The 67,890-nt window shown below is 38.8% G+C and overlaps 2 protein-coding genes across 4 annotated transcripts; one reads left to right on the plus strand and one right to left on the minus strand.

The window, feature by feature from the left end:
• Positions 1-4,296: 4,296 nt before the first annotated feature.
• Positions 4,297-56,218, plus strand: CCDC149 (coiled-coil domain containing 149). Of its 3 annotated transcripts, none has more exons than XM_053975566.1 (13): positions 4,297-4,453; positions 12,763-12,924; positions 13,455-13,493; positions 24,620-24,727; positions 30,165-30,281; positions 31,926-32,098; positions 33,565-33,637; positions 34,931-35,015; positions 36,250-36,394; positions 42,431-42,507; positions 47,524-47,631; positions 52,121-52,705; positions 53,329-56,218. In XM_053975566.1, the coding sequence occupies exons 1-12, from the start codon at positions 4,406-4,408 to the stop codon at positions 52,702-52,704; spliced, it is 1,719 nt and encodes a 572-aa protein (XP_053831541.1). In that variant the 5' UTR covers positions 4,297-4,405; the 3' UTR covers position 52,705; positions 53,329-56,218. The 3 variants fall into 3 exon arrangements, with proteins under 3 accessions (XP_053831541.1, XP_053831542.1, XP_053831543.1); XM_053975567.1 differs by having other exon boundaries at positions 52,124-52,705; XM_053975568.1 differs by lacking the exon at positions 4,297-4,453 and adding an exon at positions 4,788-5,147.
• Positions 56,219-56,908: 690 nt separating this feature from the next.
• SOD3 (superoxide dismutase 3) lies at positions 56,909-58,414 on the minus strand. Its single transcript, XM_053975569.1, has 2 exons — positions 58,298-58,414; positions 56,909-57,826 (listed from the first exon to the last, which is right to left on the minus strand). The coding sequence occupies exon 2, from the start codon at positions 57,808-57,810 to the stop codon at positions 57,085-57,087; it is 726 nt and encodes a 241-aa protein (XP_053831544.1). The 5' UTR covers positions 57,811-57,826; positions 58,298-58,414; the 3' UTR covers positions 56,909-57,084.
• Between the last annotated feature and the right edge of the window lie 9,476 nt (positions 58,415-67,890).

Below are 67,890 nucleotides of genomic sequence, written 5' to 3' on the forward strand. Positions count from 1 at the left end.
AGACAGAAGTGTGCCTAAGAATTAGATGCTGCAACATCACTGGGCTTTGGAGAAATCAGGCTTTAAAACAAAATTATTCAAAGCACTTGCATATGAACATATGCATAAAATATTACTAGAAAATCTATACAACAGAACACTCTTTACTTTGGATTTTCAGTCATTCAGAAAATCTAAAAGTTAGGACAGTTCTCTTGTGTTTGTTCATTTCCAAAATAATTTTGTTTCCAAACTTTCAGTCTCTCCTCTGCCCCACCATCCTACATCTTTCCCCTCAATTCTTTCCACGAGCATGCTGCCCACTACCTGCACTCCCTGCTCTTAACTGTTGCTTTGCCTTGGTTTCCCCCCCTTCTTTGGCCAGACCTTAAACAAGTTTCATCCTAGAGCTGGTTTGTGCAGCCTGTTCCAGTCTCTTCCCCAAAATTCTCTTTTTTCCACTCTTTCTCTAGAAGAGAGAGATACTCTACTCTGAATTCCAGTATTCAGTTGCACCAGCTAACAGTCATAAGATAGCTTTAAAAAAGCAAAAAATAATAAGAAAATAAAGACTGCCTCAAATTTTAATGCTACAGGAAGCATCTAATTCACAAAGGAAAGCAATATATTGAAGGTCTGAAACCACTGAAAAGGAAAAAAGAAACACCATCGTTTTAGTGATCTTTGTTGTTTGCCTAAGATGTGTCCTTCACAGACTTGACTGACCCCAAAAGGATTCAACACAAATTAATAACTGCTAAACTGCTTCTGATCTGCAGATCATATTGTCCTGCTGACAGATCATGCATGGTGAAGCAGAAGAGCTGATACAGGATAGTGAAACCAGCAATGAACCTGAGAAAACTGAGAAAGTGCAGCTGGAATTTAAATGGACAAAAAGCAGCCTCTAAAAAAGGAAAGGAAAGAAAACAAATACAGGAACAGACAAAACCTAAACATAATGATAACCCCAACAAACACAGTATATTTCCTCCAAAATGTGTGCATGAAGTTTTGAGCATGTGGTTATCATCAGATTAGCAAGAACGTGAAATAGAATAATGCCAATATAAATTACCAAGAATACTAAAATGAATGTTTTATCTTTGACAGATTATATTCTCATTCCGAGGTATTTAAACCCTGATTAAATGGAATCCTGAAACATCCATGGAGAGTCAGATTGAATCATCCTTCAGGAGACAAGCACTACATGTTTTCATTACATTTCAATTATGTAGCCTGTCCAGATCTTAAGGATTTACACTGGGTTTTTACTCATATATTTCCTTACAGTTGGACATAGATATAATGATGACAGGGCAGCAGACAATTGTTGACAAAAAGAAGCAGCAAAATTTGAAGCAATCCCTTTGTTTGCTTACCTATGGATACAAATCCAGGCTATTTTCTTTCTTAATTTATGACAAATATGCTGATTTCTGAAAGCTCTGTTTTAGAAATGTTGGTTAAATCTCCTACAAATGAAAACTGTTGTTTAATTCTCTTATATATGTCTTTACCTGAGTACTTGCATCAATGAGACATAGTAGATTATATCTGATTCTGAATGTGTAATTTGTCTAGGCCAAAAAAAAAAGTTTTTCAGAAAGTTTGGAGCTTTCTTAATGAAATGTAGAAAATGCTTACAGAAGTGGAGGGTAATCTGGTGAAAAGACAGATGAAATCAAGATACTAAGGGAAAGATTGATCACAAAGCAGAACTGCAGAGAAGGAAGATGAAACACTAGAAGCAGATAAGTTTATCTAGTGAATGTATAGAGGAAGAAAGCAGAGAAGATAACAGATCTAGAGACAAAGACAACGGCATGGTAGCAGAAGAGGATGGTTGAGAGATGATTTTTTGTCTCAGGTGTTCACTTGTTCTTCTAATATTGGCAAGGCAATGGTGCAAAAGCGGTTACTGCAGCAGGCAGGAAAAAAACCAAGGCACCCTGTTAGTTTTACAATTAAAACAGCAGACTAGTACTCCTGAAACCTGCAATTTTGCTTCTTGGTTTTGTTTGAAACTTCAGTTTTCTTGGGCAAGGCAATCACTACTCTCTTCAGTTTCCTATTTATAAACTAGGGTGATAGTATTTCTTTTCTGTCATTTTCTTAACTTGGTTGCCTGAGTTACGACAGGACCCATATCTCAATCTGTTCCTGCCTAGAGGCTGGAAAAATAGCCTGCTTCCAACTGGGACTGTTACATTGCAGTTTTGCAGTAACCATGGGTAAGTAAGGCAGAGAGGAACAGAAAAGCAAAAGAAGCTGACAAAAGTTTTGATATCAGGAACTGAAAGTGACTACTAAAAAATACATATTTGGGTCCTTTTATTTTCTTTCTGATCCTATCAAATGTACTCAAGGCACATTTCAGCTTATTTTTAATTTATTCCCTTGAATCTTACTTTTACTTCAAAAGAAAGTGGCTATTCTCATACAAGAGCTTGGGCTTTCTGAAAAACACCGGCTCTAATCAGCCTTTTGATAAAATTGTAAGAGCTGAAAACATTGAGAGTTCCATTTGTTTTAATAACCTTTCTTGAATATTTACTTCTCATTTGAATACTTATCATCAATAAAAATTAAAACCTTATGTTTGTGAGGAGTGCGAGCATATGTGGGATTAAAATGAATGACATCTCTCAAAAATGAGGGCTTTTGAAGGGCTATCTTTCTTAAAGCAGTGCTCTTTCTGCAAGAGTATTCTGAGTCCAGCATGCTACACAACCAAGAAAACAAAGGAGAGAAATTCTGTAAATGAGAAGCACAACTGGGAAAAAGATTCTGTTTGGTTCATCTGCACTAGCAATTGTATAACTTTAACTATTCACAACACTAAGAAAATATTTGAGTTTCTAATATAATTAACAATTCTTTTAAGCAGTGGTTTAAATTATATTTCTTGTTAATTTTCATTATTTGCTATTTGCCTGTGCAAATAAGGTGTTTTCAGAAACAGTTTGCTGAGAAGCCTGCAAGGAGATACAGGATTGGAATATATCGCACACATGACAACGTAAACCACAGAAAAATATGGACAAATAGCAAAGACAAATGTACCCTCTACAGCATTAAAGTTGCAGAATGCCTAGAGATGAGGAACAGCTAATACAGGAGAAAATGGTTCATAATTTGGAGAAAATGTCTAAGTTAATAATTTGTGGGTGAAATGTATGAACTTTGTAACTATTCAACTAAAGTTCCATAGCAAAGCTAGATGCTCTCCTGGACTTTTTTTTTTTTTTTTTTTTTTCCCTTTTTAATATGGAGATAACCACAGGCATTTATTAAAATTTATAATCTTTCATTCAAAGACAGTTCCTGTTGAGTTTAGATATGGCCTATGTTTCTTTCTATATAAGCCATTAATTAAGCACCTGGAACAGAAATGTTTTCAGTGGCAAGGCCAAGGGATGTGAAGTTGTCAAATGGGGCTCTCTAAGCCATTTTAGAGAACAGAAGGACGTTGTGCCTAGACACCAAACCACAAACAAATCTTAACAATGGGTAAATTGTGGTAAGGTACAAGGCACGCATATTTGATCATGTTGTCTTGTGCTGTTTGTGGTGTTATTTAAAACAAAGAGTACTTGTGGGTTAAACTGCTCAAATACTCCATGCAATTAAGCTTGGACTCTGCCTGGAAAACATAAGTCCTGGGGAATACCCGCCGTGTTAGGAGTACAATAAAGTTCGCACATGATGTGCCTCACGGTAGACCTGGTCCATGGGGATGCTGTACCCATGGGAGCTGCGGAGGGCGTGCCTGGAGCAGAGACATCAGGCAGGGTGAGGAGCGCTGTGTGGGTGCCGTGCTTGGGTTTCAGTGATGACGGAAGAGCGTCTGTGCTGACCGGGAAATAAAGAAGCCAGATCAAGTCCTGGGTCAGGATATTTACACCTCCGTGAACTGAGCAACAACGGGGATCTATGCCCATAGTGGGCATTGTTCCACCATCATGTTTTGAGAAAGTGGTTGCCTTGTCCTCCCTTTGTGGTTTACTATACACACCCAACACAAGTGTGTACATAATTTTGTTACACATATATATAATACTAAAGCCTCCCTGATGCCTCTCCCCTCATAGACCAGTCCTCACGGAAGTCCGGCTGTCCAGGGCCTGGGATGGCAGCAGTGCCGAGCTGTTATGCAGGAGGCGCACGTAAGGAGAGGAGGACCCTTCTCTGGGACACACACCCCAGACACTCCCGCACAGCCCTCGGCAGGTGCCGCTCGGGCCCCGCGGCCCGGCCCCGCCGGCAGCTCGGCCGTGCGACGGCGGCGGCCGGTCCCGGCGGCGCTCGGAGGGCAGGGCGGGCCGGCAGAGGTGGCAGGAGTCCCCGCCTCTCCCGCGGCTTGCCCGGCGAAGGCCGGGCCGGGAGGAGCCGCTCACCGGCGCCACGGCCCGCCGGAGCCATGAGCTCCCACCGCAGCGAGAGCGACTGGCAGGGGCTGCTGAGCGAGGTGAGGCGGCGGGGGGGCCGCGGGCCGGGGCGCCGGGCAGCGAGGAAGAGCGGCGGGCGGGCCCGGCTGCTCCTCGCGCCTCGGGGAAATGCCGGGGAGAGGGGCACGGCCGCCGGCAGGGCACCCGGCCCGCGGCCGAGCGGGCAGCAGCGGCTGCAGCGGCTGCAGAGCGGAGCGCCGAGCCGAGCCGGTCACGGCTGCGCCGTGTGGCCACGTCTGCCGCTGGCCCTGCCCTGCTCGGGCTGCCGCCGCGGCCCTGCGCTGCTGCGGAGCGCCGCAAGAAGGGCCTGTGAACCTCTCCGTGTATTAACCGGCCTGGGGCTGCGGAGAGCAGCTTCTAGGCGCTGCTGCTGCTGCTGCTGCTGTGGCTGGTTTGAAACCGACGAGGATTCCCTGAGCTGCGGGGATGGCCGAGGCCTCGGGCCCGGAGGAGCAGCGCAGCGCAGCCCGGCCCGGCTGCGGCACCGGCCTGGGTGACCGGACTGCCCCTGTGCCGTATGCCTTCCTTGTCTTCTTACTTCACTTGAATCACATATTTACGGGTTTTGAGACCCATGGTGACATTTATACTATGGGAAAAAGAATGTAATTGCAGCGTGCCCACAAGCCTCAACAGGTGGAGGATTTTCCAGTTACATGAATAGAAACTTTATTGCCCACTGCATCCCCATTAAAACATCCACAGCGTTTACAGGTACATGTTTTCATGTAGGGTAAGTTAGCAAGCTCAAACCAGCTTGAGGTCAGTATCATTTAAAGGAGTATTATTTAAGACAAATCTGTTTATTCATCAAACTCATGAAGCAGGCTGGCATGCTTATTTTTACATTGCATTACTGTAAAAATAGTAATTTTATGCTTACAGCTAGCAGATAAAACTTTTGTGCAAATGGCATTGGCCTGGATACTGTCCCACAGTATGATGCATGCAGATGAATTCCCGTGTTTTCAGGAGGGCTTTGCCTCCATCATGTTAATTGAGTGTAAGGCCTTAAGCCCTGACCTGTCAAAAAGATATTTGAGTTTAGGGTGTTGAACCTGTCACTGTTCTTGGTGATTTCAGTGGCAGTTTGTATGGGCCCAGATCTGTGCTAGTACGGTACTTCCAGAATTGGAGACTGTCTGTGAATACAGTACTTCCAAAGACACAAAATGATCCAAGAGAGAGTGAAAAGTGCACTTTTAGTAGCATCTTGGTTGTGCAGTGTTGAATCTGACATCTCATTTATCAAATGGAGTTTTATTTGGAATGGAGGTGATTTCAGATGGGAGGCAAATCACGAGGTGTGTTCAGAGGAAATGTTGCTATTACTTGCTTTAAAATGTAATTTAGAATTGTTTTGGAACTTTTTCACTTTTTATATAGTTAAACCTAAAAACTCTATCCTAAAATTGAATACCTACTTAAGTTTAGGGGCTTCTTGAATGTAGTAAAGTTTAATGACTGTACTAAGCTACATTCTTGTAGATACTTAAACATACATATGATTTCTTTTTTTTCAGGAAAAATTAGAGGCATGGTGATTTATATTCCACCTTTCCTTCCTTCTCTCTGTTTCCACAGCAGGCTTACAGCCTGTTGTTCTGGGTGAAGTCTAGTATGTGCTGTCAAGATACAGGTTTTCCTCTTTTGCCTTCCTCTTCATTTGGCTGTTGTACTTCACTCCATGTGTTTTACCCATTAACTCCAGCATCCTTATGGGTCTGTGAGAAAGTGGCTCAGACTTCTGAAGTAACTTATAATAAGTTTTTTGAATTTGCCATATCTCTCAGTGGTACAGATTTTCTCAAGGCCTCCTAGCTTCAGTGTCTGCTGAGAAATTTTTTTCCCCTGTGCATTTCATAAAAATCTTGAAATGCTTTCAAAATACAAGGTAACACAGGCAAGAAAAGACATGGTAGCTCTAAACAAACACTCTCCCATTGCAGGTGCTAGACAGTTAAAACATAAGATGGAGTTAAAAATCTTGGCGTAAAAGACCAGAAGCTGATGAGTTCAGACCTGTGGTCACATATGTTTTCATTTGCATAAGCCAAATCTTCCAGGTTTGAAAGGTAGGAGTAATTGAAATACTTGTCAAAGCAACTGTAACTTTTAAAACTATGGTGCTACAGCTGTTAAGAAGAGTGGCAAGGATGTGTGTTTGGTCCTTATGCACAAACACTTGTACACACAGCAGGTTGCCTTTTCATTTTTCATTAGAAAAGAATAATTTTTTTTTGTCAGTTTCAGTCTTTTTCTATATTTACTCTTCTCTTTCCTTTTGACTTTGGTTCCATTTCAGTGCCTTTTGCTCTGTACCCTTTCACATATCTTTCTCTGTTTTTATTATGCTCACCACTAACTTCTTGCTTGTTCTTTTGCCTCCATATTTATTTATTTTTCCACTTACTTTACAGCCACATATAACAGGCCTAGTGTGCACCTGGTACTCTGAACAATCTTTGCACCACATGTACCTTGAGCATTCTTTAAACTAACTGAATAGGGTGACGTAGGTAGGAATACTGGGACAAAGCCAACTTAGCAAACATTGAAGGAGCATAAAAGAGTCATTATTTCCATTGAAAATCTCACAAACCGGATGCAGAAAAACTCACTTCAAGAGCAAGAATCCACATTTTACCTGTCCTCTAGCTAAGTTTATGTATTGGTGATGGATGTATAGAGGTGTATATATATATATATATATATATATATATATATATATACACACATACATATATGAAAGATGAATTACTCTGTTGAGTTACCATGTTATTTTTCTGCTTGGACTCTTGGTTTTCATCTAAAGTTTATGTCACTCAGTGACCCATGTTTAGGTATTTAAAAGTCAGTGTAAAGTTGTAGGGTGAAGACCTGGTCAATAACTGCTGGTTTGACACAAGAGACTGAGCTGCAGCAAGAACTTTCTTACTGGTGGCCCAAGTCCTCCATAAACCAGTAATCTTCATAAATCTCAAAATACTATCCCAAGAGTACATTCCATTCCTCATCCCCATCCCTGGAGTTGTTCAAGGCCAGTTTGAATGGGAGTTTGAGCAACCTGGACTAGTTGAACATGTCCCTGCCCATGGCAGCAGACTTGGAACTAGATGATCTCCAAGGTCCCTCAGATTTGCCAGCCTCTAAAATTATGTCAATGTCAAAATGCTTCTCTTTCATTTGTCACCTCCCACACATTAGAATGTTTAGTATATGCTGTTTACAGCTACTCATTTGTGACTGTGCCTCCTACAGCTAGTTTGAAGAGATGTAATTTCCGTTTAATTTTTCATTCACAAGAGGCTATTTCTTGGTTATTGACTGTGTATGGTCTTCAGCAGCACAGAGGAAGGTGATATGCTTGTCTCTGAGCTCCCTTGCCTAGTAATTTTGGACTTACCAAACTGTTGAGCAGTAGTTCTAGTTGAAATAGCTAGATTTTAACATGAGACATGAGTTCTGAAGGGATACCTAGCCTGCTTGTAATTGGCAGAGCACACCTTTCCCATTGGTTGTACAATTTTTTATGTGGGCAAGAGAGAAGGGAAGGAAAACTGGTGAGATTTTCATGTTCGTATTATCTCTGTCATGTTTCCTTCTCAAACAAAGCATGAAATGTAATTTGCCAAACCTCTATGAGGGGACCAACAGGCTTTGGAGCCACTAGTTTAAAAGCTTTTCTTAATGTGCACAAATGCAGGGGTTGTAGGGAAGAACAAAGTGGAGCAGATACTCCGAGGTCTCTGGTTGGTTGGGTTGGCATTGTAGTGACTTTGACATTTGCAAAACGCAGTGAAAATATTGAAAGAGCTGGCATTGTGATTTACTGCACTCCAAAATTCTCTGGAGCTGTGGGAGAGTGCTATGAAGACCTGCATGCTGGACTTTTGGGCAATTAAACAAGTGGTTGCTTTTCATGTTTCATGTTTCAGGTTGGAGTAAGAGATCTGCAGGGATGTTGTGAAACAAACAGAGAAATTAATAATGTTATCTGATGCACAGCATACAAAACTTCTGAGGGCTGGGCCACATCGCACAGTAGTGTTAACTACTAAATTGTGGTATTCCTAAGTGGCTGGTGAAGATGGTGTGGTGTAGTATTGCCATCAAGACAAGACATGGTGTTCTGAGGAGCTGCTTATATCACTTCTATCATCAGTAGATGATACCAGCCTGCTTTGTGTTTCAGCAGCCAGGAGGCAGCCAGTGAAGCAAGAGCTGGGCAGCAGGAAAAGCAGAGTTGATATGGTGGGATAAAACCAAGGTCACTGCATTATTTCAGGTTTTATCAGAGATAAATCACATCAGGAAGTGAGATGGCAAGCAAATGGCCAATAATTGTGCATTTTTCTAGGTCTGAGTGCTTGACTCTTTCAGATAAGGTAACAGTTTAATCTGAAGTCAAGGGGAGCAACATTATAGAAACGCAATCAACAAACATCCCAAACAGTGAGATTGCAATGCATTTTGGGACCCTTCGGTTTCTACAACAGAATTGTCTCCAAGACTACAGTCAGGAGAAATTTGACGAAACTTAAGGCAGTTTGGTAGCAGCTGGATCTCTTGTTAAAAGAGGGTAAGTAGACTTCATGGTTTCCCAGAGAGCATGGTAGATGATAGGTTTCAAGGCCCAATGTAATGTAGTAGCCCTTCAGTATTTGAGGACACAAGGCCCTTAAGTATCAAGAAGAGACAGAATATGATCACAGTGATTCCAAAGCACAGACTGGAGATAGTATCTCTGCTTCTACTCTTAGAGAATTAGATGTTTCCCATGACATTAATTGTCATTAAATACCAAAATATAGGCTAGTAATTTGTACAAATTAAAAAAAAAAATCTGATAGGAATTCAGTGTGTTTGTTGGTTTAGAAAAAGAAAGTCTAAAACCTTGACTGTGTCCCAGCTTCATCAGATTATTAGACCATGTCTACAGCGTCATTAATGAGATCTACCCAGATTTGTGACTAAAAATAGCGATGGACAAATAGTAAGTGTTTGATGTAGAGGGTCACCTTGGAGCAGTTACACTCTCCTGTCAGTCTCTTTTTACTCAATTTCACTAAAGTAGTCATCTGGCTGTAAAGCAGTTCAGGCAGTAATGTAGGATGTCATATATATTCCTTTAATTATGATGTTCTTCATTGTAGCAATTATAATTTACTTTATTGCAGATAACAGCACATTGGTAGATAAAAGCCACTAGACAGATATGAAAAGTTGTACATTGTAACTTTTAGATTGAATGTATAGCAGCTGGTTCTCATTTAACTTTGTTTTTTGAATTAATGGATTATTTCGTACCAATAATTAAAAATAAACAAAAGATAATATGAATATTTCACAGTAACTGTAGTGCATAACAGAATTCACTTGTTTGTCTCACTGATAAACAACACCTGAGATGTGGCCTTTCCTTCAGTTGCAGGGGAAGAAGTCTCTGCATGAGTGAATTGCAGAAGCATCTACTGAATGCTTTTTTTTCAGACTGTGTGAGAAAATTTGCCTTATTGCTTTCATTGCTCCAAAACAACTTGTCACACTCCTATGTTCTTTTTGACAGCATACCAATTTTGTTGCACTTATTTGTCTATATAAGGGAAATTGCTGATGGGACTCAGTTATTTCCCTGACTAGAACCCATTTCTGGTATACAGCTGTTAGGTCATTTTATAGCCATTATTGCTACATTGTTTTTTAACATTCAGAAAAAAATATATTGAATAACCTCTTTGAGGTCTGTCTTTGTGAAATTTGGTTTTCCTTCAGTAATGGTAATGGCAACTGCAAACATAGCCCTGTTGAATAATCAGATTCTACAGAAATGCTCTGGCTTTTTTGTTTCTTGTACCATAAGCCCATGGAAACAAATTATTATGTTATTACTGGTTTTATTCTATTTATTTGGGAAAGTCAATATTTGTAAAAGGCAAAAATTACTTCAAAAAGTCTTTTATGTGGTCATTTTTGTAGTAAAATCCAAACAGTACATTGAGGAGAGATGCCAGTATCATCAGTATTTTGTTCATCTAGTTAAAACAGATTTTAAACAACGAGGTCATCTTTATTCCTTTTCATTCAGACTCTGAATATTACTGTCCCCACAATCTGTTTATGGTTCATTATCCTCAGGCTAATAGGTAGTGAAGAATTCCCCAGCCCCTGCTGGTGCTGCTGTAAAAGGTGAAGCTTTCTCGTATGCTCTGTGTCCTTTGTAGAGGGCTGTGACTCATGGCAGAAGCAAGATTTGTTTGCTGCTAGGTCTATATTTCCTGCTGGGTAAGTACTGGGTTTTACAGCCTAATCCACATGCTCTGGTTCACTCCTGACTCTCATACATGGTTTCATCCAGCAGCACTTGAGGCAAGGCTTGCAGGCACCTGCAGTACTGTGGGTGTATAAGGCAAGATGTTTGGCTTCTTTCCACTCACATTGTGTGCATGGTATAGGGTGCTCCACTCCACACAGGTGTTGGCTGGATGGGCCAGCTTCATTCTTCATGGGATTCTTCCTGGTAAAGGAGCAGGACAGGCTACTTGGTTCAGGGATTAGGCTGTTGGGTTAGGGGTTTTTTTAAGTGATTTTGAGGTTTGCTTTTACTCATTTTTATTTGCAACTACTCTATCAGACTGTTAATATTTAAAAACAATATAGCAAAGGCTTGCTTTACAATTAGACTTAGACAGGGGATGAAACGGGGGAAAAAGAAGAGAGATTGACAAATATTTCACTGTAAGGGAAAGAATTACTTTATCAAATTTGAAGCAGTTTACTATAATCACTTACTGACAATGTTAAAGTTTAGCTTCTCATACCTTTCAGTTCTTTATCAGGGGATTTGACATTTGTGTAAGGTATCAGTAAGGACATAAGTACATAGGTACACTTGCCTTTGTTGATGCCAAGGCATCATAATCCAGAAAATTTATGGCAGGATTTCAACTTCAGTATTGCCAGAAATAAAATTAATCCAAGGTGGAAGTGTCCTTTTTGAGAGTTCAAATCCTTCTTGGAACTGCTTTTCCCATTTCCTTCCCACTTTTTTTGCAACTAAGCATTTACCATTTTTGGAAAAGGTTGTCTGTACTAATATAGCAAACTCACTTTTTCCTTTCTCATTGACTTCAAATTGAGGTTAACAAAGTTAATTCCAAGCAAGTAGTACATACAAAGAATGATTTTTGTCCCAAAGAACAGCACTGACTTGAACAGTATGGAAATGCTGATGTTGTTGCTTTATGCAAGAGCCCATAATGACAAAGTATTCTTGTCAGAGGATATAATGAAACTGTAAATTGTTTTCATGACTGCTATGGTATTTGGTCTCTTGCAGATCACATTCAGAAAGTATTTAGAGCCACATCATATGTCAGTAACATCAGAAATAGAAATACATACTTTAGCATGAGCAGTGTCAAGTGATGGGTAATAAGAATCTGCTGATCGAACATCATGTTAAGTAAAAGTTACCTGAAAGTTCTGTTAGGTAATATTGAGGATGACATACATGTTACTCTTCCTTTCAATGTGAAAAGGCAATGAAGCAGATCAGACTAATGCAGAACAGCTAAGATTTGCAAGTTCTGCTTTGCTTAGTGCATGACCACATGAGAAGTGATGGCTGCAGAGGAAGGCTCATCTCTGCTTTTCCTCCCCTTTTAGGTGTTTGCAGCATTCCAGCATTATTTCCCATTTTTTTTTGCCTCAAATAAGTATATGCCTAGTATCACAGCATAATTAAGTTTCTTTTATGTGTGGCATTAGGGCATCACACTGTAATTGTTTCACAGTCAAGGTATATTTTGGTTATCATTCCTGCAGGCCCTTCTGCTGTAACATAGTCCCATTTCAGTGTCCAGTTGGGAGGCTGAGCCCAGAGTACGTTGCTGGTAGTGGGGAGAAGGACAGCAGTGGGAAGTGAAGCAGGAACGATTGGTTGCTACCTGGGAGCTAGATATTGTGAACACATGTAGAAAAAGGACTTTGCAAATGCTTCTTCCTTCTAGCAGCCTTGTCAGGGCTTCTGGGCAAATTGCAAGGTTCCTCATACTACTGCATATAAAGAAAAGAATGAGAAACTCAAATTGGTAAATTTTTCTAAGTCACAGTGGTCAGGTGAACATGTAGCCTTACAGATGGATTTCAAGCTTTCCATATGAGAAATCTTCCCCATGATTGTCATTAATAAGTTAAGACAACTTGTGGCAGACTTTGATCTTGTGCAGTCTTTCAACTTTTCACAGAAGAACTTGAGCCTCTTGTATTCAGTACTGGCTTGGGTAGAAATGGCTTGTTACATGTATGGGTTTTTTCTCTTCTGCAGTATCTGGTATGCAAAAGGAAACTTGAAAGTAAAAAGGAGGCATTGCTCATCCTTTCCAAAGAGCTGGACACCTGTCAGCAAGAAAGAGACCAGTACAAACTTATGGCCAACCAGCTGCGGGAACGACACCAGTCTCTGAAAAAGAAGTATCGGGAGCTGATTGTAGGTTGTTCTTTATGAAGACTCTATAACTGGGGGACAAAGGTGAACCTCAAAAAAAATTGGAAAGAAGTCCATAGTGGCTGCTGTAAAAATGGTTAGGTACTTGTTTGCTGTAGTCCTGCAGTTGCACAGCCCTGATAATATTATTACTCATTTGTTCTGCAGTGATGAGGCAGTGCTTGTTATATACGACACAGAAATGCAGTGCATCTCTGAGGAAATTAGTTTCAGTGATAATTCCATTTAAAAACTGACTGTGGTATTAGTATTCCACAGCAACTTAATGTACCAGTATGAAAATTAATGCAACAGAAATTTGTAATGAACTGCTGTTCTAGAAATGTAAACAAATCTTCAACTTTAGAAATTTTTTAATGTTCAAGTTAGTATTACTGGTATTAATCAGCAGTATTTTAAAAAATTGATAGCATTTTAGTTAAAATACATGTTCTACAATTAGATTCACAGAATTAATATAGTTTCTGGTTTCATAAATAAGCTGCCAATAAAATATATCTGTTTATTTGTAGGATGGGGATCCATCACTTCCACCTGAAAAGAGGAAACAGGTAGGAATTTTTTTTCAACTGATGTTATTTATCTGCTACAAAACTACTTTGCGAAAGAATAAAAATATTAATTAAGAGATCTGGTAAAAAAAGCAAACATTTCTGAATATTGAAATGCTCAGTCTTTAAATTGTGAAATTTTGCTTTTGTCTACACATCTCACTGTGAAATACCTGAACTGTAGAATATGTGGCTATTGCTTTCGTGTTCACCTGAGACTGAAATTGGTCAGTGTACAGAGACTTGAAGTTGTTCTCCTTTTTGTTCATTCTTCCATGTTGAGTCCTAAAATGTATTTGTGACAGGACTTCTCATACTTAAAAATAAGCTGGGAATGCATTGTCTGCTTTTCATAATTGTTAATTTATTGTTGTGAGGGCTGTTTTCCATTAAGTATTCTCCCAGGCCACTTGACTATGAGTTATAAATGGTAAAACAATGATAATTGCATTTTATGGTTCCCCTGAAAAACTTTTTGCCTGCTTGCATGCATTTTTGTTCCTGGCTATCCACAGTGTGTCCCTGTTGTGGAATGCTGGTTGTCACATCTTAAATTTCATCTTAATTTTTAGAGAAAAATGGCACCAAAACTCAATGTGTGAAGCAGGGAGATGAGAACAACCTAAAAGAACAAAACTGTTCTGTAATTGCTAGTTTTGGAAGTCTTTTAACTATGTTTAAAACATGGTTATTACATTCTGTTAATGGATCAGAAGTTTTACTCATCACCCTTTCCCTGATAGTTTGCATGTAGTTCTTGCTATTTTCTTAAAATTTTATGGCTTAGGGTTTTGGTTGCTTTAAACTAAACTTCCAGAGGCAATATAATTACTCCTTCAGGCACTTATACAAATAGCTGCCAAGAAGTCAGTGGCTTAGTGTAGAATCATTTAACTTCCTCATTATTTAGCATAATTTATTTGCAGTTCTGTTATTTCAACAGAATTCTAATAAAACTTTATGACAGATACAAGTTTGTGCATTCTGAGTGTTGCTGAGGAATATCCAGTTGAAAGAAAAAACCAAAGCAGTGTATGGATCATTACAGAGGATGATCTGTAGGATCAGAGTAGGAAGGGGGATTTGCCATCCCATAGCTCTTCTAATTAATCTTTCATCTTTCAAAACAAATAAAACTGGCAGTTGGTTTCTAAAATAGTAGCCAAAATCAGTCTAAATTCAGAAGCTGTGATTGTATTAAGTTTTAGCAATTTGTCTTACCAGGGCAAGTGCCTCAAAACTTTTAATAATTTACCTAGGAGTCATTTTTTTTCCTGAGGAAGTTATGTATTCATGCTAGGTAGCAGTAAAAGAAAGAAAATGGGGTCACTGATAGGTTCCCCCCTAGAACGATGTATATGTTAGGTTGTACAGTAGTAGACTGTTAGTGTACTTGAGTTTTTATTTTCATGAGAAATGTGTCTGTAGCATACAAGGTGGATAACTTAGAGTAGTTAGTGCAACCTTTCTGAAGAAGAGTATAGTTTCGCTTTGAGAAATGCATCAGAGAATAATAAAAGAAAGTTATGAATATTTTTCCATTATTACCATAGCTACATTTCTTCGCATTTTCTCACCTAAGAAAGAGAGAAGTTCTCTCTCCTTTTTGTGCTTCTTCCATTTCCTTTTTTCCTGGAACCCTAGATGCATGCTGAGAGAAGTTTGTGACCTCAGTCACTTTATGAAAGGAGACCCTGGTCCTCCAATGAATTCTACACAACACAAAAGTGCATACTGTTTTCATGGTCAGAAATAAGATGAAAACACGATATGCTTAACAGTTTGCTATGTGTTGCATTGGTTTGCCACAACTGAGAAATTACTGCTAATTATTGAAATTCTAGTCTAGAACCTTAAATGTAATAGGTGGGTTGGAATTACTACTGTCTTCTCCTTCTTGTCTTCATTTTTCCCCTTTATTATCAATTATGTTTGGTGACTGCTTAAAATGTCATGTTTTCCACCATGCCTTCTCATCCTGTTTTCCAGCACAGAATTTTCATAGTTTTTATGGAAATATAATGTAACCAGGCATTTTCTGTCAGCAAACAGCTAAGTAAAAATCTGGTTTTGTAGAATTGTTACTTAAAGGTATCTTAACATGCAGTGCTCTGTAGTGTTTTCCCTCTCAAAGCTGTGTTTGCATCTCAGATCTTTTCCAAACTAAACAATTCTATGATACTATGATGATTCTATCCAAGGAGTGATCTGTGTGTATCACCTTCTGCCAAACAGCAGAAGCAGAAAGTGAGAAATGGTGCTACAGAAATCTCTATTTCTACTGTAGATGTTTCACCATTAGTGTTGTTCACAGCTTGTGAGCTGTCTGCGCTTTCCTGGTCCTTCATGCCTATGTGGTTGAAGGTAGTTTTATAATGTCTCACAGTGTCAGGTGTAGAGTAATTTTTGGATAAGTAATGGAGGGGCAAAATGTTTCAGGACAATAGGAATTAGGAAGAGCATGTTTTATGTTAAAATTCATGCAGACATATTTGTAATGGTTTAATCCCAGCCAGCAGCCAAGGCCCACACAGACCCTCGCTCACTGCCTCACCAAGGCGATCAGAGAGAAAATCAGAAGGGCAAAAGCTATGGAATTTGTGGGTTGAGATAAAGATAGTTTTATAGGAAAAATAAAAGCTGCTCATACAAGCAAAGCAAATCAAAGTAAGGAATTAATTCATGACTTCCATGGGCAGGCATGCTGTTCACCCATCCCTGGGAGAGCAGGCCCTTTCAAGCATAATGGTGAATTGGGAAGACAAATGGCATCACTCCAACCCCCACCCCTTCCTCTTTCTTCCCCACATTTTATATATGGAGCATGATGTCACATGGTCTAGAATATGCTTGGTCAGTTTGGGTCACCTGTCCTGGATTTGTCTCCTCCCAACCTCCTATGTACCCCCAACTTCCTTGCCAGCACAGCAGTACAAAAAGTATAAAAGGCCTTGGCTCTGTGTAAATTCTGCTCAGCGAGAACAAAAACATCTCCATATTATCAGCCCTGTGTTCAGCTCAAATCTAAAGTATAGCCCCATATCAGCAACTGTGAAGAAAATTAACTCTACCCCAGCTGAAACCAGCACAATGGTAAACAATAGACACTCCCCTTTTTGAAAGACGTGTTAAAATATTTCTCTGTATTCATAGCCTCTGCTGAGCATCCTATATAAATAGAAATTCTGCTGTTCTACAGTTCTGCAATGATACGTATTTATATGCATTAACTGTGATACAGGACATTTTAATAGAAGTTTACTAGCTATCTGTTGGCCAGTGTTGCTGCACTGGGAAACTTTAAAAAACACAGATTGGATTTCTAGCTTAATATATACTGTTATTTTCATCTACGTTGCTTAAATTTTCAGTATAGCTTCAGTTTGGGAGAAGCTTTGCCATTAAAATAACAAATCAATGAATCCTTTGACCTTCTATATGAAATGGATATTCTTTTAATACAAATGAGATCCTTTGAATAAACAACCATGAAGTAAAATGCATGCTTAGGAAAACAACTGTTCTGGGCCACAGTCCTAAAAATGCTTTCCTTAATTTGATCTCAGTGAGACCACTCAGTTGGAGATAGTGGGTTTGCACTGGGGCTCTGTGCGAAAAATAAAGCTGCAATGCGTATGTCACTGGGGAGGTCTTAGATTTGTATTTTAAATGTATAAGAAATCAAATTAAATGGAACTGAACACCACAAGATCACAGAAGAGCTGAAGTGGGAAGACAGCTCATGAGGTCAACTAGTCCAATCTTCTTGCTCAAACATGACCACGTAGAGCAGGTTGCCCATTTTCAGTATGGTTTTGATTCTCTGTGACTCCACAGCCTCTCTGGGCAACCTGTTCCAGTATTTGAGTACTCTCACAGAAAAAAGGGTGAGGAGGCAAGACCCTTCCTCACCTTTTTGCAATCCTTTCTAAGGAGCCTGTATCCCTTCATTGCAGCACTCCGGCTGTGTGAGCTATCCCACCTATTCTACATGATCCTGGAGTTTGTAACTCTGTAACTGCCCACAGTCTTCAAACTCCTCCTGTTTATTCCCCCTGCTACATGTGTTAAGAGACTTTGGAGGGGTATCTAGTGTGCTGGTTCTGTGGTACCGGCTTACAGCTTTCCTACAAGGCTGTTCTATGGTAGTCTCCTTCTGTACAGAATCACAGAATAATGAGGTTGGAAGAGACCTCTAAAATCATCAAGTCCAACCTATGCCCTAACACCTCAACTAGACTATAGAACCAAGTGCCATGTCCAGTCTTTTTTTAAACACATCCAGAGATGGTGATTCTACCACCTCCCTGGGAAGACAATTCTAGTACTTTATTATTCTTTCTGTGAAAAATTTTTTCCTGATATCCAACCTGTACCTTCCCTGACATAGCTTGAGACTCTGTCCTCTTGTTCTGTCAGTTGCATGCCTGTGGTCAAAGGAATTACACTTCAGCTCAGTTGCTTTGTGCATTGCTAAGTCCTTTCTCTTCCCATCATCCCAGACTCTTGGCTTGCCTACCCTATCCTAAGCTTCCTTATTCCCTCCCACATAATTTCAAGAGTAAAGCTCTCATTTTGAAGTTCTCCAGCCTACTGCCAAAGATACTTTTGCCTCATGTGGATCCTGTGTCTCCCAGGCAGCTGCTGAGCCTTAGAGAGGATCCCATGGTCACAGAAGCGTCTTTGAGGCTCCCAGTACTGAGTCCCATAATGTAATGATGACATATTCCTAGTACAGAACACAGCTTGATGGTTAATCTTCCTACCAGCCAAAAAGGCCCACCAGAGAACCTGAATGTCACGGCCCTTAATGCTGTTACAGTTATCCGTAGATATCCTAAGGTGATTCATTCAAACCAAGATTCTGACTGCTGCAAGGGCCGTTGGTATCACAGTGGCATGGTACCCACTCACTGAGATGTTTGTCAGCTTGTGTCCTGCTAATGAGTATGTCTGTGGGCATGACTTTTTTTGGGCAGGCATAACATCAGAAAGACCAGAGGTTCCAGACAGGATTATGCTGTGGCATACCACAAATGGACCTATTTTGATCCATTTCACTTCTGGCTTCTAGCTCAATGTTCTTGGCTATCACAATTCACTTCTGAAACAAACTTCAGGGATTACCTTATGACTGTTCATGACATAATCATAAATAATGAATAATAATAGCCATAAATAGTGGCTATTTCTTGTAAATTAATGAATTCAGTAAGTTTTTCTAGCCTTGTGTTAAGGTCCAAAAGCTGCATTCAGAGTCCTATGAGATAAAATCTGTGGATAAAATATACTATGGGGTAAGGAATAATTTTGTATTTATCTCACAGTGGTGCTGTGAAGATTAATGTGATTTCCTCCTTTCTACAAAGGGTTTGAAGATGAAAAACATTATGCATGTGCTGAATGTGGACCAGTGCACTTTGCTTTGGTTTTTAGGTGCATGTGTTTGACTCCCATAGCATGAGGTAGCAGTTGGAAAACAGTGACATTGTCCTTGCAACACGTAGAAAGCAATATTCCCATGAATTTCAAAATGTGCCGGCTCCAAGAACGTAGCCAGTAGAGAGATTTTTCTTTCTGGACACTGAAATCTTCTATTCCATTGGTCAGAGCAGGTGGTAGTATGTAAAACCTAGAACTTGTTAGCCACACTAGGAGTCATGCTTTGTTAAATTACACCATTGTTTCTTCAACAAATAGGTTTTGCACTAACACAGAATTATAGAATCATTTAGATTACAAAAGATCTCTAAGGTCATCGAGTCCAACCATTAACCTAATGATGCCAAGTGAAGTCTAGGAGAGGAGAAATGCTCATTTAATAGATGTGATAGTCCCTCAGGCCTGATGTGTACAACAACTTCTTGTCTGGTTGCTGTGTCTTACCTTAATGGAATAGAGAGACATTTGTGCACACCTCTGCACCTGAGTACTTTCAATAAATATTCTGTCGATTAATTATAACACTCAAAATGTTTAAGGGATTTTGATTATTTTTGTGCATTATCTCAAAGTTTAAGATATCTTTAGGAATTCAAAATATTTAGGAGCAGATTTTCTTCTTGTCTTGTTCTATGTCAGGTGACTGCTTGACAAAGCTTTAATTTTTGGTGTTGTTTTTCAGTGTGAAAATATGACCCATATTAAGTGTATTTTCATTTGTATACCCAGGATATGTAATTTTAAAATTCTTCTCTGGTTTTTCATCTTAAAGAGAAAAATACAATAATTTTGGGATTTTATTGCAAGGAAGCTAGTGCTAAGGGCAGTCATCAGTTCCCATATCTTGGAGTGAACAGTGGTATCTGGTAAGTAAAACAGGTTTTCCTGTATTAATTCAGCCATTGCAGTCAAATGAATTCATTAGAGGAGAAACTGCACTTAAATTTGTGATCAGTCACACCCATCAAGTATGCTGAATGTTTCATCAAACGTTTTTCTGTCAGGCCTATAATTCAGTGTTCTTCTTTGTTTGAAGGTGTGGCTGGAGCAAACATAAAAGACTGTAAATTGCAATATAGAAATGTTTGTATTTAAAAATACTTCTAAACTGTAAAGGTATGTTGGAAGTTTCCCCCTCTTCCCCCTTGCCATATTACTTTTTCAGGGAGTACCCTGAAGGCAAAAAGTTACTTTTTTTTTCCCCCTTTTTTAAGTGTTGGATAAGATTTATGTGCAAAAGAATGGAGAGCTGTGTTAAAGACTGTTATTATCCATCATGTTTTAAGTGCTGTGAAGAAAAGTAACGCTGTGTGTATGTGTAGCTAGATTTGCAAAATGATTAAAGGAGACAAACCCCAGTGTAGTACATAATGCCAGGGATGACTATTTGGAGTTACTGTTTTTTTCTCATCAGGCCATTGGTCACTAGTGAGCAAAGATCTGTTGCTGCCTGACAGATATTTACTGGCTTATGTCAATAAGTATTTATGGATATTTTTGTCAGTATTTTTTTGATGCTCATCTGTAGCTAAAAGTGAAGTTCTTTTCCACCTTTTGTCCCAAAAAAATGTTCTTGCAAATTTTAACAAAGCCTAAGTGGAAAAGGAGGAGGTCTGTGATCCCATCCCACTGCATCTTTGACTCTCCAGTCTGTTCTGATATATCATGCTTTTTTCCTTTATGTAATAAATGTACGCACTTCCCACTTGGCACTCTCTGAGCCTTCTTTTTCTCCTTTCTCCTTAGCTTCTGATGGGATTGTTGGCTGTGGTTGCACTTGCATTTGGTCAGAGGAAAAAGGAATATGGGGACAATGTATTATGTCTAGCACTGCAGTGAGGGTTTAGACAGTGCTCAAATCGTGCTCCACTGAGAAGGTGGTTGAGCACTTGAACAGGCTTCCCTGGGAAGTGGCCTGCCAGAGTTCTGGCTGCATCTGGCCAACACTTAAGTATGTGGCTTCCTTCTGGGGCAGTCCTGTGAGGCAGAGGCAGTTGGACTTGATGATCTTTATGAATCCCTTCCAGCTATTCTTGAGTCTATGATACATGAAGCTTTCCATAACAGATGCATCTAAAACAAATAGCTTGTTGTGCTGCAGAGGCTCCAGAGAACCTGCCAGAAATGGAATGTGGCTAGAGCTCTGGAAGCTTGTCTGATACTGGCCACCTACAGAGACAGCGCTGAAGCAATACTTGTTATTTTGTATTAGAAACAGCTGCATTAAGAAGAGGGTAGGAGAAACAGTTTCCACTGCTGTGGGTTGTTGCAGAGGGAAGACGAGGAGGCAGGAGAAAGGTACCTCTGCATCTTTCCGTCCTTTATTCATGGCTCAGAAACCTCTCTTCATCAGTACTTTACAGTTAGTTTTGTGTAATATGAGTGAAAGAAGTAAAATCTTTTAACAGTTTCAGGAGTCTTTTAAAGGCTTCACCTAAAATCAAAAGAAACTCTCGAAGAAATTGACTTTAGAGAAGCTGAATTTGGCTAATTTACAGGGAGTTCTGTGTTGCATGGGTAAATGATAAGAGCTTTATTGTCTGTTGAAGTAACTAATGTTGGATTTCTGAGCAAATTCTGTGTTTGTTCTATGAATATTGAAAAGAAGTTGCCAAATGGAAAAATGAATTGCCATTGCCTTTCCATAGATTTCTCCCCTTTCCTCAAAAAATACGTTCTTGTAGGTTCACTAAGGCAGTCCTCCATTGTTAGTTTTATCATCTTTCAAGCATATGGTATGTTTTCTTATATATGCCAAAGAAATGGTACCAAGTCCAGTGTCAATCCATATATCCTCTTGGCTGGCTGTCTTTAAGCCTAATAGAGCACTTTGGAAAATCAAATGTTTCTTCATTTATCCATATTTAACCAAGAGCTTTAATGAGGTCTTGCCAAAACCTTTGAAACTCGTAACAGTCTGAATTATACATTGTATGGAACCTCTAAGCCAGGGAAATGAGTAATTGCTGGAGACTACTTCTGTGACATAGCTTGGTTGTTTCAGTTTAATAGAAGTACAATACAAGGCTTGCAGGAAGGAGCAAATCTATACTTAGCTCATTGTAATGCTCTTGGCATGGTCAAACAAAGCTGGTTTATTTTGGTGTCTAAAATTCTTTGTTTCCAGTTTCTTCTAAAACCTCTGTCGTGAGTATAAAGCTTTTTGTCACATTAAGTCATTTATATGACTGACAAATAAAATCCAGCATAGAATTGCAACCCCAGAGAAATGGTTTTAAAGGAAATAAATCTGAGCAGGAAGATTTAGTATAGGAATGGTAATGCCTTTCCTGCCATTACTGTGAGCCAGGTTTTAACTACAGACTGCTGAAATCCTGGTGTTACAGTTGTAAACACTGATTAGTGAGATTGAGTTCTTTCCAGGTGTTGAAATTACATGTGCTATTGCAGTGTTAAGAGTTGTGCCAATTCATCATAAAAAGGAGCTGTATATATAGAGGTGTTTCAGAGAGGTTTGTGCGAATCATATTCCTTTTAACTAACACAGGCTTTATTGAAAGTCAGCTTTGTTTAAAAAAAAATTAAAAATGCATCTAAGCAGTAGCTATAGATACTTCAGTTTAAATACAATTTCCTGCAAATGTGGGTTCTTAGTTTTCTTTCTTTTCAATGGCCATTAAGAAGTACTTTTCAAAACCATTGATTGAATGTTTTTTTCTGAAGCTCCTTAATTCATTTGTCCTGTGAATGACTATTATACTATTTGTTTAAGAGATAGGAAAAAGATCAGTCCACCAAAGCATACATGAGTAATCTTTTGCATTGCTTGAATGGTTGTTGTCTTGAAAATAAAATTAAATTTATTAATTTTAGATTTATTAAAGTAATTAATAAATTAAATTTATTTATTTTAGTCCTGCATTGGCTGTAAATTGGCTCTTTATAGGGGTTCTTTTGCTATTACACTCTTCCCCCAAATTATTTATTGCAGTCCTCAGGTTTGTCAGTAGTTTAAAAAATACTTTAATGCTTTTTACCTGACTTTCTTCTGAACTTTTGGTCTCAAAGAGTCAGAAATACAGAAGCTGTAGCAGTGACTTAGGCTTCTCGTTCATCAAGTAGGGTGTTGTCAGTTTCTTGAGTTATTTTTCCTGTTTAAAAGTTTGAAGCTATTACTAATTTAGACCAATTGGAATTTGGAGTTATCTTCTTCAATAGTATAGTGCAAAAGTTCTACTTGATGGTAGCTTAATAGTCTAATCCTGCAAATGGTCGTATACATGCATAGCTATGTTCATGTTACTATTCACATTCATACATTCCTCTTAATTGTTCTCTTAAATGTAAAGCAGGACATGTAGAAATAGTAGTTGTTAGTGAACAAGGAGCAAGATTGCAGTAATGGCTATTAGATACCTTGTTGATTTGACAGTGTATGGGTTGTAAAGATAAAATTCACAAAAACGTCCTATTAGACTCATGGGGTAGTAGAATCACTGGGTAAAAGAGTCAGATTGAAAAAGAGATTGGTCAGAATAGAGAAATGGGGGAGTTGAATGAGAAGCACAGCAGGTAGGGAATCTAAAACTAAACCTAAGATACCAAGAGAGAACTAGGAACAGTCACTTGATGAATTACAGTCATTTAATGCATTGGCCTCTAATCCAGGGAGCAGTGTAAGCGTGGCTCAGAGATACTGACTCATGAGGCTTAAATAAGTCATACTTAGAAGATCAAAAATTCTTTTGAAATTTCTTTTCATACTCTTAAGATTTATGGCAATGGATGACACTCCAAACTGTCCATAGGCAATGTCTATAAAGGTTGCATCTTAGCCACTATGATTCTAACTTCCTTGGAAAAGCTGTCATTGGTAGGTTTTTCCTGTGTTGAGTCAATGTTTGTGTATTCATGAGACATTTTTAAGGTAAAAATGGAATAAATTTACCTGTAGTATTTGTTCATTTTCAGATAGCACATATGGGAAAAGAGCAGATTGCACTTATTTTTTGGTTAGTGATCAAACTGATGTAATTAAATTGTAAGATCATAAACCAGACTGCTTGCCCTGCTAACTTAGTAGGTTAATGTGAATGACTGCTTTTAACGTGGACTATTGGGTGGGGAGTAGAGTGGAACTCCTGCTTTCACCTCTGTTTTTCCAGAATCTAGGTGATACCTAACAACAAAAATCAGGTCATATTTGAAGTTTTGCAATAGTAGATATCCATGGTATAGCTCCATACAGGGGCAGGGACTTTGGCTGAGAGCCTCTTTACTGGCTGGAAATCTGCTCTAGACGCTATTAAGGGCTTTCATTGTATCATAATTCTTTCTCAGCTGTGCCTTTTGTCTAATTATATGCAAGTTTAAAACTATTATTTTGGCAGCTTTGTATAAATATTGTCAAAGTATTTTGAATTTCCAGCCACGATACTGGAAGTAGCTTAGATGTTCTCACTTTGTCTCATTTGGGGTTTGTGTGCTGTTCTGGGAGTCTGTATGCACTCATGCTGTATGCATTTTCTACTATATAGAAAGATAAAGGAACCCAGGTGACTTTTCTTGTTATCTCTCTAATGAAGCATGAAGTCTGGGTGCCACCAACAATAAAAGTAAAGATTGTTGGTGGATAAGGAGTAATTCAAGGGTTTCTTTTCAAGCACTACTTACACTTCTCTCCACAGACACTGACTTCTGACTGATATTTACTCATTTTCTAGGCAAATCTTGCTCAACTACTGAGTGAGGCTCAAGATCGAAATAAACATCTTGGAGAAGAGATTGGAGAGCTTCAGCAGAGACTGGGAGAAGTACAAGGGGACAATAAGGTATTACCAACTGCCAGTAAATGTCATGGAATGTGTAAACTGGGCTAGAGTTTTGCATTTACTTCTTAGGAAAACAAAATAATGGGTTACAGAACTTCTAGAATACTTTAATTATAAAAGTGCTTAGAACAGTGAAACTACAGAAGCTATAAAGGATACCATTAAGTGCATCTTATGTATTTTTATATGGTGCTTTTTCTCTGTTGTCCTTAACTATGTATTTTGTATTTAGCCTTGCTTTAATGCTCTCAGACTTTCTTCTGTGTTCCTTTCTTTTTTTTTTTAAAAAAAACATATTTTATTATTGGTCTTTCCTCTTACAAATAAGTACAGATAAGCATGTGTTCTACATGGGATAATTTCCAGGTTTTTGTACTGAACAGAAAAAATTTAGTAGATGCTGGAGGAGCATAATTTTTCCCTTAAAAAAATGTGGAGTGGTTGATCAGAAATGTATATAGTGAGCTTTCTATTAAGCCCTCATCCCATTATCCTTACATAACCAATTTATTTCATTGCTAAATTTAGCAAGTTATATGGAACATTACTCAAAATCTGCCATTTGGTATTAATCAAACTCCTGTTGTCTCCATTAATTGAAATATTTAAACTCAAGCCAAATGTGTGTAACATTCACAGCTGGAGCTTTATGCAAAAGTACATTCAGAGATCAAACTAGTGAGAGTGAGAGGTTGAATTGGAGAGTCAAGGTGGTTAGCAAAGTAAAAAATTGAAACAAATAATGATAACTTCCCTCCCTCAAATACAGTTTTAAAATTATAGCATTTTAAAATTTGAATAAAAATGGCATGGCTTTTAATTATTCAGATGGGGTTTGTCTTTTTCCATTTAAGTTTATTTTATTTATTTTCTTTTAAACATAAATATATTGTGATAATGCAAGTTTTTTCACTGTTTGTCACAAAGACCTCCCTTCAAGGTGTTCATAGAGCTGGGAAAGGTTCAAGCGAAACCTGAATTTATAGTATGTGTGGCATTCAGCATAACTTGCTCAACTCTTCAAAGACCAGCTTTCCCACTGTTTATTTTCATTTGTATGTTACTGCTTGAACTGTATTACAGTGTAGAAGTCAGTGCCTTTCCAGTACCAATATTATGTCACACAGCCTTTCCCAAGCCAGTCCTGAAGAGATAGCAAGGGTTTGTAAGTACAAACAGAAAACAAAGGTAGGAAAACTACAACACATTTAAATATCAAGGTTATGTACCTATTGTAGTTCCTTATGACAATACATGATCTTGGTAACACAGAACCTACTTCTTCGTGTCTGAAATGGCACTGTTTAGGTTCAGCTTTGTGGGTTAACATGGTATTAGCTAGTTATCTTCATGACATCTGTATTCTCGGCTTGAATTTAAATTCATGATCCTCAAAATGAGTGGAAAAGTACAAAAGGAGTTATTCTGCCCAGTGTGCCTTTCTCTGAAAGGTGCAAAATAGTGCATCACTAAATACAGAGTGGGAGGAAAGAGCTGCATCAGACACGGATTAATTTAGACTAGGATTTTCATTTTTGGAATACATTCTTCACTCTCCGAGTAAATGAGAAACAGAGCTTATTTTAGAGTCAGGTTGCTGGTTTTCAAAGTGCCTAAAAAAGCATTGCCATCTCTCTGAGGGATTTAACACTCTCCTCCTGTGTCAGATTTCTCTCCCTACAAGCTTCAGTGATAAAATTCTAGGCTTGTTCACAAAGCCATTCTCTTCTGCTCATCAGTTCTTCTGTACTGGCAGCTGGGCTACCTCAGGCACTGTAGTCCACATAATGCATGGTATATACAAGAACAACAAAAAAAAAAACTATCATAATTTGCTTGTTCTTACATTTTTTCCCTTCATTCTTCTCACTGCTTTTTCCAAAGTGAGGGAGGGCATCCTGCCCAGCTGGTCTACGTCAGCCTTACTTCTGGCAAGAGATGAACAAACAGCTGCTTTTGCAGCAAGGGAAGCTGCTTATGGATGAACAATTCCGCCTATGTCTGAGCAGGGGTGACTCATGCAGGCTTTGTCACTGAGTGGCAAGGGCTTTGCAGGACTAAAAAAGAAAAAAAAAAAAAAACCTCTTTAAATATCACACATTAGTTCTATGGATAAAGAAATGTTTTGATGGCTTGGCTTGTTTTGCACCACTTTAATGTTTGCTACAAGTAGGATATAGTCACTTGGATTAGCAAGAAAACCTTGAACTGGAGATATTTTACTTGTTGAAATCATGTTAAACACGTCATCAGGCAGTAACAAATTACTTGCATTTGGTTTAACTGGAGTAATTTTTTCCTCTCATTTCAAGTAGAATTTTGTTGGCACAAATAATAAAACTTGTTCAGACAGTCTCTGGAAGGATTTGTTGCTGCAGTTTGAAAAATACAGCAGTAGTTAGACTGTGCCATTCCAGTGACAGATATCTAAGGCTATTTTTTTTTATGATTGATCACAATCTCACAAGTTCTGACACATGAAAACTCTTCTATCTTTATGGTAGTTATTTGTAAATATTTTTCCTTCCTCATGTTTTGGCAGCAATGCTTGGAAACAATTACTAAAACATAGAAGAAGATAGTTAAAATATCTAATTCTCTCACGTGAAAGGGTAAAAATGGAAAGCTTAAGAGAAATTGGAGACTTCTGCAAGACAAGATGACTCAGTTGCCTTTACCTGAACCCCTACCCACGCAAAGAATTGCTTTTGTAAGCTGCCAAGAGCAGTGCCGAGCGAGAGGAAGGTGCATGGGGAACAATGGCTGCGGTGTTACTGACAGTTCCTTATTGCCAGGCAGACAGTCATTCATGCAGCAGCAGGGAGAAGTGTTAAATGGGGCGTGTGTGTTTTGGCAGAACTGGGACTTCAGGTAGCATATTTGCAAGTTCTGGTCCACATTTTAAGATTTTGTAAGATAACGGGGTGAAGACAGTTGCTGTGACATGATGGTTTCTGCCTTCCATGAAGAATTGGTTGTGCTTGTTTCCCTTCTCCTTCTGCATGTTTTATTGATAATCAGGAGTGTCCAACTTTGATGCAGGCATTGTCTATGGACTCCTAGCCTGCACAGCACCTATGCCAGTGATGCTGGTTTTAGGCATTGTGGGGCTGATACAGTGTTGCTACTTTGTAAATAATTATCTTTGCTGAAAGTGATGTAAGAAAAAGCTGTGATACTAAAATAAAAAGACGGTGCTTGCAGCAGTGGATTGTTTTGGTTAACAATTTATAGGTTCTTGACAAACAGGAGTTTTCTCTGGGAAGGTGCCATTAATTTAAATCCGTTCAGCTGTGAATGCTGTTCTCTGAATCCTGAGGGGTAGTGTTAACCTAAATGAAGTTGAGTGGTCTTTTCGTCAGTGATTTCTGAATGACAGAAACAAAAATACAGCAGCTAGAGGGCAAGTGTATAAAGTTTATAAGAAAGCACTAATATATCAAATAAACCTTTAAACCTCTGGCATAACAGTGTCTCTTTGGGTCACAGCATTTTCAGGGAAGAATTTTATAGCAGGTGGTGCTGCCTCATGAGACATTCGCAATGCAGAATTAAACGACTTGGCCTGTTCTGCCCTGTCAACTCTCTGATTGGCCAACTGTCTGGAAGAAGCACTCTGTTGTTTTATGGATTGATATTTTACTGTATTTTGTGTATGTTAATAATGCTGCGTTTGCTGGATGAATTTGGATTTTTGAAGCATTCTTTTCATAAGACCTCATGGTTTTTGGGGTTTTTTTGCCTCAAAATTGGTAGTAAATAAAGAGTTCTCTTTTTATTGACAGACTGTTTGACCTTGCAAGTTCTAATTGCTTGCAGTTATATCTTATGCCTCACCCCCTCCTGGGCTGGAGGAGAGTTGGTCATAGTGCATGAGTGACAGCTTTGGTCCAGTTCCCAGCCTGGTGCCAAGTGTTATGCAGAAGTTTTACTCTGCTGCAGGCTTTGGAGGCATTAATAAAGTGTGATTCCTCTTTCCATTTCCAGTTTTTTTTTAACAAGATTGAAACCTCAAAATGTTATTACATTTGTTTTGTGTGGTCTTTGTCACTAGAGAGAGATTCTAGAAGTTAACTTATCTGAATTAAATGACATGACATGACCACACCTTTTGTTCATCATCACTTTAGCATTTAAAAAAATCCAATAGCTATGAAACCATTCTAGGATTTGCTAGTTGCCTTTTTTACTTGTTTTGATAAAGAAATTGGTAGGAGTTATATCTCTTAGTATCCATTCAGCCTTACTAACTATGCAGTAATTTCCACTTCACCTGTAGGGATAGTGAAATATAGTTTGCCAAAACCAGTTACTTTTGCAGCCACAGCTTCCCCTGAAAAAGTGAACTTCTTATCAGCACACATTGTACTAGCTTCAGTGACTTGCACTGAACTGGAGCTGAAATAAGTGGGGAGGATGATTTTGGTAGTCTGTCTTGCATCAGCAGGATTTTAATTGGCACATTGTAGCTATGGTGACTGGCATCCCATAAATACCAAAGATAGATTTTAATGTACAATCTTCTACTTCAGAAGACTGATTTTTTTTTTTTCCTAACTCTGCAATATAATGATGTGCATTAATTCCTTGGTGCAGTCGAAGCTACAGGGAAAGTCAGGCTGGTTATTGTGGTAGGTTTCCCTGCTCTCTGTAGAGCTCCTAAAGATGAGGCCTAGTTGTACTGAGTATAAACAACTGTAAATGCTGAATGCTTTATAGATTGGTATTTAATACTCCATGGTCCTTGAAAGGTCTTTGCTTTTTGCTTTGGATATTGAATGTAAATGTGTATTAGTTCAAGTCAGACTGTTTTCAGCAGTCACAATATCAGAAGTTCATTAGCTGCTTGAGCATTTTGGCCGAGTCTCTTTGTTGTTAGCCCATTGTTTTGCTTTTGACATGAATTAGCTTTTGTGAGTAGACTAAAAAAATAACGCATAAGCAAATGTACTAGCAGCTGTTAATACAAATTCTGCAGTGATGTAGCACAGTGGGGGTTTTAAGTCATGTCAGTAAAATGAAGCTGGACAAGCCACTTTGTTCCTTTTTATTAACTAGAAGGACTTCCCTGCCGCAGAGAATTTTACTATTTACATATTTACGAAGAGGCTTTCTGTAATTCTGTAGTTTTAGTCTGGGTGGAATTAGTTTCTGTTACTCCTAAAAAACATGGACCACATGTCTGTGTTTTCTTGGTCTTTCATAATTTGTATACTCTGATGACTGTTGTTGCAGGGTCTGATTGAATTCCTGTGGATGCTTTGACTGTTCAACTGGATTTTTTCACTAAAAACTGGATTTGACCCTCAGCTCAGAAGCCTCCCTCTGATTTAAATAATACCAGCTGTTTGGCAGCTTTACTCTTTCTAATACAGATGTACTCTGCTGCTACAGCCTATGATTTCTTGCTTACCAAATTCTGTTTTTGTCATGGCAGCTCCTTCGAATGACCATAGCAAAGCAAAGGCTGGGAGACGATGAAGTTGGGGCTCGCCACTTTGCAGCACATGAACGGGAGGACCTTGTTCAACAGTTGGAAAAGGCTCGAGAACAGGTAGTAATTAAATGGGCATACAGTGTCATGTTTTACAGAGCTATTGTAGTAGCAAGTAAATAATTTCTGTTCTGTTTGAAGGGCTGATTGATGCTGGAAGTAGTGGTTAGAGTGAATTCCTAATCTCAGGGATTTTTTCTCTAGATTATTGATTCTCCCTTTCTTTTTAATGTCCAGCAACAACTTGTGACAATTGAATATTGTCAATGAATGTCAATAAAAGGTACCTGTGGCAGCTGCTCTCTGGCCATAGAGAGCAACAGGACACAACTTTCCCAGGCATTGTCCTGGGGAAAGATGTGAGAAGATCAGAGAAAAGAATGAGAAACAATTCTTATTTTAGCTTGCTGCACCTGTTGGTGTGAACACATGGAATGTGTTATGGAGATTTGTTTACCAAAGGGTGATTTCTTAATTGTCCAGTGGTGATGGTGTTTGGAATCAAGAACCAATTAAGTCAAACTGTATCAGACTGTCTGTAAGGGCAATGGGTTTCTTAATAAACATAGTATAATGAAGTGATTGATCAGCCTTCTGAGAATCATGGAGTCAATGCTAATCATTACCGGCTCAGTGCAGCTTAAGCTACAACAGGTACCCTTTAGTGAAGGCTCTTACAAGTATTCAGCACAGTGTACAGTGGCTGTGTACCTCCTAAAGATACTCTCTGAATCAAATTTTCTGTAGAAGTGTCGTTAGTGTCCTCTTCCTCCTGCCTCCAAGCTATTTCTTCTCCTCTTCTGGAAAATTCTCACATCAGACCTATTTCTTTCCTCAAGTCTGTATGAATGCTCTTTACCATGCATCATCAGACTTTTTCCTTAACACTGATACATAATTTTCTGGACAGTTTTGCAGGTCTGCATTCTCAGCTTTTCCTACACTTATCCAAGCCATTCTGTGATCCAGGAATTTCTAGTTTTTCAGTCTTCCCTCAATTGCAGCACCACTGTCCCTTACTGGAAAGGCTGTTGGTCTTCTTCCAGTGTGATCCTCCCATGCTAGCTCTGTTACCAAGCTTGTGTTCTTTCTGCTTGTCACCCAGCCTCTTTTAAAGGGTGGTCTGTTGTCCTTCCTGGCTTATCTGTGTTTTCTAGGGTGTAGGTGGAGACTTCTGTCACTGCAGACTTTTCTCACACTCAGTTTCATCTCCTTGGAAGTTTGAATCTCTTTGTCCTTGAGTATCTTCCACACTGGACTTCTTCACTCTTTTGTACTTTTTCAGTTTTTATTCTATGGAACCTTATTGCTCAAGTCCCATGATTAGTGCAAATTCCCACTTACTGGCTTTTTGACAAGGCTTGTTCACTTAATTCTTGGAGTCCTAGAAATTATATGATAAAACCACCTTAATATGTTTATAGAGCAGAATTACAGTAGGGATTGAGATTTCTTTTGCTGTTACATTTTAATTGATTTCTAGAATTTTTTTCCAAACGAATTTAACTGGTAAAGTTACTTAACTCCAAGTTAATGAAATATTACTGAAATTGGGTAAAACTACCTGGGGTTATGAGCTTCGAAAAGAATTTTGACTGTCCAAAATGAATACTGTTCAAACATGTGCTTGTTGCTGTTTTCAGGCTGGGTTGTATGTTAGCTATTGTTTAAATTTTTACTGATACAGCTCTCCTTTCTTCTCAGATTGAGACGCTGAGATATGATCTTCAGGCTGCACTGGATGAGTTACAGGATGTGAAAGAGGAACGCTCTGTTTACCAAGATAAGTCTGACAGACTAAACCAAGAGTTGAATCATGTCTTAGGAGGGCATGAAAACCGTATCATTGACATAGATGCTCTATGTATGGAGAACAGGTGAGTGCATTACTGTTTCCCTAGAAAAACAGTGTGTTGTTGTAATAGGAGTATCAGGAAGTCAGTCACAACACAACTTTAAAGAAAATATATCCAAGAATAAAAGTTAAGAGATTTTGGAAATTTGTTTTGCCTGTTTTATTTATACTGTAACTAAGCATTAAATAATATTGAGAAATCTAGGCTACAGGAAATTACCAATGCTGTATTTGGCTACAGAGATGCCAGTGATGTTCCCAAATAAAACTAAACAAGGAAAAGGAAGAGAAGACCTTTTTATTCCCATCACTGCATGGCACCAAAAGCAAGAATATTAAAAATTTGTGTATTCAGAAACACCCAGTGAGCTGTAGTGGACTAATCTTGAGTTGGAAACAGGGACTTTGAGTACCCTGGGTTACAGTTAAAAACATAATTTTTGCACACAGAGAGGTTGTCAGCATGGAGTGATTTGCCAACAAAAGTTGCTGGTGAAATCACCCATGTAGATATTCTTGCTGGTTTATTGGGAAAATAATGTGTTTTATGGTCTCTACTAAGGATGACAGGCAGGAGTCACTGACAGAGCCATAAGCAGGTATGTCCCTTAATGTCAAAATTACCTTAAAGTGAAATAGAACTTTTAAGACAGTTTGCATTTACAAAAACCTATGCTTTAGGCAAGAAAGTGTACTACCAAAGGCGTTACTTCTTCCCCGCAACTTCAGGAGGTTTTTTTTCTGTTTTGTGTGGCCTACAGAGTTCTGTATCAATTTAACCCCCCTGCTTCCTGACAGTGATGTGAGTTTTTTCTGTAAAATAATTAAATTGTCCCAAACCCTCATACAACTGCAGTTGTACTACATGAAAGAAGATCCCTTATAAACCCTCTATACATAAAAAAGATATTTTCCAATTTGGAAATAACTGTCTCATCCAAGTGCACAAACTCTAATAGGAAGAACTGTACTGTTTCATTTAACTGTGTACCATTTTTCAACTATACTGTTAAATTTTCTACTTTGTGATTGCTAATGAGAAGTGCCAAGTAAGTGATGGATATTGCAATGCAAAAGTTCTGCATAGCTGAGTCTTGTGTTGACATATATACAAATCTTCATGTGTCCATCTCACAGACCTTCAAGTACAGAGGGCACACATAAATGCTTCCTGACTATTTCCTCTAGACATAAATATATTCTTTTAGCTTTCTTCCCCAGAAACCTGACGACCAATACAAAATAGTTGTGCAGCATGCTTGACAAATCTAACAGGAGGGCAGCCTCCTGTACTGATGCAATTTGTTTCCCTGCTTTAAGTTTTATGGGGTCAAGAACAGTAAGATCTTGTTATTTCATCCCTCAGAGAACTGCAGAGGGAAAAGAACTCTCACTAGTTCAAAGACAGGACATGCCAAATAGTAAAGAACACTGCTTGAGGCAGTATTTGAAGGTTCCGTGAAATAAAGGATTACATTTCTTTTTCAGGTATCTTCAAGAGAGATTAAAACAACTTCAAGAGGAAGTCAACCTTCTGAAGTCTAGTATTACTAAATATAAGGTAAGATCTTCTCAGTATATCATCTAAACTGTGCTTCTTTGTTCATGGAAGTTATTCTCCATTTTCATGTTAAATGTGTTTGAAAAACAAATTTGTTTTTGTGAGAAAAATCCACCATTGTCATTATGAAAATATTAGTATGTATAGTATTACATGCTCATTCTTCCTTGTAGGCTTCTTAGCTGAGGGTAGTACAAAGGGATACCTGTTAAGAGTATTTTGAAAAATTAATGAAATACTGTTTTTAAGTTCTGTGGGGAAACCATCAGTCTGCTGGGGGGCACATGATCAGCCTTCCAGCCAGCTGCTAGTAGCAGATCATGCAGTGGTGAATAACTGCAGCTGTGTTGCTGTCACAAAAAGATCTTGTCTCCCTGTTCTCTGGTGGCTGTGCTATTTCTTCATGTAGCTTAATGGTAACTAAGCTTTCATTGTTCTTCTTTTCCTGAGTTAAGGTATATGCTGTTTTACATAAAACCTTCAGGACTGATTTTTGCCCTTCCCAGAAGTTGTGCACTCTTATTTCCTTCTGCAAGTGATTTTGGGGAGTGGGAGGGGAGGACTACTTGTCAGACCATGAGAAGGGTAATCTTAGGATTGTCAATAGGACTTCTTCATTTAGGTCACTATAAAGTAGTCACAGCCCTGATTGTTTTTTGTGCATGAGCAAAGCTCCTCAAAGTACCCACTTCATTTCAGTGTCTGTTCTCGCTTGCAGCTTGGGTCTCTTGGAGTGTGAGTTTATTGGTGAGAACTGAGCATCTTGGTGGTCCAGTGGGTTTCACAGAACTGTAATTGAAAGATCTGGACTTCTGTAGCAGGACCATTCTGCTTTTAATTCCTGAAAGTCAGTATTTGGTACTAAAAGGGCTTATAGAAACTCTGATTGAGGAAATGGAATTTTCCCTTTGAAACCTATCTGAAGAAATGCTGGGAAAAGTCTGCTTTTGTTTCCAGTTGATGTTGTCTACAGGATACTGCAGTATCTTTACTGGCAGTTAGCAGATTATTAAAAAATAGGCAAGTCTTAAATATACATTAGGGGGAGTGGGTGGGAGAGACTGCAGTAAAGTGATTACGGTGAGACAGATGAGTCTTTGTAACATGCCAAAGACTTTAGGCTGGAGAATAATAATCTTTGAGAGTTACACTCCCATAGTTTTTTATAGGTGTAAGGTCTAGGCCTTGCAGAGTTGCTCTGAGACCAAAATTCAAAGTTCCAGATTCTTTCCTCCTAATGACAGGATTTGTTGGCTACTGTTTTTCTAAATAAGATATTTGTTGTTTCCCTAGAATGCACTAGAGAGACGAAAAAATTCAAAGACTCATAGTAGATCCAGTAGCAGTGCTCTGACTGGAGTCCTTTCTGCAAAGCAAGGTATTGCATAAATGCAGCATGGTGTAGCATATCTCATTGAATTCCTTTCATCTAACCTCTTAATTTCAGTAACCCTTTCCTTACCAACCAAGCCAAAAGCTCTCTTCCTATTCCCTGTTTATTACTATGTGCTAATTCTGTCCTCTTCTCAGTTGACTTTACAATATAAAATTTGCCTCTGGATTACTGCTTCTTCTTTTGTTAATTCTTTTGCCATTCATTCTCTCCCCCATTAGTTTTATCAAATATTTCTTTACTCTCTAGACCCTGACAAATCACTTCTTTATTCATCTCTTTGCTCTGCTAACAATGGCAGTCACAATTCGCATTCCAATGAAAAGGAGACTGGGTGGTGGAGGAGGGGCACTAAGTCAGGTTCTCTGCTACTGTTCTCGGAAGCTTTTACATTCAGATGTTTTGCAAGAAATCTTTGTGTCCCATGTTTCTTCATGGGTAGCAAAATAATCTCTTTTCCCTGTTCCAAAGAAAATATCAAGATTAGGAAAGAAAGGGAATGAGAAAATTCTTTGAAGCAAACAGTATACCTTGCCACCCTACTGTTTAAATGTAGGTATATTCATACACACACATGAGATCAGTAGTAAGTGTCATGGTAAGTTGAAACTCATTTTCCTGGTTTTGACTTCTCTTTTTTCCTCTTCTCCATGTACTTGCATACATATATATATTTATGTATTTATGTAAAGAATCAGAGCCAGATTTTAGTTACAGATTTTAATGATACTAGTGAACTTCCTGATTTGGCTTGAAGGTACCGACTCTCTCTTGCAGAGGAAGAGTTCATGGGTGACTGTATTTTTACACCAGTCTTAAATAACCTGAAGGATATAATGGTTTTAAAAATTAATATAAAATATTCCTTGGAGGCTTTGGTTTTGATGACCAGGTTTTACCAATTTGTAGGCTTGTGGAAGAATTATTTTGTATCCTTCTGAACACAAAGTATTTTCCAAAAGCAGAATCGAGCTAATGTAAGATGTGTCTGCCTATACCTGTTCTGGCTATTGCTGTGAATAACAATCAACTTGGAAAGCCACCATATTTATGCCAGCTAGAAGTTACAGTTCTGATCTTTTGGCTTTGTTTTTTAATTGAAGGAAAAATATATGTATTCATCTGAGTAATTGGAATACTTCCTTAGTGCTAAGTAAATGTTTGTGTTGCATTTCTGTGCATGAGAAGCCAAAACTCATTTGTGTTTTTAACATTATAGTACAAGAGTTGTTGTCGGAGGATCATGGATGTAGCCTACCAGCCACACCACAATCCATTTCAGATCTCAAATCACTGGCCACTGCATTACTGGAAACCATCCATGAAAAAAACATGGTCATACAACACCAAAGACAAACCAACAAGTAGGTGGCATGACTTCTAAGTAAAATATCAAGCTATGGGAAAGTTAGATTGGGGAAATATTAAGGGAAATGGGAAGGAAGATTCATTTTCACAGAAAATTCATCATCATGGTTGAGTGGTGGATTCTTTAGTTTTTAAGACCAGATTTGTGATTTGAGAAAAATTACATTTTCATCTTAAATTCTGGGATTGACAGAGACTTGTCTGCCTCTGCTAGGCAAGGATTGGTTTGCTGCTTAGGTTATTACAAACTGTAATAACTCAAAGCAGACTTCTAGCAGGAAGTCTGTAGGAACAGCTAAAGAAAAGCTTCTGGGAGGAAGCTTTGAACTGGAGAGAAGATATGTGGTAATTGGTTGTCAATGTAGGAATTTTCTAATAAGCTCTGATGGGGTTAGTAAGTGTTGCTCCTAGAAAAGAATCTTAAAGTGTTAATGTAACATTTGACAACTGCTTAGTGGCCTGTGTCATACAGATGATACCTGTTGCTCCTATAGTTACTTTGCTAAAAGTTGAAGGGGATAAACACAGTTTGATTGCTACTATATGGGTTTTTTAAAAAAAATCTGAACTGAACTTTAAAGGAGAATTTGTTTACTCTTAGCTGTTCTGCTCATCAGTAAAATTCTTTGTGGTTTGTACAGTTCCTATCATGGCAGAATATAAATTTTTTGCCACATTTTGTGACATTCTGATATTATTGTCCTTATACAGTGTATAAAAATCAGAGCTAGGAAGTGTTCCTTGATTTTGTGCTCATTTTCAACCCCTCTCTTTTTTTGTTGGTGGGTTGTTTGGGTTTTTTTTTGGTTTTTTTTTTTTTTTTTTTTTAAACCCTGAGTCGCTGGTGGTAATCAGAGGTTATTCAGGCTTCTCAAAAGCACATCAGGACCAGATGCCAGCAACAGCCAGACATCTTTTCTGAAAAGAAGTAGTACTGAAGTAAACTGTATTACACTAGAATGGATGATTCACTTTGAAAATTGATAACTTAGATACTAGGCAGACTCCATTGCATAATTCTGAGTGATGTGGCAACACAAGTGGAGGAGCAGTTGATAGCCACTTTTAATGCCTTTGAGACATCAAATGGCTAATCAGCTAAAAGGAGACTAAAGTGGTGAAAATGTAGCCCAGATCTAACTGATGACAGCTCAGTCAGTTCTTGTCCTGTGATGGAAGAGGAGTTGCTGCACAGAGCAGTGCTAAGGAAGGACTAACACCTGCTTACTGCCTTCTTACTGCTAATGTAACACCAGAAGGAAAACATCCAGAAAACAACTTTTGTTGTTCCAGGTGTAACCAATCTTTGCCTTTAACATCCTGATACTGTATCACTACCCAGTGTTTTATTTTGCATGATTTTTCTTTTTTTCCAAAGTTCTTCCTTAGTTTTGTATTTTTCTTTGGTGATATGCAGTCTCTTGTATCTCTCAAATATTATTGTAATGATTGTTTTCTGATACTACTCTTTCTGTTTTCAACTACTGAGTATGGTTTGTCTTGAGATAACCCACACGAGGAGATATAATCCTTATGTGTGCCCCACTGTTCATATATAGCCATCAGAGTATAGGCTGGATAAATGCAAACTACTATTCTGTGGCCAACAGAAGATCAGGTCTTAGAGGGAAGTGACAGTCCAGATCAGTCCAGGATCAGAAGTGTTCTCAGATCTGTAGTGTATATAGTTTATATAGTTTATATAGTGTATATATTTAGTTCAGGATGGTTCAGGAAAAAAAAATATAGATAAATCCTGATCAAGTTGAGTGAAGAGCCTCAAAAACATTCCTTTGTAGTATTCTCATTCTTTTTATCACTTTTGACTTTAGATGGATTAAAGAAGCTATTTAAGAGGTAGGAGGAATGGGAACCACTACAAGTGGAAACACCTAAGATATAAAAATTTAATGTGAAAAAGGGAAATGCAGGTAGGACATCAAGGAAAAACATCCTTTATTTGAGATTCAAATAAATGAGGACACTTATTTGCCATGTAAAAAGTGAAGTCTGCTGACTTGTGAAAATGGGAAAGAAACTACCCACCTGTTGGAGAAGATTAGATGTATGATCAGTGCGCAAGTTAAACAGACAGGGTCATAAACTGGTACTAGTAGAAGATGCATTCTTTTGTTGAAGACATTTCTCCATTCAAAATAGGAAGTTGAGAAGGATGTGAGGCTAGAGAGAATTGTAGTGACAAAAAGTTTTACATAAATCACAAGGTAGCAGTCTTTCCCTGTGCAAAGAGCATGTTTGGAGGACACATTTACTCTTTCAGATTGTTGTTTGAGGAAAGTGAGATTTATTGGATAAAGAACATGAGATTTTGGGGTGTTTTTTTCATTTTGTGGAAGAAATTCTGCATTTGATATTTGATGGGTGAATGACCTAGTAGTGATTCTCTCACTATCAGTAAATGAGATTTTTCAGACCACATGAACTTACTTTCCCCCACACAGTTAACCTACTCTAAGGTCTAGACCTCCTTGGTAGCTTGCAGATTGAGAGTTGACTGTATAAGTTTACAATAGCAGAATGGTGGATTTGCTTTCTGAATAACTGAAGCAATAACAAGAAAGTGGATTTTTTAGTGTAGATTGGAATTTGGATGTTCTGTTGAAGTTTACTTTCTGTTCTTATACTGTTGTTAAAAAAAATCCATTGGCACTTGGTCTCGGAGAAGACGCACTACTATTATTGCCACTCTTCTAAAGATATGGCATGATAGAAGGAACTGTGGGAGTATGTGCCTAGGGACAAGTAGGCTAAATCCAGCCCTTATTTTGTATCCCCGGTTTTCAGAAAAAAAGTTGTTGTGGGAAAAACCAGATTGTTTTTCCAAGGTGGTTGGTAGCTACTAATACTAAGTTTAAGTAACTCCTGTGTTTTTCTTCACAAGCCCATTAGCTTAATTTGAAAAGGCAGTTGTAAATTAATTCTCTACGCAGTAGGGTGTTGCAAGATTAAACAGTTCCGTAAATGCAAAACCAAATTGTCCTAACTCTGCTTAGCAAATGGATAAACATCCTTTTTTATTCTACCAGCAATAAACCATTTATTAGATGTTCTTTTTAGTGCAATTTGTTTCTGAAATTGCCAGCACTTGTGCAAGCTGGATCAGCGTAAAAGCTGCTGTGGTGGTTAGATATATTGCACTAATTTTAACATTTCTAACTTGGGCAAGTTCAGTCATGTCCAAAATTACAAAAAGGATTGTGTCAGTCTGTAACTTGAGCACACGTTTCCATGCGAGGTGCAGAGCCAGACATGGGACTGTGACAGAGCTATTTACAGGCATGTAAGTGATGGTATCTGTATGAGGGTGTATGTCTTCTGCAGCAAGAGCTAAATTGAAGTCAGGTAAAGGGAGCTCAGGTGCTGTAAATCACCACAGCTCCCTTCAGATCATGGCCATGTATGTTGGAAAACATGAGAGAGCCAGGAGGAGACTTCTGAAGTCAGGTGGGACCATTGCTATTGTTGCACAAACAACGACTCCCTTTCCTGAAGGGAGGTTCATACTAACTCCCTTGTTGCATTAGGTACAGGACCAGAGAACAGTGGAAATAGCTATCACCTGTCTCTGTGACATAATCCTTCTGTTTTAGTTGAAGGATGTGGTTCACTGTGTCTAGAGATAAAAAAAGAGATTAGGAAATTGGGTGCTACCAACCCATGCAGCCTCTTTAAAAATACTCACCCAGGTAGGCCTACCCAGGCCACCAAGCTCAGTCTTCCCACAGGTCTCAGGGGAAAGGAAAAAATGCCACATTGTGTTCAGAATAGCTCACACATTTATCTTTCAAAAATTTATTGCTATAAGAACTTGCAGCTTTATTTAGGTTTTATTTCTCCCATACCTGTCTTGGGATAAAGTGTTTTTTTAAGCAAACTAGAATGATACTTATCACTGAATGTATTTTGCTCCCTTCGTGAATGAAAGGAGTAGGGTTAACTATTGTCCTCTGCTGTTGCCAAGCATTGTTCTGACATACAAAATGATCCTTCTACATGAGAACCTGCAACAAAGGTTAAAAAAAACCCTCAGTGCCTCTTCAGAGGATTCAGTAAGTATTATCAGGATATATTCTCTTCCATTAGAACAGATGATAAATAAATTATACAGTTGATAAATAAATTATAAAATTTAAGAGAAGCAAGAGAAAAGTGACTTTGCTGTTGTTACCTGAATAACAAGAGCAGTAGCAATAACTTCTTACAGAGGATTGAGATGTATGTGGTATGGCTAGCTGGCAGGGAGGGCAGCATCCTTCCCCTGTTTTCTGCCCTGGAACTAGTGGTGAACTACTTATGAAAATAATAAGGATTAGACGTGTTAAACTTTTGACTCCTTTATGGTGACAATCTTTAGCTAAATCAACATTGTTTTGTCAGCTCCCTGCCAGAACTAACATGATATGGAAGAAGTCTTACATCATGTCTCTGTTCCCCTCTAAGCCTGGGGAATTCCCAGGCACCTTCGTTAGCTGACCCTTGGTGAGGCCTTAGGCAGGAAGGTGGAATGGGCTCCCAAGTGTGCAAGGTGGAGTTTCCTGAAAGCTGCTCCGTGCCTTTTGCTGTCAGCTGTTGTGTTGTACTGCAGAGCCCAACTGCTGGATGTCAGGGTTATGAAAATAGTGTTTTAAGGCTGAGTTTCTCATACCTGAATAATTTTGCTTTTAATTGGAGAAGACAGTAGAAAATTCATCATAACCTTTTTAACCTACTGAAATACTGAGTTTCAATGGGGAAATAAATGTAACTGCTTTGTCTTTTCTCCTCTGCTTTTGATTGTGATGGACTGTTCTTTTTAGTTGACACCCCCCCACACCTCTCAGTGTTCTCTATTTATTATAAGCTTTCTCTTTCTGTTTTACATTGGCTCTCACATTTATATTTTTGTGATCTTGAAAATACTTATAGGCTTTATTGTGTCATTGCGAAGCCCTCACAGTAGAGATTTCAAAAATGCTTAGTCATTGTTAATCAATTTTTCTAGCCCCTTTGATATTTGCTGGGTGTGCTATTCTTCATGTCCTTCCTAGAATCTGCCATCTTGTCAGTAACGACATTCCCAGTGTGCTCAAATGTCTGCACATAAAGCCCTTGCTGAGGAGCTCTCAGTACAGTATTACACAGCTCTGGTATACACAGGAAGATACTATTGCCTTACTGGGGTGGGATATGCTGCTTCTCAGCATTCAGTTCCAATTTAACCGATTTATCCTGTTGCTGTAATTTGATGAGTAAAATTTGCTCTCCATAATCTCTGCTGTCATGTTTAGAATTGCTGCCTTGTCTCAGTCTAGTATTGTTTGGGATTTATTTAAAGATTTTGACTCTAGCAGACTTGCTGTGCTTGAGAAACACTTGCAAAAATTCATTGGAGAAATGAGCCTTCTTTTCAAGATAGAAATCTCTCATTTGATCTGGGGAGAGAATTAAGACTAAAAGTTAAATCCTGCAGGAGAGCTAACTGCAAATAGTATTTGTGTATGAAGTCAGATATAAAAGAAGACATGACCGGAGAAATACAGTGAATACTGAGTGGGTGATAAAGGCACTAAAGAGCTTGAAACTTTTTAGTAAAGTAGAAAGCAGTTCAATGCTAAAAAAAAAAAAAGGTGTAGTGGAAAAAATATTCCTTGCCATTTTAAGCAATCTTAATGACAGAGAAAATTCCCTGAATAAAGAGCTAGCAAAAATGTGTGTCTTGGAACTTCAAAGTCAATCTAGATGCTGTCTTGAGTTTTCCATATTTTGTGAGTCGCTTTTCTTTTTCTTTGCTACAAAGATTGAATGTCCTGTACATCATAGGTCTTTTGCTTTTTTAAAAGCATGGTATAGATTAGACAAATATATTTAATTTTCTTCTAACTCTGGGAGAGGTTGTCCATTGCTGTTAGTGAAAAGAGATACTGTATACAGGTTCACTGCACTAGTTAAGTAGCAATTTAAAAATTCAACTGTAGTCATATAAGTAATTGGGTTTTGGTTACCTTGGTAAAACAACTATTCTTTTTCCAAAGAATTCTAGGTAATCGAGTGGCAGAACTAGAAAAGAAATTAAGAACTTTGGAAATCGCTGGCTTGTGGAGTCTTCCAGGTTAGTAAAATTTCAAGCAAATAGCTTGCATTATTTAATTTTCAAGGGTATGTTTGCATTTAAGAGAAGTTTGGCCATGATTTTTTTAAATGACAGTTACCTTGTGAATGTTCTATTCAGCACATTTGCAAAATTAGAAATGTCTAATAAATGTTAAGTGGAAAGCAAAAATCACTAGACTTTATAAACTCTTAAGTCAAATATGTATTGAAAATAACATGAAAAGTGCTAAAAAAAGGTTTAAATATTGAAGTAATCAAATTATTTCCATAGGCAAAAAAAAAGTGAACTATTTTATTTAAACATTGCATATTTAAACAAAACATGATGCATAGGTCATTGTCATTATGTTTTTCAACCAATTTTATTTATTAATTTTGTACTTCTTTTAACCATGGATTTTGTTTTTTACTGTTTTTAAATACTTTTCTATAGAATCATAAACTCCTAGAAATTGGAAATGTAAATGGTCCTAAATTTTCTAGTCCATCTCTCCAGAACAGGCTTATTCCCTATAGTGCCTTAAGTATTGCATTTGGTTTTAAATTACTCAAGTAATGGGAGATTAATCTGCTTCCTAATAGACATTGTTGTTAGGAAAATGTGCAATATTTAATTTACATTTACTTTCCTGCTTCTTTTCTTCCCATTGCACCTAATTGTGTCTTCTGTAACCACTGTAAATTATGCTACTTTTGTTGGTGGTGTTTGCATCATTAGGCTTTGTTGTTTACAGATTCCTATCAGTGCTAGTAAGAGTGGGAAAGAGTGGTTTAGGCTTCTGGGTTTTTGGCTCTGGTTTTTCCGCCTAACCTGTACATCTAGAAGAAAACGTTTGACAGAGCTGAAGAGCCCTTGTAACAAACCTGTGCTGTTCAGGTGTTTGGGCTGATGTGGTGTGTTTCTGCTTCAGCTTGCCTATTTGGGCTTTCTCAGTCCTGCTTGACTCTTTCCAGAACTGGAGGTCCAAATCTGTTTCCATGGATTTCTCCACAGTTAGTCATCTAACATGTGTAGTGTACTTAGTGCATTTGTGCCTCCCCGCATTCTCCAAGAGATGAAAGTGAAATGTTTGTCTAAGACCTTGCTAATGCAGTTTAGTACATTACTACAAACATGTCTCTCAAACTCAGCAGTTCAAGGTACTGTAGGGGTTGGTTGTTTAGTTTTGTTTTTCAAAACTAGTGTTCCATAAAATTTTTACATTAATAAATGCAGCATTTCGCATGTTTGCAAAATGTATTTTAAAAAATGGAAGTGGGAACTTCTTGCACCGTATTGATCTATGTAGGTAAAGCATCAAATTAATGTTTATACAATAACAACTGTCTCTTTCCTTCCTTTCTTTTGCTGCCTGAAGGCCTGAGCTACAATGTCTCAGTGGGATTTGGGAGTAGGTTCTGCTTAACGTATTTTTTTAGTAACTGATCCTAGCAGTTAAATATTGTCATTGCATGTAAATAAATGGAAATGTTATCTGAAAATTTTATATCCAGCAGATTAAGGAGTTCACTCAATTGAGTTAGATGACCACAGGAGAAATAGAGGCTCTACATGAAAGTTAATTTGTCTTACAGAAAATAGTAAGGGATTATCTTAAATGTTTTTAAAGAAATTTTACACTAGATTGTGAGTTCTCTTGAGCCCTGAGGTTTTGTAGATTTTTTTGCTTGCCTTTTAAATCAGGAGTGCACTTTTGTTTCCAATCCTAATCCTGAGGTGGTTAAAAAGAGCATTGCAACACCTGGTGGGTCACCAGTTTTTTTTTCAGTGTGTGTAACGCTTCCGCTCCATAAAACAGCAGTGTGTAACAATTACTGTGGGAATACCACAATGGATTCTGCAGCTGAATGTTGGCTTGGGTGAGGAGCAGAACATGGAGAGTATCTCATTTAGTCAGTCTTAAATTCAGAATGAAAAATATTATTTGGTTTTGAGTGGAATTTTTTGTCACTGGAAAAAAAAAATGCAGATAAAAGCTGATGTTCATTCTAGCACTGAAAGAAATGCACATTACAAATTGCAGGATTTTAATCTGAAGTTAATGTTCCTACTTAGTCATCATTGTTTATATAACATTTATAACATACACTGTCACCATGATAATAATATCTTCCAAATGCTGTTAATGTACTTAATCCTATTGAAGAAAGATCTTGAATGCCTCTGGTTTTTTGTTAGGTGACATATTTGTCATCTGCTTTTTGAGAAAGCCATGAATGAACTTTGGGGAAGCTAATCAATAGGAAGTGCATATTTAATTTTTGAGAAAATAAAATTTCATTCCCTGTGGAATTTCTACCTACCAGACTTTATATTGCTGTGCTTAGAAAATGGGCTTTAGTTAAGTGAATCTCTTGTGAGGTTTGTTTTCATTGCCGAAATGAAAGCATGTTTGGGCATAGATTTGGCTTTGATTTTCTTTTTATAATCCTGCTTCCCTTAAGAAGGAAGTAGAGAATGTGATGGTCACAGAAGCATTTAATTCTTTGCTTTGTCTTGGCTACATTGTGGTTGAAATAGGCAAACAAATAAGTTAAATGTATTCAATAAACAGTACGTAATAAACACTGTTTTATTCTTTTGGCAATCTGATTTCACTAGACATTCAGATGGGTAATTCTGTATTTTTAAAAATCTATAATTTCCTGAAAATTCCAGATTTCCACTGAAAAGGAAGTCTAAGAAAGAGCCAGCCATGACTCAGCCTTCTTCTGTGAGGGATGATAAGAGAGTTTCGATGCTGCCTCTTGCCCTGCAGTAATCAGCGCGGAGCAGAGGCAGGGTAAAATTAAAGGGCTCTGCAGCTGCTGTGGCTGTAGCCAGTTACAGTGGCATAGGGTGCAGCAGAGGTTATAAGAAAATACCCAACCCTGGAGAAGAAAATGAAAAATTTACTATTACTGAAAACTTATATGTATTTTGAGATCCATATACTTTTCATTATATTCCTTGAAAAATTCATTAGAGGAACATGAAGCTATATAAGTTATGAAATTGAGCTTACACAGCAGCTAGCTGAAATTCTTTGTGTGTAATCCAACTTCAGATCATGATTCACAGAATGTAATGCAGCAGTACCCCTGTGTGCCTCCTTCATGAATGGATGTGAATCGCTGTTAATAAATAAATATTCATCAGACACTTTGGGTCACATCTATTGTTAAGACATGTGGATACTGAGCTTAGCTTTATTTTCTGTAACCAGGCTAGTTTTCAGAGAAAAATGGGAAAGTAAATGTGTTTACTGTGTAAATGCTGGCTGGAAAGTCAAGAAGTATCTTTTGTGAAGCTTGTCTTGCAATCTTCAGGGACTTCAGCTCAGGCTTTACTTTTTTTATTAAATAAATTTAAAAGCTTCTGCTTTCTACTTTCGTATTAAAACTGCTACCAATTTTTTTATTCATCATCTTTTCACTTCCTCCATTGGATTCCTTTGTATCTTTTTGGATATGTTGCTGCTTCTGACTGTGTGAATATCTGTTGGGTGTTTTCATACCACAAGTTCCCTGTATGATTTGGTTCTTCCAACACAAAATTCCTTCACTATTACAGGAAAGTACATTAATCTAGGAGCTTTTGCATTTTGAAATATTGGTTGGATTTGTTTAGCATTTTTTATGTCTTTAATTAATTTTGTCTTACAGTGGGGAGGGTTGTCCTCTTCGCTGTTAGTTAATGCTGTTTTTTATTACTGAGTCTGGCGAAGGCAGAATTCTGATGCATACTTAACAGGGAGATCAAATTTCCACAAGATCCATGCTTCAAAAGCATCAATTGCATTCATATTGCTGTAGTGTATTGCCTGACATGGCAAGGGTATAAGAAGATCATTACTGCCTTTAGGATCAAGGTATTTGCAGCCAGTGCCCTTAAAAGGAATTAGGGATTGGAGTGGTCCAGTTAGACTCCATGGGAACAGCTTGACTTTCATTATTCCTTAGAATGAACCAGAACTTTCTCAGAGCTGGATTTATTCCAGGTGTCTCCTGACCTGGTGTTCTCTTGAAAGTCTTTGTCTTGGATGGGTGATTAGATTTAGGATGTTGCCTTAAGGTGAAACATACTAGCAGATTTAGAGGGGCGAAGTGGCTGTTACATAAATGTCGGTTCTCATGGAGATAAATAGAGCAGTATCTTGCTGCCTCCCCAGCCATTACTTATCAGTTGGCACTTGTTCTGGAGGCCACACAAACACCACGCTTAGCTGATCTTGCACATTTCCTGCCGTTTCCCCTCTAGGTTTAAGGTAGTGTCAGTCACTAAAAACATGAGCATCCTGAATAGTGGAGGACTTCCTAAAGGATCTGCAGGTGTTGCTTTCTGCATTGCTAAAATATGTAAAGACTAAGCATCTACAGCAGAGTCCTCAGATGAAGGGTTTCTTGCACTGTTTTGTCTGCAAAAGAGCTGGAAAATTGCCTTTTTCCATTTGGTTTAAAACTAAAATGCTCAGAAATGTTTTGAGAATTTTCAGATTAAAATCCCTCCTGTTCCCCAGCAATGTATACTTGTTTGCTCCCTTGGTTCTTAATTATGCAAAGTTTTTAGGATTTTTTAAGGAAGCATTGCAGGATAATATGTAAATCTGAAGCATAAAGCTACATAATGATGAACCTGCTTGTATCACATGAAAACAGAATAATAGTAAAGAGTCAGTGCTGAACACTTGCTGGTAATAGCATGCAAGTGATCCATTACTTTGGTATGATCTGATTATTACTATTTTTAATTGAATTCTAATTGCTAATTCAATTTGCTGCATACAGCACCTGGTCTTTCAAAATCTGGCCTTTACTCAGTACTGCATTTAGAAACATACAGCTTTTCTGCCTTTGCCTTGCATATTGTGGCTCCAGTACAGAGTATTTTTTTCCATGCTGTGAAGGGATAATTTGAGATGCTTTTCCTGTTCTGTACTTTTCTATATCGGTGTTAAAAATTTGTAGGGAACATCACTGATGCACAGTGGTTGTAATTGGTGGAGCAGCAGTTCTAACACTGTGATTGTTCCAGGTGGGAAGGATACGATAACATTCAGTGACCCCGCCCTGCCTGTGATACAGCGGTCCAGGTCACCATTGTTAACATTTGCGGATAAGCCTCAGAGAACTGAAGTACAAGGTGAGCACCTGAGACGTAAGAACATGATGAGAGCTGAGCACTCATTTCTTTCCAAATAAAATGTAATAAATTTTCATGCTGGGATAGCAGAAGGCAAAGTTTCAGTGATCACAGAGATTGACTACATCATCCACAAGTAAAACAGATAGATGGTCCCAGTACAAATAGCAATGAAACTACTCAAAAGTCACTATTGAATGGATTGCTAAGGCTAGGGATCAGGTCTTACACCTCAAAGAATTTTCCTGCCAGATAACGTGACACTGTGTGAAGTTATTCATGCCATTTGTGTTGCAGTTAACTGATTCCTGCACTTTTCCCCTCAGTTAAAATGCACAGTAGGAAGCAGTCTGTGGAACTGGTTTAGCACTTTCCTGCATTATAGATGATGTCTAGATGAATGGCTTCCTGATTGCACATGGTAAATTGAAATACCCAACTCATTTTTCCTAGAGAAATTGACTGCTTTTTTCATAGTCTTACATGTGTTTTGTTAAAAATCCTTCTCCAATAGCAAGCTTTAACATCTCTCCAAAGTCAAGCTTCACTTTATTTGAGAGTTGCTGATAACCTTGATTTGTTTTTCCTTAGTTTTTCATAATGGATGGGAGATGGATTATTGTATTTGCTTATTGGCATTTGGATAAAGTCTTTAATGGGCATAACATTATGATGTGCCCAGATCTTTCTCAGCTAACCATGAAGCATCATAAACAATTTATTTGTTAGTCCTGAAACTAAATAGATTGTGGCTTAATTTTGACTTTATAGTCCATGTCATTATCTGATAAAATGTGACAGCAAGGCTGATCTTTTTTTATAGTCTTGATCAGCTGATACTTTTGCTAAAAATAAGAAGTGAAACTGTAATGAATGGTCCTCTGGTAAGTAATAATAACTCATAAATATTCATTCTTTTACCTACTTAATTGTTGATTTTTAATTAAATCTGCAGTTACTGAAAGTATTTACTTGGTGGCATTATGCTCTTTTCTTTCCATATTTGTCCTAGGTGAGGCTGGTATTACAGTTGTGATTACAGGCTGATCAGACAGGCAAGTTTTATCTGCCTGTCACATCTCATCAGATCCTCTTGCTGTTGCTTTGTAACACTGCCAAACCTTAACTCTGGGCTTAAGCTTTCCACATTGTGTTTTCTACGTCAGCTATTTTTTTTAAAGATAGACAAATTATTTCCTTTTTTTTTGTGTTAAATACTGATGACCACATGGGGGTTTTGAGGGGCTTTTTTTGTCTTTTGTATATTTGAATTTGGGTTGGTTCTTTTTCAATATGCAAATATTCCTGTATCTACAATTATAGGAATTTGAAATCTAGGGAAAAGGTTTCCAGCCTGAGGAAGCAGTCTGGAGTTTCCACCTCATTCTACAAGATTCACTTAAAAATCTCATCTGCTAAAAACAAACAAGTTATTCTGTTGAGCTTACTTTGTGCCACCAGTGCTGGTAAAACTCTGTATGCACCATTCCTTTGAAATAAAGTAAACTTAGAGGGGGAAAAAAAGCCTGGAGCAGAGCGGGAAGAAAGGCCAAGATCAGGACTCTCAAATGGTGGGAAGACTGGAGTAGATGGGGTTTGACAGAATCAATGGAAGTCTGAGTGAGGAGGAACTTGCATGTGGCTGAGCAGAGGTCAGAGCACAGGAGTGAGGAATCAGAATGCTGGCAGTGAAAGCAAGATGTGATTAAAAAATATTGAAAGGTGGATGAGAAATGGGCACAGTGAGTATAGGGACTGGATAAACAAGGGGATGTGGAGCAGGAACAGAAAGATAGGCAGGGGAAGAGAAGAGCAGAAGTAAACAGCCTTGGATAGGAAAGGACAGACCAGGATTAGACCCGTGGCAGTCATAGGAAGAATCAGCTCCCAGTAGGAGCTTCTCCTTCTTTTCTCCTCTCCATCCCATGACCATAATGAGAACCAAGGTTAATCGTAGCAATTCTGTCATTGAACTGGAGCAGGTTAAGAAATTACTGTCCTGCCTACACAAACAGCTTGGGTTTTCCCTTACCTATGTCCCAATATAGCTGATAACCTGCAGTGAGAACTGAGACAAAAGTTACCTCTGTGATAACTAAACTGGGCCAACTTTTTTGGTGACATAAATGAGCACATTTATGCTCATTGTGCAGGGGACACCATAGTTTCTACAGTAGGTGATGCAACAATAACCTGTTCTGCTGCTCCAGATGCTTTTCCTGAAGGATGTTTGGGGCTGCCATTTTCCCTTCAAAGCCTAAAAAGGAAGCAGTGTGTTTCCAGCTGTGGGGCATATCCCTGTGTTTGGAGTCACACAACTCCTCTGCAGTCAGAATGTGTATGGGAATGATACCTGGGTACATTTTGTACCACTCTGCAAAGAGAATGACTGCTGTTGAGTTTTAGAACTTGGTGCATATTGCAATTTTTCATCTATACCATGTACCTCCAAAATGTGGGGGACCTTGACAACTGGGAAGAACACCAGGAGTGTGTTCATCCACCATCATTCATCAAACAAGTATGCTCTTGGTTAAAGTATTACTGAAATAAAAACAAAACCACTCTTATTTTCGTATTCATTAAATGATCATCAGTTGAGTGAAAACAGTTGATAACCACAATAGCAATGAAATTCTTACTTATTGTTATATATTAGATCTCATGTCACATTAGTCAGTTATGGTCTTTTAAAGAGTAGCATGGATATTTGGTGCCTGTTTGACTCAAGAAATCTTCTTAGCTTTTGAACAAACACTTATTCTGTGTCAGAACTTTTTATAATGCATCAAGTGTTGCTCTAGCTAGATCTGTAGATAATCAGAGGGCTTTTGCAGGCTTTTTTTATCCAGTCTGTCTGCTTACCCTGGTCTCATCAAAGCCTCCTTTAATCTGCACTTGTTATCATTGTTTCAGTTAAGCTGATGAAGTTAAGGTGGATGTCTGTAGGATCTACCATGCGGCTCCTGTGTGAACATGCATAATGACAGAGTACAATCATGAATTAAAGCCTGTCTTGTGCCACAAAATCTCACTTTATCCAATGCACAGGATGGATAGTGTCATGGGATGGATTGTACCTGAGCATCACAGCTGCTGATGAACAACTACTTGGGGTTTTTCCCCTCCGTTGTTGAATGCCTTGTCCCTGCTGAACTGCTTGGGTGCTATTTCAGGCATTCCCTGAAGAAAACAGTGCTGTTCTTCTGTGAACTTTTCTCTGGTGATTTAGTGCTTTGAGACAATTTATCTTCAGAAGATTGCAGCAAGGTGATAGGTTGGTGTTATTCTACAATAAGAGGGAGGAAACTGAGGCATGCAAAGAAGAAGGTAGAGTCCCTGCTAATTTCAAGTGCTAGTTTAAGGTACATACATTTTGGCTCATTTGGAGCACTTTGATTTAGAGCATAAGCAGAGCAGTACTGCACATCAAGCTCCTAGTTTTCCAGGTGACTTCTCAGATAATGAGTCTTAGATCCAGTGGGTGATCACCTTTTGAAAGTTAATTTATCCCTGCCTTTTCCACAGACTTAAATTCCAGGTCTTAAGAGTTGCATTCCTAGCTTTGTTGATGGCAGTAAGAGTGTCTGTTCCCCTCATGCCAAGCCTGGTCTCATCCACTCAGTAGCTCCCAAATTCTAAATGAGAGGTATGATAGAGACAGTAGGCTGGTCCTCTGCAGCCAGGCAGTCCCATTCTTGTGTGAACCTGTGAGAGAAATGGAGTAAATTCTTAAATAGTAAAATGTAATGTGTCTGCACAACAAGAGTAATTTTAAGCTCTCAAGGCAGACTTATTTTTGTCATTTCCTAATTTTTCTTCCTTTACTTTGCAAGCTTATTTTTAATGAGGCTTCCTGTCCTTTAATGGACACATTGATTGATTGTTTGCACATTGATTTTTTTCTCTATTTTGACTCTTTTTTCAGTGTTTGCCTTTTAGTATAATGTTATACTTTAAATTCTCGTGCTGCTGCTTTGTTTTATGCTGTTACCCTAATCAAAATAATTTTTTATGTTTGGAGAAATGTTGCAGGACCAATAACAAAACTTCATTATTGGATGAAAACCTGTGAAAAGCTCCAAATAAATGGAGCTTGTGTTAACCCCTGAAACTGATAGTGATGGGGGGATTAATGGTAAGCTGTGCCAAAAATTTCCATAGTTAAGTGCCTTGCTTGGAGGTGATATTCCTCTAAGAAAGTTTTTTTGACCTTGCTGTTCTACAGTATGGTACTGTCTGACTTTTAGAATTGTTGGTATTAGGGAAAGATAGGTTCCAAAACAGGGCCAGGTCCAGCAAGAAACTTAGTGTTGATTGTTTATTGTTTAAGAAATAGGCCTGGGAGGGATAGGGAAGCACTCTTAAAAATTCCTTACTGAGATAAACATCTCTGTGGTCCAGCACTGGTAGTAATATTCTTCAGATCAGATATATAACAAATTCCTCCAAATGACTTGAATATCTTGCTGTTCCATTTTTCTTTCAGCAGAACAGAAGGGAGAACATGATGAAACTGATGCTGTTGCAAGTGAGTCTCTGGCTCCAGAGGGAACAAACTTAAATAACAGAATCCAAAATAAACATTTTTACCCTTCATTACCCCAGCTACCTTCTGAGGAGGAAGACATAAACAAGCTTGGAAGTCAGATAATTAAACTGACAGTTGCAGAACTGGAAGGGAAAAGAGGAGGCGCTCCTGTGGGGGAGCAGAACGTGGGAATTGAAGCAGAGCTTAATGATTCATCAGAGGCAGAGTTCCCACTTTCCAGCCCTGATCCATCTGACCCCACAGATCCCTCAAACTCTGAGAGTGAACGAACAGGTGAAACTGAGGCCCTGAAAGACAATGGCAAAACCTTAGAGAGAGATTGTGAAATTCCAAATGAAAGAGAGGATCAAAACAGCAGCACCATGGATGTGGTGCATACTGAGGACGCTGGAAGGCATGGAGGGCTCAGTGTTAAAACTGCAGACACAAATAACAGCTTTGAGCAGCTCTCTGAATCTGAAAAAAAGAAACCATCTGATGCTGCTGAAAACCGTGAATATTTGGATAACAGTTTGGCTTGAGGTATGAAATCCAGGCCCTCAAGCATCTCACTGTAATCCTTGTGCAGTGTCTGTGCTGTTGCAGATATGATCAGTAAAATATCGTGCTGTAGGGTTGATTATTTTATACTGAACTGTTAATAATTCTTCAAAAAAGATGTTTTTCTGTTAGTCCTGGCTGTAGTGTACCAAAACTGTAGATTACCTAAGGGAATGAATTAGTGATGAGGTTTAGTCATGTTGGTTTTTTGTAATGATTTGAAGTTTCTATGTAGATTGATATAATTTATATTAGTGTAGGAAAGAGACCAGTGATAATGATTTATCTTGTTATCACTAGGCTCCTGAAACATGTATGGTCCTAGTGCTGGACTGTATTTTAATGTTGAGAAATGTCTCTCAAGGATGAAAAATTTGGAGTGATAAATTGAGAAGCATCTTAAGGTTGTGAGCTTTTGCTTCTTTCTCAGACTGTATTCTGCTTCTCTTTATGTATAGTGACTGTCAGTACATCTGTAGCATAAGATCACTATTCCCTGACAGGAAGTTTCTGAAAACCATCCCTGCATGTATAGTTCTCTCATTACAAACCTTTATACCTTTGTATTTTGTCAACTGTACAAATTTTTTCCTTTCCTCTCCCAGCTCATATAATGAAAATGAAGCAAGCTATTTCACCAGATACTGAGAGCCCAATTTAATGAAGCTCCGAAGGAAACATCATCAGAGAAGCCAGAAGTCTTACTGTAAGAAACAGCAATGCTGTTCTAAAGCAAAGAAAACAGCAAGAGGAGAACCAGTGATGTCCTGTCCAGCTACTTGGCTGTCAGTTTCTGGAATTGCATTCCTCTACTTACAGGAGCTGGAGCAGGCCTTTGGGCTTAGTTAATGGGTGATAGGTTTCAGCCTACTCCATCTGTCCTCTCCTTTCTAAAGGAATTTTGTGTCTTTTTTATTTTTTTATTACTTGGAATTAAGGATAACTCTTCCTTTCCTCCTCATTTCACCAGTCTATGGTATGATAGAAGGATTATTTGCATTGTTGCCACTTTTTTAAACTTCTTCTCCTGAAGAGGTTTAGTCATAGAATAACATTCCTATAATAACTGGGGGAAAAGGGAGCTGCTGTGTCATTCCCTAGCTTGGTCCTAATGCTGGAGCTGTGCCACTCTGCTTCTAGGAAGGCAGCAACGAGGGAATACTTAACATTGAAGTTAGCAGCTGTTGGGGAAGGGGAGGGAGGTCTTTCCTCTCCTGTTTGTAGCATAAGGAATAGTCTCTGCAGCTGTGGAATTTCTGAGGGCCAGTAGCTGTCAAGGCAATTTTTCTGCTGGCTAGGGACCTAATTGTCTATAAATGTTCATTTCTCACTCCTAGAACTTGAAACTAATCAGAAAGAATTAAGGCAAATTTAATAAAATACTACTAATAAAAAGGAAAATCCCTCCCAGACTGAGTACTTCTTTGACAAATAACTGCCAGCTGCAAGTTTTTTACAGCCCACTTGTCAGCTGCTGAATAAAGAGAGTTTATATTAGCAGTACTGACAAACTCTTCTGTATGTGTAAGATGAGGTAGCAGGTGCTGCCATAATCAAGGTGTCAGAGCCCATGAATGGTTTTTATTCAGCAGAAGAAAGGTTGTATGTAAATTATTACATATAAATATAAGGAGTGATAGTTGGAAGGTGAAAAATGTGGCTTGTCTCTGTTCTCATGTGTTTTCCCTAGCAGGTGCATTTGTGTAACCCTTTCAATGTCAGTCTGCAGGATACAAAGCCATACTTACAGTGTTCCTCAAATATGTGTACTTTGTCTTTAAGGGTAATTGGACATTGCAACATTCCACTGATGTTAAGCAGCAGTCCTTAGGAACAAAAGTTATATAAATAGTTAAGCATATTAGGGACATGAAGCAGTAAAAAGGTTTTATTTTGTTATCTTGCTCACCATTAAAATTCCTCATTACCTGAATAAAACCCAAGAGTTTAAGTGTTTGAAAGAGTGTTAAGATGTTCCCAGTAATTGTAACTGACTGCATTACTGACTCATTTTTGTGACAGTCAGAAGAAAAATAGCTGTAGAAACTAAAATCTCCAGGAGAATTTGCAGGATTTTCTCCTCTAATGCCTGAATGTCACATGAAGTAGCATTTTGAGATGCATTTTTTCCATCCTTCACAGACTGATCCTGCAGAGCTAAATATCAATGCAGTCAGAACTGAGGCAAGCAAATAAGAAGGTCAAGATTTCATGTGTTGAGCTCAAAAACATTGAGAGTCTTTTACTATTTCCCTGCCCTGTGTCTTTCCTGACCCAGAGATGTGAGAATGAGCATTTTGCTCACAGTCCCTTAACAGCCACTTAATGCTATTAGTTAATGAAGAGCTTGGTGTAAGGTTGAAGCAGTGCTGGATCAACAGCTTTTTAGTGCCTCACTTGCTGAGTCTTTTCCGTAGGTCTTTTCTGTGAGAGCATATTGATGTACAACCCAACAATTAGGGAATCTTGGTAATTGTCCTCACACCATTCTCCCTCCTAGATGCAATTTTTAAGCCTTTGCAATCACTAAATTCCAGTAAGATACATAGATCTCTGAAAACCTCATTTCCAGTGTGATGCTGCTGCTGCGATACTGGTCCTCTCCTTTCTTTTCTAGCAAATGTGTATTCTAGCTACATTTTTAGCTTTCTCCCAGGAACACAAGACTTCAAAGCAAGGAGACTTGTAAAAGTAAGACATTGTTGCTGCACTAAGTGATAAGTAATTAAATATTCTTGTCAGTATCTTCCTCGGATATTGCTTTAATTAATATTGTTGTGCTAATATAACAATGATTTTTTTTTTCCCAGTAAATTTAACTAGTGTTTTTTTGTGGACTCAACTTTACCTTAGATTTGGAGGGGTTGGTTTTGCTTTTTTGTTTTTTTAAGACCAGTGTTCCCTTTTTCTACTACTTTAGAAGTCACAACCGGACATGTAAGCCTTTTTGGTGTTGGGCTTTGGGGAAGCAAACTGGGAAGGGAATTTTGTGGCAGGAGTATGGAGAAGCTGCATTTCACAAACGAATTTTAAGGAGGCTGTCGTACCTAAAGGTGAAGTCATGCATTATCTGTGGGAAGGATTTCATTTGAAAGTATGATAATGTGGTTATTGGAAAAATAATGTTCTCTGAATTTGTAAAATAAGTGTGTGAAAATGACAGATTAAGAAGCATCTTTTAGAATGCTGCTTCTTTTCTAAGTAAGACTATTTTTAAGCATATGGGAATTTGTATAATAAAGACAGTGGAATTTCTTTAATCCCTATGAGCTCAGGAATGTATTTCAAAATCTTAACTGAGATTAAGTTGAAAATCTGCTACATTTCTAAAAGATAGCACTTTGTTTACCAGCTTCTGTTTTGTAGTTTGCTTTCTAAATTATGCAGTTTAATTTATTTGCAAACTAGTCTTTTGTTGCTGCCTGGATTAACAGCACAACGTGGTTAAACTATATTAATAAATTTTGTCATCTTTAATAAAAACATTTACTGATACACTTGTTCTACCTGCTTGTTTCCTTTTCTCTTCTTAGTATTAGATGAATGATAGCCATGGGGTGATGTTTTAATATTCTGAGTTGCGTTAAATTTAAAAAGTAAAGCCTTATTAAGTGAAAGTTTTAAGTCTGAAAATTATCTTACTTAAATCTTTTCACTTTCACTTCTCCCAGCCCAAACTGACTTTGTTCCTACAGTTTTGTATGGAGTAACACACTCAGCATTTTTTTGCTATGAAAATAATATTTCTCCCTGATCTGCTAACTTTATCATCATTGTCTAAGCAGCATTATAACTTTTGTATATAACTTTGTTACTAACAGGCACAGACTGGAGACTTACAGAAGCAGAATAACATAATGGATCTGAAGTTCAACACAGAAATTTCTGTACTTTTCTTTATTTCTAGGGGAAGTCCACTACCAAGGTCTTGCAACACAACACCCACACTGTTAACAGCATAGAAATCTTTCTGCTTTCAAGTTGGCACCTAACTACAGAAGAGTGTCTAATGAGAGGCAAATTCTTACTTTTTTCCTTTAGGATCTAACAATCCCTTGAAAGACCCTTGCAGTGCACAGATTCTTTAGCCCACACACCCTATCCATCTGCACTCTTGCTTACATGCATTCAGCTTCCAAACTGCATAAAAGGGAATCTTTTTCCTTCAAGAAAACACTCACAGTGTTGAGCTGATGCTGGTTTTATTGATGGGCTTACATAAAGGAAGCTCTACAAAAGTGATACACATTTCATAGAGGAGCAAGCAAATAGGAATCCTTTAGCCATATATCTTAGTGGGCAACAGCACAGCCTGAGTTGCTTTGTGCTGCCCAGGCTGTAGCTGGCATTTTGGACTTCACCTAAGCCTGGCTGTACGTTCTTCTGTTGAGCCCTCTCTTCTTCTTGTCCATAACCTCGGGCAGTTTCTCTTCCCACAAGTTCTTGTTGCTTATCCCAATCACACAGCAAGCCAGACGTTTCCCAGCATTTCCATTTTCCAAACTGGCCTTATTATTGCCCTTGCCCATGTCATCTTCCTGCTCGTGGATCACAACAGATCTGCCCATGATGGAGTATGGACCAAAGATTGTGGCAAAGAGGTTTGTTTTGTATTTTCTGATTTTGCCTTCTTTAGGAAGAAAGTTGCCAAAATCTCCTGGGTGACGAGGGTGATTCACTCTGAAAGGGTTATAGTGTCCCCCTGTAGAATCACAGCCATTGCTGAGGTCTCCAAGCTCGTGGATGTGTATAGCTCTGCTGGATTGATTGTTATCCAATGGAAACCCATCCAAGTAAAATAAGGCTTCCAGTCTTCCATATGAGTAACTCTGCCTGAATAAGACTTGTCCAGTCACTTGTGGCTTGTCAGCATCTATTTTAGAGCTGGGCTTCATTTCACAAGTGGCGTAAATCATTCCATCAGTGTCGTTACCACGTGTTACTGGGTAGAGCAAATTCTGCCAGAGGTCGTTCACTTGTTTCTGTATTTCATGCAGTGACTCCTGGCGTGGGTCAGTTTCCTTGTCTGTCATGACACCAGAGGCAGACAGGGTGAGCCCAGTGACCAGAGAAAGAATCAGAAACATCTTGGCAATTTCGAGCCTGCAAAAGATACAGGAAGGTACAAAGAAATCAGGGCGTTTTGCAGCAGTATGGCTGGAGAGAAAGACACACACAGCTAGTGGGGAGCTGAGTGAAACAGCTGGAGCATGGTCCCAGGGGACTGCTTCTGGCTAAACCTCTCTATTGTGATGAACTGAAACTCAATCAGAATGCATACGTGTATTTAAACACATCCAACTGGCACCCATGACTTAAAGAAATTCTAGTGATTGTATATTTTAAATTAGATCTTGATCTCAAAAACTGCCTCTGTTTCCCTGCAGGAAGCAAGCAAGCCAAAATGTTTTTAAATCTATTTCTGAGTTTGTATTTTTGTATTGTAGAAAAGAAGGCTTTTCTACTTCAACAAATTCCAGCAAGGCAGTTTGCCAGGAGTTTTTTCTTGGTCCATCTACTTAACCATTAGTTAGGCATTACAAACAAAAAGCAAAAATCCAACAAGTTGATTACCTTGCAGAACCCCTCAGTAGTGCTCTTCGCCTCTGCTCCCCTAAACCAAGATGTGATCGGACAGAAGGCCAGAGCTGCTTGAAAGTGATGCTTACAGAAAGTGCGTGTTTGTGTGAAAATTAGGTAACGCTGGCTCAGGGGAGGCGGAGAGCTGTGGGAGGGGAGGGAGGCGGGGACGGAGGGAAAAAGGAAGGGAGGGGAGAAAGTTCTAGGCATTTTTGCTTTGGGCAGGGTGAACCCTTTATCCTTTCCGAGTGAGTTTGTTAGTCTGACTCTCAGTCCTCACAGTTATTTAAAAAAAAAAAAAGCCAGGAAACTTTGAAATTAATCTGCCTTTTGGTGACTTCATGCACTCATCTAAAACAAGTGAACTTGAGCAGGCAAGGAGGGGAGAGGAAGAAGCTTTATTAAGGCACATTTGGGAGGTTTGCTCACTTGTGTGCTGGTTGTCTGGAGGTAGTTTGCATTTTTATTTCTTCATTAATCAAAATGGAAACTGGTGCTTGAGCAACATAAACTGTTTTATATGGATGTATACAAAAGTTTTTGTGGATTTAGAAACAGTTTAAAGTGTAATTGTTGGGGTACGTGTCAATGGTGCCTCTGAAGCTTTGGGGTTAGTTAGCATCTGCTCTTCTATATCTGCTCATCTGCTCCACTGAAGCCTTTCTGCTTTTTTTTTTTTTTTTTTTTTTTTTTTTTTTTTTTTTTTTTAAGTAGCAGTGATTTCTTTCCTAAAAGAGGAGTAAGCGGTACTGAGGCAGTGCAACATCAGACTGAGGTGCAGAGAAATTGCTCAGAAGCTGGAACATGGATAGTTCACATGTGTTTCATCATCCCATGAACTAAGAAATGCTCTCCTCTCGAGGGCATTGCCCTGCTCACAGCACTTCCCACTGATGTAGCTGAAATGTGGATTTGTCTGTCACAAGATCAATTTAACAGGGTGAGATTTCTGTGGAGAGAAAAGAGTATCTCTTACTACTCTGGAACAATTCTCAATGCAAGAAAATTGCAAAGAAAATCCCTTTTCCCAGTTCATGTCTTCTGCCAGCTGGGTAAGGAATGGGACTGTCAGCTTCTGCAATGGTAAAATCGTGTGTGTTAATCTTACCAGTATCATATACTACATCAGTTCCAAGATGCTCAGTTATGTGAGAGAGACAATTGTTTTTCTTTATGTATGAGGGAGAGTAGAGCTAAAGGAATGTCAACTACTCGGATCATTAGCCAGGGAAATACAGAATTAACTAACTTCATTTTTGACTATTGGGATATTGAATGTGTTACTTTAGCTCTGGGCTTCAGTTCCTAATCTGTGAAACAGGACAACTGGTATTTCTTCAGGGTATTTACAAGTTTTTCAGATCACTGTGCTCCTGGGCACCGTGCAGTGTTCAGTGGGAGCTGAACTCTCAGAGAAGCCGAGCGCCAGGATTGTCCATCACCCCAAGCCTAAGGCTACCTCCTTTGCAGCTCTTCCCAACTTCAGTCACTGGCAGTCTCTGAGCTGGGAAGGGCCATGCTTGCAGTGTGGTAATACTAGGAAATTGCGTGGGTTTAAAGCATTTGAAAGTTTTAGAATGAAGTGTTATAGATAGACACAAGAATGTTCAGCTAAGACTAGCCAAATGCAAAGGTTTAAGTTTGTAAAATACAGGAAGCAAACATCCAATCTAGGTACTATTAGAAAAATTACTTCTTAGCAGCAGAAACCATTTTTTAAGGGGTCAAAACAAATGGAAGGAAGAAAGGAGAATCATTCATTGTTTACTCTTTGAGTCACAAAGTAGTGAACTGCAATTGAGTTTAGTACTTTTACAAGGAAATTCCTGAGCCAGCAGTCAGTACTACAAAAAGAGAATTGTAAAGCTTTTACTGAATTATAAGGCATTTTGAAATACATACTAGGGACAGAATTTTGGCTGGCTTAAATACAGCAATGTTTCTGACTTCAGTGGCGTTTGTGCTGTCTACCCCAGCTGGGATTCTGTCCCTGGAGAAACCTACTTGCTGCTCATTTTTGATGTACTGTACATGAGGAAGAGAAGCAGAAATGCAGAAGGTGTAAAGGAGATGATCAAAGGGACAGAAAGGACTGCAGCAAAGCGAAATGATGTATTTGTAGTGCTCTGCACTTCAGAGAATGAAAAGGAAATAGTAGCTGTGGGCCGCTGTCAGAAAGATGTATTTTAAAAAGGAGAAGGGATGATAACTACAAGGAATGCAATTGCCAGGGTGATTTGGCATTCATTTTGAGCCTGAAAGATGGTTGCTAAAGTACTAACCAGGTGTATCATTAAAGTCTGTTGTTACCCACTGCCTGTGTTTTAATTTTCTAGTTACAAAGAGGTGTGAATAATGGGCTTGACAGCTTTAAAGCAGACAGCAGTTACTGGGAAGAAAGTCCACATTGACCTGACCATGCACTTGTGTTACAATCACTTCTCTAAAAAATAATAGATCTCTGCTTTTGTTCCAGTTCTATGAGATCTTTTGTATCCTGAGTTTCAAGCAATGTCCTAAAGATTCCTGGGCTATACAAGACAGACTAGTCAAAACAACTTCTGCAAGGCTCTCTAGACTGCATAGGAAGGACTCTGTTCTACAGTGAGCTTTATAGCAGAATCTGCTCACAAGCTCCCAGTCCCTGCAGTGACCTTCAGGGTTGGTTGGTTGGTTGGTGGGCTTGTTTTGCAATGACACTGTTCCTATTGCATTACTCTGCTGTTTGACATAATGTTGTTTGATTTGTCCAGCACAGAGTTAAACACGATGAGGAAAACACTGCATAGGAGAGAATCCTTTTATAGCAAGCCTTTTTTGTGTCTCCAGCAGTTGGATCTGCTCTCACTGGTTTGTTTTTTGGGTTTTTTTTTGTGGTTTGTTTTTTTTTTTGTTTGTTTGTTTTCTTTTTTTTTGGTGGGTGGTTTTTTTTTGTTTTGTTTTGTTTTGTTTTTTTTTGATAGAATGGTTTTCCATAAAAACAACAACCAGACAAGGAAACTTCTGTCTTTGGGAATAAGTGATGGAGCTGACTGCTTTTCTCCACGTATGGCAGCGGCTGAAGCAGCCAAAAGAAAGGGGACATTTGTAGTCTGAGGGAAACAGTCAAGATCCTTGGGCACCTGCTCTGCTCCTTTGGTTTTGGGCACTTTCTGCCATTTCTGAGTCCTGGGAGCCAGTTATGCTGGTGGGTTATCAGGCAGCAGCAGGAGCACACAGCATTTGTTGGTGTGTGGAGTTAGAGACTGCAAGGCAGCAAAACTTCCACATGCTGAGTTGGGTGAGGTGTCGTCTGTGCTGTGGGCTGGTACCTGCACGACGGTCTGCAGCCAAAGCCTGCGGTGCTGCCTCCCATCTGTAGCGCTCCAGGCGGTGCAGCCAGGGGGGCAGGACACAGAAAGCAGCAGTGCTGGCAGGGGGGCAGGACACAGAAAGCAGCAGTGCTGGCAGGGGGCAGGACACAGAAAGCAGCAGTGCAGCCAGGGGGGCAGGACACAGAAAGCAGCAGTGCAGCCAGGGGGGCAGGACACAGAAAGCAGCAGTGCAGCCAGGGGGGCAGGACACAGAAAGCAGCAGTGCTGGCAGGGGGGCAGGACACAGAAAGCAGCAGTGCAGCCAGGAGGGCAGGACACAGAAAGCAGCAGTGCTGGCAGGGGGCAGGACACAGAAAGCAGCAGTGCTGGCAGGGGGGCTGTGAAGGTGCTGTGGCTTTGCCTGTTCACGGCCTGTGACCCTCTGGTGGAGCTCTGGTGCTGCTGAGGGGCAGCTCTGCCCAGGGCTGAGCTGTTCTCGCCTTTGCACCTGCGTGGAAGACAGGGCTGGCACTGGGCTCTGGGCAGCACCACATCTCTCAGTAATTATGATGAAGCAACTGGTTTGTAATTCCTATGGAGAAAAAAAAATAAAACAAAATGAAACATTTTGCTGTAGCAAATGGAAAATCCATTGCTGGTCATGACTTATTCTTCCTGTTTAATCCTGTTCCTTGACTTGGTATTTCTATTTAAAGAAATAAAAATATTTACTGCCTGAGATAAGCATCCATTTATAATATTCTTACAAAAGAGCTATAAACATTTCCAACTTTTCAGGGCATTACCCATAACAAAACTCAAATAAATAAACAAGAGGGAAACAGCACTGTTCTCTCTGGGGAATAATTTCTCTTACAAATAGAAGCTCATGCAACTGTCAAACTACTCTGCATCAGCCAATTTGAAAAATTCTTTAAATTCTTCCTCTTTAATAGCTTTTGAAGAAATCATTTCATGAGAGTGAGGGAGAGATGATCTGTAAGTAAGCTTTCAGAACAAGCTGCATTCAGAAACTCATTCTAAGTCTGTCAGCCTAATTTAACAGAATTTCATCTTCACATACGAATATAAAATATAAATATGTAATATAAAAAGTAGGGATGGAGCCCAGCTATTAGGTAATTTAAGTTATCATTTGTCGTTGCATTTATTCCCTGATCTTTTATAAAATGTTCATCCTTTCCTCTGTGTAGCATTAATCTGATGAGGGGTTTGCTGTTTGAGATGAGACAAGAAATAAACACAAGACTTTTTTCAAGCTCAATGCCCAATGGCCAGAAAAGGGAATATCTTTGGGTTTTTTAATTTCAAAGTGGACATTGCATGTTTGCACAACTTCAGCTCTCTGCATAGCTTCAAGCTGCAGCTCGGGAGCCATAGGAACACTGGACCATTAGGTCGGATATATGAGCAGTGGTTACCTACAAATAACTACATACAAATAAATTTCTCTTTTTATGACACTTAATAGCAGCTGTCTCAGTAGTCTAATGATCATCACAGATTAACTGAGCATGATTTTCAGGTATTTCTATCCTTAGTGTACTAAAAAGACACTGCCATTGATAACAGGCCATACCCCTTGGTTTGTATCTGTGCTGTGGTCTGAAAGGGATTTAGAGACACCAGACCAAACCTTACCAATCAGGACTTAGGAAATCAAAGCTTAGGCTTCTCTATCCTGATTTTAAAAGTCATCATTGCTGAAGAATCTGCCATCAACTGTGGCTTGACTGTCCTTTCTCTTACAGGTTTTCCAGCTCTGTAGCCTGGCTCCCACTGCAGATTGGAACCACTGTTTTGATTGTACGCACTACAGACATGGGGGACAGATGATTCTCTTCTTTGCAACAGCCTCAGTCACACTCGAGAGTTTAAGTCTGTACCAGTGGCTCTTCCATCTTTCAGCTAAACATGTCCCATTCTTTTAACCTTTCCTCCTAAATTGTGTAGGCTCCTGTGTTAAGCAGAAAACCTTTCCCTATGGACTGTGCACCTCTTCCTGGAAGAGAAGTCACAAACACCCCAGTGTGCCAGACAAATAGCAAGAACTACCACCATGCTTGTCATGCAGACTATATTATTCTCTACATCATAATGTTATCTTTGACTGACCCTTTCCCACAGAACTGCTGCTTATGCAATTATTTCCATTTTATATTTCAGTAGCTGCTATTTCTGCCATGTATGGGATTTTACGATTGTCTTAATAGAGTTACTGCCTATATTTTTATTTTCCCCACCTCTTATTTCTCCAGCTTGTCATGAACATTTTGAATTCTAATCCTTCCTCACAGTGTATTTACAGCTCCTCCAGACTGGTGTCAGCTGTGAATTTAATCAGTTTACTTTTTGTAAGTTTACTTCACATCATTAACAGGAGGGCTGAATAAAGCTGAATAGACAAACTCCTGCACCCGAGGCAGGTTGCTCTCCCTGTTAGGAACTGACTGGTTTCTAAACTGGTACAGATTTTCTGCCATCCCCATACGTGCTTTGTAAGAGTGTGATCAGGACTGGTATTTTCCCCAGCTTGTGTGTAAGAATGTCATGTGAGATAGTAGTTAAGATATTTAGCAAAGTTCATTCAGATAATCACCTGCTTCGTCTCTATATGCAAGACTAATTATTCTGCTGTAGAAAGGAAATAAAAAGTTCCTGATGTCTTTTATCCTTTTCCCTTTCTGACATTCTATCCATTCCCTTTCAGGTGAATGCAAAAAGTTTGCCTCTTTTAGAGGTTTTTCTGTGTCTGTGACTCCTGGATTAAGCCACAGTTGTCATTACAGAATTTTCAGACCTCACAGGAACCAGAATCATTTACTGACCCTGTCTCAAAGAATCTTCATTACTGTTATTACCCTGGGAGAAGCAAAATGTCTTTGAAGAGCTGTCTGGCACTAAGTAGTGTCTGAAACCTTAAGCATACAAAAACTAACAAAAAAGCCACCATTTAAGTGCACATCCCCACATTGCTTTCTCCCTTCTGCCAAAAGAGCCAATGAAGCAAGGATTCGGTTAATTCATGCTGGCTAGACTAAATAAATTTTCAGAGGTTCCCATTTCTGACCCTCTTATTTCTTGCAAGCAGCACCTGTTTGTGAAAGTCTCCCAGTTCACCCATGTTCCCCACCAGTTCATTACGATTGCCAATACTGAAGGCACACCTTACCAAAACCAGGAAAATGAAACCCATTCTTAAGTTTGCAATTCAATGTAGAATCATAGATGCTTGTCAAGTCACTAAATAAAGTGAAATACCTCGATCTTTATTTACAAATTACAAATTATTTATTTTATTTACAATTTACAAATTATTTATTTACAAATTCAGGAGGATCTTGGTGCTCCCATATCGGAGACCCCGTTAGTGCTTAAATCCTTGGTGGCACCTGCAGGCACTGGGGGCTCTGCTCTGCACTAGGGCTCAGCAGAAGCTGAGGGCAGTTGTGTTCCAGGAGGACAAAAGCCCACCTGGCTTTCACACCAGGAGCAGCTCCTGCTCTGGTGAGAGCCCAGCAAAGGGCTCTGTGTGTGGAGGCAGGGGCTGGTCACTGGCAGCTCTGGATGGAGACAGCCCTGGGCTCTTGCTGGAGTCAACACTCAGCAGCATCTAGGAGGATCCTCATCCTTGAACACAGCAAAGGGCAGGAGAGCCCTTGAACTCCTGGAGGCTTTCTCAGAGCAGCTATTTCAGATGGTGTGGTATGCTACTATAAATTAAAATAATTTTAAAAAGGCATGGTTTATCTATGTTGGATACCCACCTCTATTGAAAATTGTGTGTAGTTCAGGACCTGAGCCTCTGAGTACTTTTCAAACCAGTTTGTTGTAAATCCTTTGAATTTGTACCTTTCAGAACTGCAGAAATTATAAAATTTGAAAAATGCAACCTTTTACAGAGTAAAAATAATTTTTATGGTAAAGGGGCTCCCCACCTTTTTAGCCATATTTATCCCAGTGGTTGACTTTTTGTAAGAATAACTGAAACCCTGAGAGACTGATGAATTTTAACAATGTGTGTTCATTATATCCAATTTTGTTCTCTCAGTGAAAACACAGACTCCTAAATCCTATTTAGACTCTGAAATTTCAGAGGTTCCAGCCCTCATCTGACCTTAACACTTCTTAGTTTTGTGCAGCTTTTGTAAGCCTGTGCACATGTTTAAATTCTCCCATGGCAAATGGTTTTGGAGATCAGATGTTCAGGATTAAGAACACAACCAGTTTTTGCCTTGTTTAAAATAATTTTGACATTTTAGTGGAAGTTATTAAGATTGTTTTCTTGTACTCTCAAATGGGCCACAGTGTGAGTGAGCCATTTTTAGGAAAATTACATAAAAAGATTTGAATTGCTAAATTACTCACCTTGACAGTGTTAACACAAATATTTTGAAAACTCTGAAGGTTTTATCTGGGGTAAATATTTGCACCTGAATTCCTCCCCTGGGAAGGTTAATTAACAAATAAATAAATTATTAAAGTCAGGGGCCATTCTGAGTAAAAGCATGTAGGAATAGTCTCTTCTAGCTGAAGATGCTCTTAGTATTGTTTATATTTACATTCTTTCTTTTCCTTTCTTTTAACTGTGGAGTGGAATAAAAGCCTCCCCAAATGGTGCCAGGTTTAAGGATCTCCTCACAGGTGCAGCGTGGTTCTGTGGGTTCTGATTTCCAACCAGGAGAATCTCACTAGTTGCAGCCCAGCAGCACAAAGGATTTCTGAAACTGGATGTTTGGCTCTAGAAAAACAGAGGGTAGATAGGAGGCAAACACATGAAGGCACTCTGTTTTTATCAGCTCCAATGTCTGCATTAATAGGCAGGGCTGAGAATGCCACCTGCTTACAGAAAGGCTTTCAACTCATAGGCCATGGAGTTCTTAATAGTATTCCATTAGATATAATGAGGTATGCTGGTGCAGATTTCCCCCCTGAAGTTTGCACGCATTTGTACAAAATAAGGCTCCTGCTGGGGTGTTTTATGAATGTGGAGTCTTTCAGTTCCAGTTAAATAGGATAACCAGCTGTTTTCCAGGGCACATGAAGAAATCCTTGGATTGGTTGTTGTTGCTACTCTCAGCATTAGCATGCCTGCAAAAAGAGAATAAAAACACAGAAATATTTTATTGTAACCTTCTTCAGGGGAAGGCAGTTCTTTGAATGCATCAGAAATTGTTCTAATAGATGCAGGGGGGAAAAAAGGATAAAAATCAATTTTCTTTGTCCCTTCATTTTTTTTACAAACCTTCTTTGCATCTTCAACCTCCAGGTCTCCCTCCCACAAGCTGTCATCTGTGTTGTCACTCGCAAGACTTTATTCCCCAAACCTGCAGATGTTATTAAATTTGAGGATTATAAGGTTATGTAGGATGTGGTAGAAGCCAGATATGGATTGGATGTTTTTATTAGAGGATTACCAAATTTTGTTAACAGGAGTATGCCTGAATAATTCTACTGGAAGCTCTGCTGTGCTTGTTATGAAACATCTGATCCTGAAGCAGAAACAGAGCTGCACTGTGGCAAGGCCCAGGTTTCTTACCATGCCAGGTTTCTTACCACGCGTTCATGTTGTGTAAAGCTGGATCAGTGCAAATGATGTATAATGATTTCACTGGAAAAAGTGTAATGGTTGTGGCAGAGGTATCTCATCATAAAATCCCAAATATCCCAATGACTTGTTCACTTCAGAATCCTTTTCCACTGCTGGTACATGTTATAGGCAGCAAAATAAAATCAATATACCAGGTCAGTGCTTCAGTGTTGGTTTCAAATACAGTGAAAATATCTAATGCTTTTTGTAGTTTCTTATAACTTGCATGTTTCTAGTATATGACACCAAGATCTCAAGCAAACCTGTTGCTCCTAAGGCATGAGATTATGATGACATTGACTCTGTAAATGTCACTATACTGGTGTATTTCTGAGTGATGGGCTAACTCTAGCTAGTGAACTTAAAGCAAGAAATCAGACAAGAATGTTGATGAAGAATAAATAAATAATCTGACCCTGGAAACACCATTTTCTCACAGTGATGAACTTGCCCAACTAAGGTCACCCAAAAGCCACTGAGGAGGAAACTTCTCTTCTTCCAAGAGGAAGGTGAGTCAGGGAATTTCCAGAAGCTATGAGCAGTTTGCATAACAACTTGTACCCTGCTGTGGTGCGTACCCTGGTAGGAAGCTCACACCCATGCAGCCATTTGCTCCCTTCCAACAGGAGGGGAGAGATAATTGGAAGGGCAAAAGCAGGAAAACCCATGGGACGAGATAAAGC

Source organism: Vidua macroura, chromosome 4 (assembly GCF_024509145.1).
Source record: "Vidua macroura isolate BioBank_ID:100142 chromosome 4, ASM2450914v1, whole genome shotgun sequence".
NCBI classification, from domain to species: domain Eukaryota; kingdom Metazoa; phylum Chordata; class Aves; order Passeriformes; family Viduidae; genus Vidua; species Vidua macroura.

Bases quoted from the DNA above. Each gene is read 5' to 3' on its own strand.
- CCDC149 (XM_053975566.1), top strand. From the start codon at position 4,406: ATGAGCTCCCACCGCAGCGAGAGCGACTGGCAGGGGCTGCTGAGCGAG. The intron at 32,099-33,564 runs GTGAGTGCATTA...TTTCTTTTTCAG, and splicing joins GCTCTATGTATGGAGAACAG to GTATCTTCAAGAGAGATTAA. The intron at 42,508-47,523 runs GTTAGTAAAATT...TGATTGTTCCAG, and splicing joins TGGCTTGTGGAGTCTTCCAG to GTGGGAAGGATACGATAACA.
- SOD3 (XM_053975569.1), bottom strand. From the start codon at position 57,810: ATGTTTCTGATTCTTTCTCTGGTCACTGGGCTCACCCTGTCTGCCTCT.